A 60948-nucleotide genomic window follows, 5' to 3' on the forward strand; every position below is an offset into this window, starting at 1 on the left:
AGCTTGTTTCTAATTTAAACAAAAAAATCACCATTAAAAAAAGAAAAAATTTAATGTGAATTTGAATCTCAATGCTCATAACAAAATAATGTCTAGTTTAATGTTTCTAAAGTGCAAATATAATACAATTATAGATTTAAGTTAAGAATAGGCATCACACAAAATCTTACGTTCATTACAGAAGGTTGGATTGAGTATAAGCAAAATGCAAGTATTAAAAAATACCTTTAGTTTTTTCCATACTATCATAAGGTTTTTTCTTGACATGTTCCATGTTCAAACGTAATTCTAATCCCTTGTTTTAAAGAGGATGCAAATCAACTCCATACTCAATTATGTATTTCAATTTATAATATTTATTATTAATAGTGCTTTCCAATGATTTTCATTAAGCAAAACATGAAAATAAAGAATTCAAAAATTCTGTGAGATTGCAAAAGTATGGAATTGAATAAAACAGAATGATAAAACATTTCTGAGAGGGAAGCCTAGCCTTCCTCTCTCTCTCTCTCTCTCTCTCTCTCTCTCTCTCTCTCTCTCTCTCTCTCTCACTCTCTCTCTCTCTGTCTGTCTGTCTCTCACATTGTCTCTCTCTCACACACACACACATTATTGTGATTTCTAATGACACTCATAGGATAATCTTCCTCCCAGTGCCTTAATACAATGGTTAGCAAATTCCTTTAGAAATGGAGATTTATATATAGAATGAATCCCCTATGTTTCTCTTTGAGCTTATTGTGAATAAATTCAAATTTTGTTGAACGCTTTCCTTGTTAAGGCCACTTGGGTAGGATCATTAAAGAAAAAAACATATTAACAATATCTGTATCCTTATTAAAGCTAAATATGTATGGAAGACTATAAATATTCATGTAGTTAATTAAAATATAAAGATTATGATAATATTAATTGGTTAGCAAAGACAACAATGAGTCTCTAGAAACTACAGATAAATTTGAGATGTTCCAATTAGTAGTGTTTCATGGAGAATATTCAACTTCCTTAGAACATGTAATCACTCACCAGTAGTAAGACTTTATTTGGTAGAAGAAAGGACGTGAATACATTCCAAATGAGGGAAATTCAGAAATGATTCTGTACACAATAATGTATATATAGATGGTGCTTTGAGAACTACTGGTAGACAATCTAAACAGAACAACAGATTTGAGTCAGCACATGGCAGGGGGAAAAACAGTGAGGCAAGATGGACAGAGCCTATGGACAGAAATAAATGCGGGTTAGCTTGACTGCTACAAAAAGCCATTGAATATGGTTTTTCAGAAAAGCAACACAGGGAAAGTATTTTGCAAAATGTAGGTGGTTATGAAGTGCTGCCTGTATTGTAGAGAGGACAATTTATTAAATTCACCTTTAGAACAGCCGAAGAAGGAGTTCATTGTGTGTGGAGTTCTTTTTTAAAATTGGCACATAAAGCAGTAGCACTTTCAAACAAGGGTGTTTTAGTAGGGTCTGCTTGCTTGTCTTTCCAGCCCCTTCCTAGCTGTCACCCTCCTCCTGGCAGTCCTCTTTCACTTTCAGGCCATGTGTCATTTGCTCTTCAGTCTCTTCCTCAGTGCCTCTTCATGCTCACTTGGTCTCCTTCAGAGCTTTTCAGGATGTGCCAAAGTTTACATCTATTTATCTCTACATACAAACATTAAAGCTAGAATTCACATATGGAAGGACATGAGGATTTTTTCTTTATGAGTTTAAAATCATCCCATTTATTACATTTTCCAGAGTTATCCATTTTTACAAAATTATTTTTCAGGAAAAGGAATGTTTCGTGTTAGTAAAGGCATAAGTGCAACTACTCTGATTTATTTTTGCAAAGCAGGTAAGGCAATGCTTAGATTAGATTAGTTGTGTAGCTGTTGCAAATGTCATGTTTCAGGGCTTTGTGAATTTTCATTAAGGAAAGTTTCCATAACTATAGCTATGATCTTTTAGTAGCCATATGGCCTACTCAATTAGAAAAGTCACTGAGAGAGAGCAAACAGATTTAAATTCTGTCACTGGCTTAAATTCATTAGCAACTCTTTCCTCACAGAAATAGATAAGTTCTACAGAAACACAATTTCCTTATTAAAAAAATGAACTAATAATATTCCTATATGGGAATTTGAACCTATATTTCATTTTAACTTCAGGCTTATTTCAACTCCGTGTGATAAAGCAAAATACATATTTATCTTTTTTGTCTGTTTTTTTTATTACTTTATTTTTAAAAAGCTTGCTTCACATGTCAGTCACAGTTCCCTCGCCCTCCCCTCATCCCGTACCCTCCCACCATCCCCCCTAGCCTCCCACCCTATCCCTACTTCCTTCCACATAGAGGATATCCAGAGTCTGTCATTCACTCAGGGCAGGGTCCAGGCCCTCCCCTAAGAGTCCAGGCTGAGAAACCATCCCTCTTTGTGTTATGGACACACGAAGTCCGTTTGTATGCCAGGGATAAATACTGTTCTACTGCCCAGGCCTCCTCACTGACTCTCACATTCAGGGGGTCTGGATTAGTACCATGCTGGCCTCCCAGCTATTGGATTGGGGTCCAAGAGCTCCCCCTTCAGATCAGCTATCTCTGCTGGTTTTGCCAGCCCATTCTTTGCCAATTTGCTCATCGCTCCTCTCTCTTTGTCACTGGGTTCCATGGATTCAGTTCAGTGTTTAACTGTGGGTGTTTGCCTCTGTTTCCATCAGTCACTGGATGAAGGTTCTAGGATGTCATATAAGGTAGATGTCAAGTTGATTTACAGGAATGGGCATTTAAGAATGATATGCCATATTTGAAAGAAGAAAAGCAGCAAATGATATGATGTGGTGATTGTGATACAGACCTGTAACCCAGGAGAAAGGGGATAACGCACAGGAAGGTGTGGAGAGAGTGAAAGAAGGACAAAGAACAATAGAGGACCAACAGTAAACAAACATCATGGACGGTGAGACTTTCGTCTTTCTTGATTCTGAGAAAGCTCTCAGTCTAGATTCTACCCACCACATCTCCAAAGATGGATTCCATATTTACATACCCCTTTCATTTTGGTTGGCACAATCTCTTTCTTTTCCCAAACCCAGTCTCTGCTTAAATCCTTCCATTCTGCATGCTCCCCCTTTCTGATTTAATATCCTATATGTCTTGCTTGTTCTGCTAGCTTCCCCCCTTAAGGCATTCATACCTCCTCCCAAACTTTTCCCAATTCATTGACTTCTACAGAAACTCCAAGTAGAATGCACAAAGCTAGGGGTTCCAAGCTAGTATTCACATAGGAAAAAGACCATGTAGTGTTTGTTTCCTAACCCTGAGATACCTCACTCAATATGTATGTTCATTTCCATCCATTTACATGCATTTTGTAATTTCATTTTTTCTCTACAGCTGATGAAATTTCATTATGTATTTGTATTATATCTTCCTGATACATTCATCAGTTGATAGATATCTAGGTTGTTCCCATATCCTACTGAAAATAGCAAAACAATGAATACAGATGAACAGGTATCTCTATAGAAGAATGTAGAATTCTTTAAGAGTAAGCCCAGAAGTAGCATAACTTTTCATACAGCAGTTCTGTCTCTATCTTAGAGGATTCTACAGTGATTTGCATAGTAACTGTACCAGTCTGCACTACCATCAGTAGTGACTGAGGATCCTATTTCCCTGTATTTGCTGTCATTTGATTTCTTCATGACAGGCATTCAGACTGGGGTGAGGTAGATTATCAGAGTAATTTAATTTTCATTCTTCGATTGACTATTGATAATGACAATTTTTAAAAATGTTTATTAGTCATTTCTATTTTTTTGTTTTGAGAATTTTCTGTTCATATATATCTCATTAGTATTAGATTATTTTTTCTCTTGGTGCTTTTGTTTTTAAGTTATTTATGTATTCTAGATATTGACCTCTATCAGATTAACAGGTGTGGCTGTGCCTTCAACTGTTTCCTATATGTTTTAAAGAAATTAATAAATATAATGGTAATTACTACTACCATTTAGGATTGTTATTAAGAGCTTGACTGCTCCCAGAAACCATGGGTTAGTAAACAAAAACCTAATTGCCAGAAGAGTATTATAGCCTCATGATATGTTAGTCAAGGAGGCCCCAGAAGTACCTAATGTAATCCTGGCTCTTGTCATTCCTTTGGGTATCCCCAGTAGAACACACTTTATGATGCAATTTACTGATGGGCTGGAGAGGTGAATAAAAGTTAAGAGCATTTACTTGCAAAGGACCAGAGTTCAGTTCCCAGAACCCATATGGGGGTACTTCTCAATTGTCTGTCACTCTAGTTCCAGGTGATCTTATACCTCTGACCTCTAAGGGGGCAGCATATACACAATACACACACACACACACACACACACACACACACACACACTTCAAAATAATAGAATAAATATTTTCTGTTTCCAAAAAAATATCTTATTGATGAATGCATTATATACTCTGGATGAACAATATGTAGAAATCAAGCTGGAAAGGAACTACATGCCTCCTCTTTCCTGATTCGTTTACAAAGTTCCAGAAGGTGTAATGTGAAGACTGCTGAGGTGACAAAATACATTAGCTGTGTTAACCAATTGTGAAACTCACAATCAACAAAATCAACTTGCCAAGAAAAATCAACCCACTTTTATAATAGTGGCACTATGAGTATGGAAGCAACCAAATGCTCTCTGATTATGTTGAAGAGCAGCTCTTCAAGAGGAGATACATGCCTGGCACTAGACCCTGTAGAAATAGCTATGCTGGGAACAAATAGATCTTAGTTGAAAGCTAAATACTGCTGTTTAGCTAAATAGACAAATGTAGAGAGAGAACCTTTTTCATGTCTGCTGCTTTAGGTTTTGCCCCCACCAATCACCTGGGCTCTGCCGCATTGTAGACCCCAAATAACACACAAGATGCTGTATTAATTATGAAGTTGTTGGCCTTGCTTGTTTCTTACTGGCTAGCTCTGACTTAAGTATTTATCCCATAATTGTTAATCTAAGTATTTCTCTTACCAGAGAAGTTTCCGGCCTTCTTATCCCTATGGCAGTTACATCTTGACTCCCTATGTTTCTCCTTCCCAGAGTCCTCGTGGACTCCTAGTCCCACCTATCTTGCTTTCCTATTGGCCAACAGTGCTTTATTGACATATACACAGGACTTCCCCCATCAGACAAATCATCAAACTGTGTTCTAAATAGTAAGAATTCCACCCACAGATAGGCATCAATGATACCTGTGAATGCAGAAATTCATAGGTATAAAAGAGGCCAAGAATAAGTGACAGGTGAGTGCTAACTCCTGTAGAAGTCATTTATACAATTCTCTTTAAGGCTCTTTCCTTGCAGAAGAGGAGTTATACAACTATAAGAACCAGGAAATAAGGAGAAGCACTAGAAAATGGCATCCCTAGGCCATTGGTACAGCCATTGAAACCATAAGTTCATAACAGTTGCTGATGTGTACATTGGGTATGTACAATAATGAACCAAATAACAGCCAAGGTAGAGTAGGAGCTCAGGAATCCCTCTTTTATGGCTGAACTATTTGCTGCTGTTGGATTTGGAGAAGGTGAAGACATTACCTTCAATGTGTAACCACTGATTATTCCATCAGGCTCCAATGGAGAGTTCCAATCCAAAGGCTAACCCTGGTTAAACTAAATGTGTCACAAAACCTTGAGTGATTTCAATGCACCTTTTTCACTGAACCCCTTTTTCTATAATGAACTCTCCAGCCCAAGGGCTGGACTGCCCTTAAGAAAATGTTCTATTACTAATTGTATAAATTCTGCCCATCATCCTGATATGTATTTTATCATACAGTCTCCATATTATCTTCTACTTACTCCCTGTGAACCATACATGAAGCCATTTGAGCCTTACCACACAAGTGAATAGATGGCATCAATGGCCCCATTGTTCAAATGAGGAGTCTAAGCCTTAAAAGATTATTAGGCCACACAGCTGGTAAGTAGAAATTCTAGTATCTAAGAGCTTATTTATGGCTTCATGGTTTACAACTCATAACCATTGTATTTTCTGGTTAACTCTCTCATTTGAACTGAGTAAGTTATCTTCTAGTAAATCTTGATAATAACACATACTACTAAGTATTCTGGTGTATGTCCAGCCTCATGTAAACTGTTCTAAACCAGCAGGTTTCTGCTGCTTTAGCTACCTTTATATGCATTACCTTTCTTTAGAAGAAGCAAAAGGAGTTCATGTTCCCCAGGGACTACAGCAATCACAGGAATTGGCCACTGGAGCACTGCTGTGCCAACTCTTGGGTTAAATTAAACTAGGAAGTAGATTTTCACATTGATGGAAGGTCTCTTGGATGAATCTGCCATGCTGGTATAGAACTATAATCTCTGGACTGAAAAGGCAGATATGAAAGTAGTTTAATTTCAAGGTTAGTCTTTACTGTAGAGTAAGTCTGGGATCAGCCTGGGCTCATAGGGAAACCATGTCTCTCAAAAATAAATTGTGATATAGTATGTCATAATTTAATATTTATATTTTTGAACTATATATCTTAGCATATATTAATGAACATGGTTTTTAAGAGCCCCATTAAAAAAAGATCAATCTTCTACTTAAGGGTCATTATCTTAAATTCATCTCAGTTTATGTTGTTGATGATATGAATTTGTTCATTGTTTATTTTTTGTCAACTATGCCCCCAGGATTAATTTTGCTTTCAATCTCTGTAGTTGCCAATATTAACAACTAAAACTTTCATAATATAGGTCATTCAAGACAGATCTGACAAATCTCAGAATAGAACAGATTACATCCCACTTGAATTGTCTCTAAGAGGAAACACCGTTAGCATCATAGCTGGGGTGCTTTGAATTTCAAGGGATATTTCATACAGTTAATTCATGGGCTAATTTATTAGACTCAATTAATTTCTACCCATTCATTCTGCAAATATCCCTAGGCTATTATTATACAGCAGGAATATACTGGGCATAAGAATCCAAGACTAAATAAGGGAAAAGCAGTTCCTGCTGTTGTAGGTTAATAGACCTGTTCTGTGCATACACCATCTCTATGCTGGAGTAGTAGATAATCAGAAAATCAGGAATGTCATATAAAACACATAAGTAAAATCTGGTGAGTACCTGAGGGACTTTGCTATAAGATGCAGGATTTATGATACAGTTTTAGCACCAACAGTTTCATTTTGTATTAGTCATGCTAACATTTTTTTGTAAAAACTAGTAGTGCTTGCCCTATGTGTAAATATAAATCATAATCCTCTGTGTTTTCTGTAGTCATGTTTCAACCAACTTTCAGCAATCCTACATACAGTGTGTTCACTTTAAAGGCATAAAATAACCAAGGACTGGATGAATATTGAAGTTTCTTCTAGGGAGAGCTCAGCAAACACAGAGCTTTGAAAGCAGTCACTTCCTCAAACTTCTTGGAGTTGAGGTTAGAACTGTGCTGGAGGGAAACCTGAACAGTTTTTATAGGCCAGAAATATGGCTAAGTCTCAGTCTTGCAAACAAATATCAAAATGGTAAAATGCCCAAAAAGAAAATATGTGCAATAATCACCACCAAAATTAAATGAAACAACTAAGCTAAGTTAGAGCTGCATGTTTCCTAATCCTCAGCATAAATCCCCACAGGGTGCTAAGCTAACAGGAGCTCCAGAGCCCTGAACTGCAGGAGATGCCAAGAGCTGGGAACCAAATCAAGTGCTCCTTAATTGACTGGGCACTTCCCATGCTCCCACGCAAGACCATCTTTGGAAGTTCTTTCTGTGTACATTCTGATCTATACAAATTTCAAAGGCATTGTTGATATTGTTAACTCTTTTTTCAATGTATATTACTACTTATTGCTTAAGATTCTTGTTATTTTTCCTTTTTTTTCAGGCTATCCTGAAACAAAGATTTTGTTTTATTCGTTTGTTTGTTTGCCTGTAGAACCTGCTGAGAGTGAAATCAGCAAAACTTGTTCATTCATACTTAATTTTCTTCCCAGCAGGTGCTGCTGTGACTCAGCAGCTCAACAGGACAGAAACATGATAGGGCGCTTGGTGAGGATGCCATACTACTTTCCAGATCAAGAAATGATTTGAAAACCTACCTAACACAGAGTGAAGGGTTCCAATAACTGCAATGATAAAACAGTAAAACACTTTAAATACATATAATGCATGTCTTTGACAACCTAGATTTTTCATAGTATCTAACAAGTTTTGGAGACTTCTATTTAACCTTTAAAGCTTGATTTTTGCTATGTTCCTTACTTTTCTATATACAGTAAAGGAAAGGATTATTTTTAAGCAATATATATTATTTCAATTGCACAAATAAAGTTAGCACTTAGGGAATTTAAATAGAAGAGTTATGTGTAACACAAAAAATAAAATGATCCAGAAACTAATATTGGGGTTCAAACTTCAAGCTGAAGAACAGAAAAGCAAAGTAGCAGGCCACTCCTGTCTCTTATCACTACCTCAGACTGAATGGGCTGATCCTGCGGCCTCTTCTCAGCGAGGCTGGAGAATTAAACTAAATGTTAATGTGGCAGGAGAATGAATGCCTGATACTAACTCCCTAATGCTTGGGATTAAAGGCATGTGATCTCAGGTGCTGAGATCACCTTTGTGTAAGCTGTTTCTCTTTAGGACTGAAGCAATCTTGTATATCCCTGGTAGCCGTGGACTCACAGAGATCCATCTACCTCTTAATCCTGAATCCTAGGGTTAAAGGTGTATACCACCACCTCCTAACTTCTATCTGCTGGAATTAAAGTTGTGTGCCTGGCTTCTATGGCTTGTGGCTGACATTGCTTTCTGAATCCTCAGGCAAGCTTTAATAAATCATAAATAATATATCAGCACAATTATGGTAGAAACAGCAAAGAACTGAAAAATCTAAACAGCAATCACATCTGCAGCATGGGGATTCAACATTCATCAGTGTTTAACCTTTAGTTCTCATTGACACATTATGTTTGCAAGGGTTTTAACAAACTTTCAGATCACGGCAAGTACTCTGGAGATTTCTGCACCAGCACTAAGATTTTCACATTCAGGTTGTTTGCTATTGACTTGCTAGCCATTCACAGAGTATATTGTAGGAATTGTCACAGGTCAGATCAGAGGACAAAAGTGCCATTTTGTAATTAGATAGGATTCCCAAATTGTACTCAGCTGAAGACATTCGACACACAAAAGCAAAAACCCAACATCATAACATGGTTCCAAGGAACAGTTTTGGGAAAATAATGTATGCTTCATTTCCCAGTTTAATTACTAAAATCTCTAACAATGGCATGATTGCCATCTATGACAGTGAATGAATAGAGTAGTCCAATGAAGCTTCTAGGATGGAACATTTTTAGCCCTCTAGGATATAGCATGAATAAACACTGGTTCTTCTATTCATGTTGTTTTGTTTTGTTTTGTCTTCAAGACAGGGTTACTTTGCAAAAGCCTGGTTGTCCTGGAACTAGCTCCGTAGACCAGGCTGGCTTCGAACTCACAGAGATCCACCTGTGTCTGCCTCCTGAGTGTTGGGATTAAAGGTGTGCACACCACTGCCCAGAATGGTTCTTCATTTTTTTCACCATTTTTTCAAACATTGTGTTAAATGTTAGACAAAGGCACAAAATATTCAGTGCATAAACCATTTTCTTTTTTGTCTTATCTTTATCATGGGATGGAGAAATGATGATTGAATTCCTGTCGCAATATTATACCTGTCAGGCAAGATCACCATGCACTGAAACATTTTCATGTCTAGATGAAACTGAATGTTTTCTACAATCCATTGTTAAAATAAAGAAGAGAAAGGCTTAGGTTTTTTTGTCAGAGTGTGCTGATGAAGAATTTAATTTAGAAAGTTCTTTTGTTGCATTGTTAATGTTTGTCTCAGATTTGTTTTCCTATCACATTTAAATTTTCAGTAATCATTTTGATAATGTAAAAACTTGAAGAAATTTATAAGAGCTCATTTGGTGTTTATTCAATTCTCAGATAACTAAAATTTACTCTTTCTGGTATAAAAATAATCCCTTTTAACAGATTTAGTCACTTCAATGATATCTTTCAAATATCTTATGAATATTTCCATTCTTTCTTACTGAGCATTGAGCACAATTTCACCTCTGCTGAAAAAAGAAAGGTGACTTGAACAAAGAAGAAAGGAAAGTTCAACCAACAAACTAACTCTAATTATTCAAATCCCGATGCAAAAATAAAAACAACACAAAAATCCAAAAGCATTGTCACTTTGAAAAAGTACAAACACAATAAATAGTAAAGAAGAAAAATGGAAGAACTAAAAAAGAAAGAATTTTTAAATGATCATAATTACTGTCAAACAACTAAAAGAACATGGAGATGAATGAAACAAAGACGTCAATCTAAGTTATGAAAATAGTTTGAAATTTTTTTCTTTTATTGAAAATAACTTTTGTCTCACATACTGTATACTGATTATTGTTTCCCCTCCCCTGTACTTCTCCCAGTTTCTTCCCACCTCCCCTCCCATCAAGATCTACCCCTTTCTGTCTATCATTAGAAAATAAGCAACTAAAGAATTATAATAAATGTAATATAAGTAATATAGTAAGGTAAGAGAAAAGCAAACACATTGGAGTAAGAAAAAACCACAAACAGACAAAACAGAACCAAAAGGCTCAGTCATTTGCATCAGCTGTCCCATAAAAACACTAAACTGGAAGTCAGACAAAGAACCTATAGGGCAAAAAGAGGGGTGTGTGTGTGTGTGTGTGTGTGTTTGTGTGTGTGTATATGTTAAGATTAGTTTGTCTCACCAAATTTCCTTGTTGAGACCTAAATCTTCATTTGCAAGAGGTTATCAGTTGGAGATTGCTTCTGGGTTAAGAATGAGGGCATGTGTCCACTTCTCTCTTCAGAACTAGGACCCAGTATGTGCAGACCCATGCAGGATCTGTACATATTGTCTCAGACTCTGTGAGTTCGTATGTGCATCAGTCCTGTTGTGTTTAAAAGGTCTTGTTTCCTTCCTATGTGAGGTAGTTTGAATGTAATTGGCCCCCATAATCTCCTAAGTAGTGGCACTATTAGGAGGCATGGCTTTGTTTGAGTGGGTTTGGCCTTGTTAGAGGAAATATGTCTCTTTGGACGCAGGCTTTGAGGTCCCATTTGCTCAAGCTTCCCTCAGTGTGACACGCAGTTCATTTCCTGTTGCCTTCTTATCAAGATGTAGCCAGCACAATATCTACCAGCCAGCACACCACCATGTGCATTGCCATGATAATAGTGGACTCAACATCTGAAACTGTAAGGGAGCCATCCCAAATGTATCACATTTTACTTATCCATCTTTTTCTGTTGAGGGACATCTAGATTGTTTCCAATTTCTGGCTTTTCTAAAAGAATGAGTGAGAAAGTATATCTATGGTAGGATAAAACAGCCTTGGGTATAAAGCCAAAAGTAGTATAGATGGATCTGTATGGAGATGGATTCCCATTTCCTGAGCAAATCACCACCCTTATTTCCATAGAGGCTGTACATGTTTGCACTCCCAGCAGCAATGGATGAGTCTTACTCTACATCTTCTCAGGCATGAGTTACTGAGAGGATCTTAGCTATTTATTGACCTTCAGTATTCAGATGGTTGTAAAAATAAAATATCAAAGTACATTTAATTTGTTTTTCCTTAATGGCTGGGGATATTGAACACTTCTTTAATGGCTTTGACCACTGGCCAGAGGACCAGTCAGTGGCAATTGAAGTTCCAGGTATCAGCTCACCAGAAGGAAAGTCTCAGTTGGGCCAATCTCATTTTGGCAAGGCCACGGAACTACAGACACCAGATTGTCTTTTACTTCTGCTGTGCCTTTACATATTTGCTGCAGCTTTCTTTCTCTGGTATCTAACATGGTAGGTATGGGTGTAAGGAGATCTCCACTCCCTGTAATATAGTGTGCTTATCTCTTATAAGCATCCCGTTCTACCGGGAATTTTTACCTGTGGATTGTCAAGAAGATGACCCCTCATCAAGCTGTACTATCTGGTTTGATAATAATAATGATAGCCTATACAGAGTTTGATGAATAAAAATAAACACAAGGATATGTTTCACAGGAAGGAAAGTGTCTGAGTCAAGGAGCCAGGCCGGCTCTAATTTGTTTAATGCTGAAATGAGGCTGCCATGTACCATTAGCTAAAACAAAGCTTCAAAATAACTTCAAGTCAGACTAGATGCCTCGCTAATAATTTGAAGATAAGTAAGCATAGATAACAAGCTAAAGTTAACAAGGACACATAGCTGAGCATTCTGACTCCTTAGGCTAGGGTCAAAGATATGAAATGGCCTGATTGTTGCTAGCTTCCTGTACTAGGTCTGGTTAATAATCAAAAGTGATGATTAATTCCTTATACCCATTTCTGCCTTCAATCTCCTGATATAAAAATCTATTGATGAGGGTTATGTACCCTAAAGATTTAAATTAGAGTTGACTGATTCTTTCTCATACATAAAAGTTTACGTTTGTGATTCCTTTAAGACTCCTTATAAGATTACCTTTCAAGATAAATAAGAAAGTAATTGGCCCTTTCTTTGTAACTGTAAATTGCAGCCTGCCAGTAAAGGACTTGACAAGAATATAGCTTGCTTGCCCACACAGTTAATCTATAACAAGTTGCTTGGGTATGAATGTATGTGGGTTTTTGAAATAATTTTTTCTTCACCTGTAATACATAAAATGTTTAATCATGTAAGGGAGATGAAAAACATGTTTTTACCTATATTCATTATAATCATTCACTTGGAAAATAGAATGTAACCACATTGTAATTTCTATGTTGCCTGAAAAACATTGTTGGGATATATAAGCTATAGGGGAAAAAGTATGCAGCAGAAAGAAAAGAACATGACAGAACAGAAGAATAAAAATGAAGTCATCAAGAAAGTGTGTGATCATTTATTTTCCTATAACCCCTCAGATAGAAAAGATTCCTTTCAAAGCCCTGTGCAGCTGGAGGCTGACCCCCCACACACACACACAGACAGCTATACTTTAAAAGTTTCTCAGCCATATGAATTTCCTCTTTTGAGAATTCAATGTTTAGATATTTACACCACTTTTTTTCACTTTTTAAATTTATTTTAGAAACAAGCTTGTTTTATATGTCAATCCAAGTTCCCTTTCCCTCTCCCCCCTCCTCCTCTGCCCCCCACCAACTCCCTATCCCTTTCTGCGCCCCAGGGAGGGTAAGGCTTTTCATGGGGGATCCTCAAAGTCTGTCATATCATTTGGAGCAGGGCCTAGACCCTGTAGGCTGAGAAAGTATCCCTCTATGTAGAGTGGGCTCCCACAGTCCATTTGTTACACCACTTTTTTATTGGTATATTTTTATTCATCATTTTTTATTTTACATACCAACCACAGTTTCTCTACTGCCCTTCTTCCAATTCCCTACCCCCTCTATTATATCCCCCCACTCCTCCTTCCTCTCCACTTAGATGGGGTAAGGCCTCCCATGGGAATCAACAAAGCATGGCATATAAAGTCGAGGCAGTACCAAGCTCCTCCACGCTTCATCAAGGCTGAACAAGGCATCCTACCATGGAGTCCAGTTGAAGAGTGGGTGGAGGGATTATATGAGCAAGGGGGTGGTCAAGATAATGATGGGGAAAACCACAGAGACAGCTGACGAGCTTATAGGAGCACATGGACTCTGGATGAACAGCTAGGGAGTCAGCATGGGACTGTTGTGTAGCTTGATCTTTTGTGGGGCACCTAACAGTAGAACCTGTCACTCATGCATGAGCTGCCTTTTTGGCATCTACACCATGGCTTATGAGACTAACGTGCTGCCTACTGCACTAAGGAGGTGCCTGTTACACCACATTTTAAATTGGATTATTGCTTTTCCTGATATCTAGCTTATTGAGTTCTTTATGTATTTTGGATATGAGCCCTCTATCAGATGTGGACTGAGTAAAAATCTTTTTCTATTCTGTAGCTTGTCATTTTGTCCTAATGACAGTGTTCTTTGCAATACAGAAGGTTTTTAGTTTACTGGGGTCCCATTTATTAGTTGTTGCTCTTGGAGCCTATGTTAGCAATGTTCTAGTACCAAAATTCTTATGCAAATAAGTTCAAGATGATTCCTCACTTTCTCTTTGTGCAGGGAGGTAAGAATAGATCTATTTGGATATTTATACATGCAGATGTTTATTTTGACCAACACCATTTGTTGAAGATGATATCTTTTTCCACTGTATTGCTGGTTTCTTTATTAAAACTCTTTTTTGTTCTAGAGCTTTCAAGTGTGATTTGCCTCTTAGAACCCATCCTTAGGAAAGAGGTCCCATGTATTCTGCATCCTCCATCAAAAAAATCCATCATTTTGCTTATCACAAGTTCTTCCTCTCTATGCCCTCATCCTGAGAACAACAGAAAGTCATTCTCATCATAAAGATTACAGGAGATTTGCTATAGAGAAGTACATTGCAAAAGAGTTTTGATGTAGCCATCCGTGAAGCTTTGTTGTGATAATTGTCACTTGAAAACTGTTTTTCCCCAAAGTTTTACTGTGTGAGAAAAATAAACAGTCAGGTTTGAGTCTGGAAGTTTTTTACCCAGCTCCAGCTAAGGTGGTAGCGATCCTGGTTTCATTCTTCACCTCATTATTTTCCTGTTGTGATGCTTACAGGGACCCCAATATATATTCTTTAGTGGGTGGGTAAAATGTCATGTAAATATCTGTCACATCCATTTGGTTTAACATCAGTTAGCTCCAGAATTTCTCTGCTTAACTTTTGTCTGAATGACCTGTGTCTATTGATGAGAGTGTGATATTAAAGTTTGAAAGAAAAAGGGGTCCCAAAGGGAGGTATGGCTTTGTTGGAGTAGGTGTGGCCCTATTGGAGGAAGTGTGTCACTGTGGAGGTGAGCTTTAAGGTCTCATATATTCTCAAGCCACACCAGTGTCTCAACCCACTTCCTGTTGCCTACCTATCAAGATGTAGGACTCTCAGATCCAGCACCATGTCTGCTTCCATGCCACCATATTCTAGCCATCATGCTCACTACCAGGATAATAAGGACTAAACCTCTGAAACTGTAAGCCACCACTTCAATTAAATGTTTTCCTAGTAAGAGTTGCCATGGTTATGGTGTCTCTTCATATCAATAGAAACACAGACTAAGACCAGATGTGAGGGTCAGTATATGATTTAAACTTACAAACTTGTGCTCTTGCTGGATTTTTCCGTTAGTGAATATATACTGGCTGTCCTTCCCTATCTCTTATGAATAGTTTTGGTTTGAAGTCGATTTTGTACATTAAAATGATTACACCAGATTATTTCTTTTTGGTTTGTTGTTGTTGTTATTTGTTTGTTGGTTGGTTTTTCAAGACAGGATTTCTCTGTGTAGTCCTGTCTGTCCTGGAACTTACTCTGTGGGCCAGGCTGGCCTTGAACTCAGAGATCCACTCTTCTCTACCTCCCAGTGCTGGAATTGAAGGCATGTACCACCACCACACAGAAAGGTTGCTTCTGTTTAAAAAAATCTGAATACATATTTATTATTTAAATCAATTTTTAAATTTAAATATATTTTGATCATATTCTTCCCCTCCTTTCAAGTCTTTTTACATCTTCTTCCCCTCCCTAACCAACCAACTTTAAGTCCTTTTCCAGAAAGATCAAACCTTGAGTTTCCCAAGGAATGCTTGATGAGCTTGGGTTCTGTTTCCCTGGTCAGAGTGCCATCTTGTTTTTAACGAGGTTTTAATGACAAATGTAAATCATGTGAAGCCCTTGCATACTAGTATGGCATTGAATGTTATAGAAGAGATTCTCTACTCCATTCATCCCAGCATATTTCATTTGCTCCAAAGATGAGCATTCTACAATGCAAAGACTGTTTGTTACAGGGATAAAGAACCACAGTGGACAATGTTTCTGAGTGGTTTATAATTAATTGAGTGCCGCTTTTAATCTAAAGTTAATTTATCCTCATTAACAGGAAACATCACCCAGCCCCCTCCCATCTTCACCTGTCAAAGTAAATAAGATGGCAAAAACAAGATTCAAGAAGGACAATATATTTATTTTTGAACATGGTTCAACCATAGCCAAATTACAAAGTTTGTTTATAAAGAGAATGCACTGGTCTGTACTGTGTTGTGGGCTATCATAATTTAGAACATTGTGTCATTATAATGTTTCAATAAAGCAATTTTTGTGCAAACTGTTTCCACCTTAACTAAAGCAATTAGAAATTTCCAGCAATTTATAAATCATCATGGATGCTTTTGGCATTACCAACAACATATTCATTGTCTGATCCATTATTTATACCTAAATTTTAAAATATATAAAACTAGATGCTTTTTCTGTCTTGGTAGAAATGATAAAAATTTTAAAAGAACCAACTTTTAACTCTATTTGATATTCATTCTATACACCACATAGTCTACCAAACAGAAAAATTAGAAATGTTCTGAAGGCAATATGTGTAATTGAACATTAATTACTTGCCATGCTCATCTCCAAGACATTGTGTGAGCATTCTTGCTTTGGAGGGTCAACTTTCAAAGGAAGAGATTTCCCTTCTAGTATCTGTTCCTGTTAGCTCACTGTGATTACCAAAGGAAAACAATTAACACAGACCTTGTCATGTGCAGCAACAGAAATGTCTTCTCTTCTCACATCTACAAGCTTCCCAGCTTCCCGTGGTTCTCACTGTGTGAGGCCTCATGCTCCAATCTTCTTACCCACTGTATTTCAATCTTAAAGATGCCTCTACTTGTGTCCAACAATGAATAAGAGATTGTGTTTAAGGCCCAACTATGGAATAAGGGATAAATCATTTCTCCTAGGAGCCTGAAAATTCCACACATCTTTCACCATATAAAGTAATAGTTTCAGGAATTTTACTTCATTTTGATTGCAATAGGGTCTTGGTACATGGCCCAAGACAGAGAGCTCCCTGCTTTGGCCTATGTCCTGAATGCTTCTAGACACGTGCCCACCACTGCAAGCAGCTTGGCATGTATTTCTTTTGCTGTCACTTATTCTACCAGACCACTTTCTATGTCTTTATTCCTTCCTTCTCTGCTAAGCCAGAGGTTTTATTCTCTGATCTTTCCCCTTCCTTGCCTCCTTCTCTTTCCTGGCCATCAGAGCTTCACTGTTTCACTTTGCAGGGGCTGCCAAAACAACTTAACCACCACCTAGGAGGCTGAAAGCCAGAGTCAGATGGACTCAGGTGTCCGAAGACATTTTTTCTTTTCTTCTTTTTCCAAGACATGATTTCTTCTGAGTCCTCTCCATGGTTTGTTATGGACCTCTTGCCATGTGTCTGCAGATGGTCTTCCCTCTGGAGGTGTCTGCTTGAACCTATTTTGTAAGTGTCCTGACTGTGTGCATTATGGCCTAACCTAATGGTTTCATTTAATTTAACTACTTTTTATAGATTCTATTTTCAGATACAGTCCATCATATCATGAAGAACTAGGGATCAGGACTTTAACCTATAAACTTTGGAAGGACAGAATTGAGCCTGTAATTCCCAGTCTTATCATTCTTTCCCAGTCTTGAGAAAAAGATAAAATCATCCATCTAAAAGTAGATTTCAAATAACCAGCTGCACCAGACATTTAGTTCTCATCAGGTGTGCTTTGCCTTCCCTTTCGCTAAGGCCCTTGCTGTAGGAGAAGTGTGGGAATCAAGTGTGAGTAGACTGTACTACAATTCTAAATGACCGGGCACGTTAGTACGTTGAAAATTCGAATAGGAGAAAGGAATGTAACTTTAGTTTGGAAACAGTATCTTATAATACAGGTTTGGTGGTGTGAATGAGAATGGCCCCTGTAGAAACCCATGTTGCTGGGGCATCTGTCAGGTTCAGTCGACCTAGGAGGATTGAGGAATGGGGATTGAGGAAAGGAATAGGCAAAGGACAGAAGTAGAGTCAGCAGGGCATTCAGTGAGTACTGAAACAACCATGTATATTATTCAAAGTCTTTTTATATCCCCACCAAAAGAGGGGTAGAAGGCAAAATACTTCCTTACTAAGATACAAAGAACAAGCAAGTGCAATTACTTTCTCAATACCAACAACATCAAGTAACCGTATCATGTGTTAAGTATTCTGTTGTTTAGGCAGGATATGCAGTGACTAAATCCTAGGCCAAATATCCTGTTTCATTCATATCTTAGGCCAGACATCCTGTTGTCATGGTAAGACACAAAATAGCCACACATTAGGCCAGACATTCTGTGGAGCAATAAGAGACTGGAACTCTCTGATTTTATGTCAAAATGGAATATAATCAATTGTGTGTGTTTCCACAGGTCCCTATAAGCTCAAATATTTGAGTGATTGTTTCTCAGTTGGTGAAACAGCTTAGGAAGGATAAAGAAGTGTAGACTTGCTGCAGGAGGTGTTTCACTGGAGATGCATTCCCTCTGCCTCATGTTTGTGAACCAGATGAGAGTTCTTAGTTACTACTCCAGTGCCATGTTTGCTTGCCTGCTGCAATACTTCCTACCACGATAGTGTTGGCCTCTAAACCTCTGGAACTGTAAGCTCCAAATTAAATGCTTTCTTTTGTATGTTGCATTAAGTAAATAAGGCAACTGGTAACAATTAAATCATACTGTTTTTCCCAAAAAGCAGTTCATATTGTATTTTAGATGCAGCTTTTATTCATAGCCTCTCAGATTTTTGTCAGTAGAGGCTATAAAATAAAAGGTTCAAAAGTCAGTTATGACATTACTACATGAAAATTACCTAGTACCTCTCCAAAATATTTGTATTCATTGATGATTCCTTTTAACCTTTTGGTCAGAAATAGTCTTGTAATTGATATATTTGTTTGGTTGGGTTTTGATTATCTTTGCTTTATCAAAAGCTTTACTTGTGATATAAGATACACAACTTAATTTTGGGGGCATTTACTCTTATACATTATGAATATATACATTGATAAAAGTCCTGCTCCATGTATGGTGGCGCATGCCCATGATCTCCACAGCTGGGGCATAGAAGAAGGATCCAAAGTTCAAAGTCATCCTCAGCTGCATGGTGAACTTCGGGCCAAACTGAAATATAGATCTTATCTCAAACAAAGGAGAAATAAGTGCTCAAAGTATATTCAATAAACAATTAATAGATTTTTACTAACATATGAGATTACACACACAATTTCCTGTTCTTTTTGGAAGGTACAATACAATCCTAGCAAGAGATGTTCGACCTCTGCATTCATCTTGCATCAAGTCATCAGTCGCTTCAAGGCTGGATAAGCAGCAGTTCCCAAACTATAAGTCAAAAACCTGTGGTGTTTTTGAATCTCAAGAAGGTTTGTCGGATTAAAACTGTTTCCAAAACCAAACTAAGTCATTTGTCTTTTGCACTCTGACTTTCTCATGAGGATATAGTAAAATTTTCCAGATGCAATGGTATAGTACCATAAATTAAATGAAGCTGTTACCGGTGCTATATTAAGCCAAATACCTAAAATAATTGAGAAAATATAAATGATACCACTCTTATCAATAAAATGTTTATTAAAAACTAATATGACATTTGTGGTAGCTAGTTTTACTTGGAAATTTGACACAATCTACAATCATCTGGGAAGATAGCTTCAATTTAGGATGCTAAACCAGGTTGGCCTATGAGAATGTCTGTGGGGGATTGTCTTGATTATGTTAATTAATGTGGAAAGACTTAGAACACTGTGAATATCACAATGTTATAACTCAAATCCTGGGGTTTGAGTTCTAGGCTGTAAATGAATAAAGAGTTAATAAGCTGGTTAGCAGCCATGGATACATTCAATTTTTTTATCTGTCCTTTCCTCACCTCTGGGTGTGACTAGGTTCTAGAATGTTTAACACTACAATTTTCCTGAGACAAAAAGTGAGAATCATGAGATCAAAGAAGCAGTCTCTTCTTCAGTATTACCAGAAATAAAGCTAAAAGAAGAGGCCTCCCCCTTTTACTGTTCGTTTGGATCACTGACCACAGGGAATACCCATCTTGTCACCATTGGGCCTCAAACTGGGCCATATAGAAAGTCACTCAACAGAACAATGGGATTCTGAATAATGGCATCCCAGACAGGCAGTCTATGGATCTAGGAACACACCCCAAAAGTGAGTATTCGTTTTCCTTCCATTCTGTTAGACACAAAGCCCTGTTAATTTCCAGCTGCTGGTAAAATGTGATATTTCCATAGTGACTTTCCAGCAACTATCCCTCATTCAGAGAGATTCCTGATCTCCATCAGTGACCCTCACATTCCTGATGCCATCACTAGAAGTCACTTTAAACATGATGCTATTCATCAGAGGCATGACCTTGTTCTGCAATGGTTTTAGCAACTCAACACAAGATAAGATCATCTGAAAAATAAAATCTCAATTAAGAAAATATCTTCAGCAAATTGGCTTCGTAAAGCAGGTCTTTGACGTTTTTACTTGGCTAATTTTGATGTGGCGGGGAATGAACGCCCACTGGTAGTAGTGAGGAGGTCCTGGGTTATATAAAAAACAGCTAAACAAACCATGCGGGGTAAGCTAATAAGTAGAATTCTAACGTCTCTGCTTTAGTTTATGCCTCCAGATTTCTGTGTTGAGTTCCTGCCCTGTGTTCCCTCCATGATGACTATAAACTAAACTGAATTAAACCCTTTCCTCCTCAGATTGCTTCTGGTCATGGTGTCTTATCACAGATGTAGAAATCAAACTAAGATGAAACCTACAGATGTGTTTACTTTTCAGAGCTCCCCTAAACATTGTCACTTTCAGGAGCTTAGGCAGATCTTGCATTCAGAAATGACTTTTCCTGCGTGGAGTATTTGAAGAAGATTTTAGGAATGCCAACTGTGGCTCTGATCTATTCTGGATGTTGTCACTGATGCTGCTGTGGTGTAATATCTGCTGTTTTTGTTTTGTTTTTAAAGCATGAATATAGTATATCTGCAATGATATATTATTTATGATTTATTGAAGCTTTCCTGAGGATTCAGGAAGCAAAGCCAGTCACAAACCATAGAAGCCAGGCACAGGTACATGCCTTTAGCCCTGGGACTCAGTATTAAGAGGTACACATATTTCTGTTAGTTCAAGGCCACACTGAGCTATACGAAATTGATCCAGTCCTAAATGAAACAGCTCACACAAACATGATCCCAGCACTTGGGATCATACACCTTTAATCTAAGGACTCAAGAGAGGTATTTAAGACAAGAACAGGGTCTCGGAGCTGGTATTCATCCTCCAGTCACATTGATGATAGAAAGACATTGAAGTAAAAGGAGTCTCTAGCCACGCTGAGGATAGCATAGCAGTCTGAGTCAATCTGAGGAACAGTGAAGTTGGGAGCAGTTTAAGGATCACCCCTTTGGTATGAGCTGAGGGAGAGGTAAGAACTAGTGACTGGATGCTTTGCTTTTCTGAAGTTCAGCTTGAAGCTTGAACCCCAGTATCAGTCTCTGGGTCTGTTATTTTTTGTGCTACATCTATCATCTCCTTGATGTAAATAATAGCTGGTGCGTGGAGGAAAAGGAGAAGAAAGAAGAGAAGAGAAAATAAAGGAGGACACAAACTATTTGGGAAATATTGGCTTTCCCTTCCTTGGCAGGTAAGACAGACATTCTGTGTCTCTTTAGAAAGTGTTACCATGACTGTTAGCTGTACTGTGAACACTAGTGCAGAGCAGTAATAAGAGCTGATAATACATCTTTTAAATCACATTTCATTGATGAAATAGGAGCACTTTTCTCTCCTTTGGGACTGGGACAAATCGCAGCCCTGACAAGAACACTAACTAGTTTTTTTGTGGATTTGTTTTTCATCATTTTCCTGAGAGTTACACTGGAGAGAAGTACAGAAGTGATGCCTACAGCTAATAAATCTGACATTGTGCAAGAAAGGGGGAAGAAAGACTAATATGGAATTTGTTCCCTTGGAAACAAAAGAATACTTACTGTTGCTGGGAAAAATATATTTACAGCACAATTTTAATAAAGATGTGGTGCTAAAATGAAATTCTGACAACATAATCGCAAATAATATGGGTAAGAAATAAGTGTACACACGGACTTTGGACTCCCATAGAACAATGTGAGGTGCACTCTCACCCTGAACTCTTGGGGAAGGGTCTAGGCCCTGCCCTATATGAAATGACACACTATGCACACCCCCATGGAGGGCCTCACCCTCCCTGGGGGATAACGGGGGGGGAGGGCACGGGAGGAAGGGAGGGAATGGGAGAGGGACCTGGAACTGACTTGTGAAGCAACCTTGTTTCTTATCTAAATTTAAACTGGAAAATAAAATTAAAAAAAAAGAAATAAGTGGAAGCAGAAATGGAAAGAGATGATTTATACCTTTAAAAGTACTTACATGAACTTGACTAGACAGGTCAGAGTACAAATAGTACATGCAAAATTATAAAATGACAGAGAGCAAAAAAATGTAAGTCTCTGTTTTACAGCAAGGGATGAAGACCATAACAATCAGAGCATGTAGTGAGTACAAAGGACTTTACAGTTTGTTGGAGGTTTGAAGGAGAAGGAAAATAAAGTGATTATAATACAAATAATATAATAATTATTTAATAACTAAAATAATAAGGTTACAGGCTTTACATTAGATAAACGGTGGGTATAAAGGACCAACATGAATTCTTTTAGGTCAAATCTAGAGAAGCTTAACTTACAAAACTAAAAACATGAATACTACAACTTTACTTAAACAAGATGGCATTCTACCATCTTCCCTTCTGACAGAAGAGTGAGGCTTAGGACAATAATGTTAAAATATATCAAATAAATAATATACAAAATATATTAAAATCTTTTTAAATATTTTTATTATGTGTATTGTAAGGAAAGGCATGAAGTATGTGAAGCACCTCTAGAAACCAGAGGCATCAGATCCCACAGGCAGGCTTAGGCCACCTGACAGGTGCCGAGAATCAAACCCCAGTCCTCTGCAAGTGCTTTAGCATCGAGCTACCTCTACAGCCCCAAATATATGTCTAACCCTCTAAAATAACAAACAAATCTGATAACCTCTAGTTCTAGTTTGTTTTGAAATATAGGAGTCTAAGAAGTTAGATCACTGGCTCATCTTTCATTCTCTCAATCAGTTTTGTTAGTCACTTTAATAAGGTATAATCTTTATCAAATTTCTATTGACCGTGTTAAATGAGATATAATTTTAAATATAATCTCAACTGATTTAAACATTTTTTCTATAATATTTCCAGAGCAAAGAAGCTGTTATAACAAAATTCCGATGCCTGACCGGGTTTTGATTTCTGCAGGATCAGAAAGCACCACTCCAGGTCTCCAGCTTCTGCTGGACCAGAGACCACCATGTGGATGGGCTTTTGCCTCTTACAGGATCCAAGAGCACCTGCAACCAGTCCTCCAGCTAGTGCAGATCCAGAGAGCACCTTGAGACCAGAGAGTACCACACAAACAGCCCTCTAGTCACTCAAACAGTGGCCTTAGAGGTGACTACAGAGACAAAATCTTGGCTCCAGTGTGAACAAAGTCCTTGAGGAGTCTAAAGATTTAGCTCTGTATCTCTCTCTCAGGTCTGTGTAGTATGGGGCTTTGACTTCTGAGGTTCCAGTGGTCACTTCAGAATCAGGAGTCTATACTCTTGTCCTGGTGGGTATTTCTGGCTTGGGGCTCTAACTATAGTTCTCACACAGGACACAGATTTGTCTGACATTTGGTATACTATACCCAACCAGTTCAAAGACATTAAAGAGTAACCAAGTTTTATACCCCATGAGGTTTCCCTGGACTTAAGTGTGTACCTTACCCTTGGTCCTTTTGGAATACAGTCAAGATGAAATCACCTTAGCTATTCCATTTGACAACCAACACCAAGTTTCACCAGTTTCCACAGCAATAATCCAAACACATATCCTGTAGAAAGGGTTACAGTAAACAAAAGATGCAAACAGATGAAGAAAAATCAAAACTGAAAGACAAGCCCACTCACACAGATATAAACACAAGTAAGTCAAGAATGCTGTTATCTGAAAAAAGTTATCATTTTCAGACCCCAATGGAAAAAAAACTTGAAATCAACAACAAAATAAAATGCAATTTTTTTAATTTGGAGAATACACAGAATATTCTTTACTAAACAGTGGGTTATGCAAGAAATCAGAGAAGTTTCAAACTTCTTATCCATAAATTTTAAGAATAGCAAAACCTATCAGACACTCTTGGACATATCCCCAACTGACATAAGAGGAAGGTTTAATGATAAGAGCTCACATTAAAAATATGAGAAATATTAAATCAACAACATAGTGATATATCTCGAGGCTCTCAGAAAACAATAGTCAGACAGCACCAATCCCAGAAGTTGGCAATAAATAATAATTAATTGGGAAAGTTAATAAAACAGAGACTAAAAGAATACTACCCAAGATTAACCAAAGAGTTAGTTCTTTGAAAAAATGAATAAGACCAAAAATCCCCTTGCCAATCTGAAAGAAAGAAAGGAAGGAGAAAGCACAAACTAATAAAATTAGAGGTCAATAAAATACAGAATGTTTCTAAGGATTATAATGAAATTTATGCTCTAAAAACCTGGATAACCCAAAAGTAAAGGAAATCCTAAATGCATATCACCTACTAAAATTAAAGACAGGAGATATAAGTAACAAACAGACCTGCTACAAGCAATGTGATAGAAACTGCTACCAAGTCCCATTGAAAGAAAGCTCAGGGCTGGAAGAACTCATGTCTGATTTCCCTCAAATTTCTGTAAAGATCCCATATCAATTCTTGCTAACCAGTTAGCAAAATAGAAATAGAAGGAACACTACCAAATTCATTCCCCGAAGTCAATATTATTCTGATACCAAAATCAGGTAGAACAAAGAAAGAAAACTGCGAATCATTTTCATTGCTTAATATAAATGTAACAAATCTTAATAAAATACTTGCAAAACAAATATAGAACACAATGCAGCCATTATATACTATAATCAAATGAATTCATTCCAGAAAAGTGAAACTTGAGTCAACATATGTATATCAACAGATGTAAGACACCATATAAGTGAGCCATAAGGAGAGAAACTACATAGTTATCTAAGTTAATTCTGAAAAGACACTGGACAAAGTTCAATATGTCTTCTTGATAAAAGGCTGTAAGGACAAAGCTGAAAGAATTCCAATTAATTATAACCTACAAAGATATAGTGATCAGGCAACCTGGCATAAAAACATAAAAGGAAAACAACAGAATCAAATAGAAGGCCCACAAATCAGAAAAAAAAACTATGCTCATATGCTCATCAGTTCTTGACCAGTGAGACAAAAACACCCCTTGGAGAAAAGACAGTCTATTGAATAAATGGTGCTGGAAAAACTGGAAATTCACCTGTAGAAGAATAAAATTGCATTCTTATCTTTCACCTTATGCAAAAATCAAATTGAAATATGTCAAAAATCTTAATTTAAAAATTAAAACTCTCAAACAACTCTGAGATACCATCTCACTCCTGTCAGAATGGCTAAAATCAAAAACACCAATGACAATTTATGCTGGAGAGGATGTGGTGAAAGGGGGACACTCCTCCATTGCTGGTGGGAGTGCCAACTGGTTCAGCCACTTTGGAAATCAGTATGGAGATTCCTCAGAAAAATGGGAATAAACCTACCACAAGACCCAGCAACTCCACTCTTAGGCATATATCCAAAAGATGCCCATTCATACAACAAAGATGTCTGTTCCACTATGTTCATAGCAGCTTTATTTGTAATAGCCAGAACTTGGAAGCAACCTAGATGTCCCTCAACCGAAGAGTGGATAGAGAAAATGTGGTACATCTACACAATGGAGTACTATTCAGCAGAAAAAAATAATGGAAACATGAGATTCACCGGCAAATGGATGACACTAGAAGAAACCATCCTGAGTGAGGTAACCCAGTCACAAAAAGAGAAACATGGCATGTACTCTCTCATATATGGATTTTAGACATAGATCTGGGGAGTGCCAGCCTACAATCCTATGGCCAGAGAGTCTTGGAAACAGAAACTTCATTTAGTGGCTGATCGAAGAAGAGGCAGACTCCCTTGGTTAAGCTGAACTCAAGAAAGCCAGTAACAGAGAGGGAGGAGTGATGATCAAAGGGATTAAGACTGGGCTGGTTTAACCCCCAGAAACAGCTGACCTGACAAAGGTTAACTCTTGAATCCCAGGCATCAGCCTGGGAATCCAGCATGGGACTGATCAAGACCCCCTGAATCTGGGTGTCAGTGAGGAGGCCTAGGGAATCTATTGAGCCTTGGGCAGCAGATCAGTACCCATCCCAAGTATACACACGGACTTTGGACTCCCCTAGAACAATGTGAGGTGCACTCTCACCCTGAACTCTTGGGGAAGGGTCTAGGCCCTGCCCTATATGAAATGACAGACTATGGACACCCCCATGGAGGGCCTCACCCTCCCTGGGGGAATGAGGGGATAACGGGGGCGGGGTTGGGGGGAGGGCATGGGAGGAGGGGAGGGAAAGGGAGAGGGACCTGGAACTGACTTGTGAAGCAACCTTGTTTCTTATCTAAATTTAAACTGGAAAAGAAAAACAAAGAAAAAATTAAAACTCTCTAGAAGAATGAAAATGGCCTACTCTTCAAGACAATAGAGTACAGCAACTCTGGAATCAGAGAATTACCAAAAATTGAAAATACATCTACCTTGTGACCTAGCTGTACCACTCCTCTGAACATGCCTAAAGCACTCAACTGTCCACTTCTCAGATATTAGCTCAGCATGTTCAGTGCTGTTGCATTCTAAGTTGCTAGGAAATAGAAGCAACCTAAGTGCTCATCAGCTGATGGATCGATAATGAGAATGTGGCATATTTGAACGAAGGAATACTATTCCACTGCAAAGAAAAGCAAACTTATTTTACTTTTCTGGTGGAACTAGGAAGTTTTATATGAGTGAAGTAACCTATAACCAGAAAGACATATTTTTGATGTTCTTTCTCATCTGTATTTCTTGTTCCAATTCTTGGGATGGGAGTGAATAACTGAGATGAATAACTACAGAAGTCAGGAAAGTAAAAGCTGAGGAGGGAAGACTCCTAGAGAAGACAATAGTAGGACAAAAGTGATATTAAGGGGAAATGGGGGCTTAGCTGGAGGGTGGCCAATTCGTAAGAAGAGATGAGAATGACAAATAACACTTCAGGTGTTTGAAAAATCCATCAGCAGTAATTATTTTATAGGTACTTAAAGGTACTTATAATATTTACATAAAACTGGGCATACATACACATATACCCCCTCTCTCTTTCTTGTGTGTGTGTGTGTACTGTTTCAATGAACTTAAGCCACTTCAGGTGATAATTTCTCCCAAGAGCTGCAGAATAACAAAAACCCAGTAACCCCAGTACTGGGCAGAAAAGAAAACCTACTTTAAAGTTGTTGGTCAAGTGAGTGCAAGGGTCCCCTAAAACAACATTGTCTATTGCCATTGACTTTGGTTGCCTCCTGGGAATTAAAGACAAGTCCCTATTGCTGAAGACACCATGCATTTTGAAGATCTGAGCTGGATCTGACTAGAAAGCTTCCTCCATAAGGAACTTTTTATGGTACCAGACAGTGCTATACACTCTTTCTGCAAACACCTTTCCAGATGTGGTTCCAATGAACCACAACAGTGACCAAAATGGCAGGGTACCCCTAAAGGTGACATAGTGACATTTACATATTGGAAGTAACCATGGCATGAACTTCAGGCCCATGCAACAAGAGGGAAATTATTCCCAGTAGTGTAAACCTAGCTAACTATTCAGTGCTAGTGACACCTTAGAGGAGAACATAGTACTAAGCCAGCATGATTTCTAACCGCATTCTAACTAGTCCTTATGCCTGCAGATAAGTGTAATTCCCATTTGTCATTACAGAAGCTTCTCTTTTCAGCAGAGACCATCACAGAAAAACTAAAATTTGTCAATACACAATGAACAACTGATCATGGGGTGCATAGCCCCAGGGAATACATCAACAATACACATAAGGCTCAAGAAACATGACTTAAGAGGGGACAAAAAGATTATCAGCCAAAGGACCAGGAAGTCTCTTGTGAGGTTGTGTCTCCTAAGAAATCACAGGGAAACTTCACCCACGATGCTTCAACAGGTTGGCTGCTTACATGTACATGACCCATGACAGCACCATTAGACATGCTGTCTTGGAAAGGGGAAATAGTGTGAGACCCCATCTGAGACAAAGAACCACAGGAAACTAATGACTGCTGAGAGAGGGAGAATTAGTCTTCCCCAAGGAGGTGCTCTCCAATTGGTTATCTAATACCAAGAAGTCAGCAATAAAATAATGTACATAGAAGCATCCCTAAGTAAACTTACCAAATTCTATTTGTTTGTTTATTTATTTATGTGTATGTATGTAGTTCAAGAACAAAAGACCATGAATTTTGGAGGGGTGGAGAAGAAAATGAAGAGATTGGAGGAAGGAGACAGAGGGAAAAATACTGTAAATATACATTGATTTTTCATAATTGTGAGAAAACTATTTTGGGGTTGTATGAGACTTTCTTAGCAGAACATCAATAGCACAGCAACAGATGCACTCAAGAGGCAGAGGCAGGCAGATCTCTGTAAGTTCAAGACCAGTCTGGTCTACAAAAACTAGTTCCAGGACAGCCTCTAAGCCACAGAGAAACCCTGTCTCAAAAAACAACAACAACAAAATTCTGACATCAGTCTTAGTAAACTGTTTATCCAGTCTAACCTAACTATGTCTCTAGAAAATTCACAAGTCTGAGAATATTTCCAGGAGCTTTAATTGAAATACCAGGGATTTTTAACTTAGAAGATGGTTCCTTCATCTTCAATATTTTCATGATCTTTCTTTCCATGACTTATCTTCCTTCCACTTAATGTCTGATCAGATCTAGGTTTGGGCAGATCAGATGGGACAGGTATTCTGGTACTTGGTAGCCACAGAATACCGAGTTTTACACAGCTCAGATTGAGAGGTATCCTGGAACTCAGGATCCAAGGAATATCACAGGTCACAATAAGCATAGCATCTTACAGCCCTGCTTCAGGGAAAGGATTCCCCAGTGTATCAGCTCTGCTCAGGCAGGGGAGGGTTTCCTAGTCGGGGATGTTTTCCCAGTGAATCAGCTTTGCTCTGGCAGGAAAGAGTTTTCCAGGCGAAATTGCTACAGTTCAGCTCTGCTCCTGAGAGAGGAGAGAGCAGAGTTTAACAACTCACCTCTGCCAGGGTAAGGTTTCCCCTGCAAAAGTGTTGCAGCCCTGCTGCCTCTGCTCTGCCCAGGGTAATCTCTGCTCCACTGCAGAAGAAGGTCTTCACCCAAAGCTCATTCAAGAGGTTTATTGGGAGGGAAGAATCCAGAAGAGCGGCTGCCTCTGCCAGGGTAGAAGGAGGTAGCTGAACAGCCACAAGCTGAACAGACACAGGGTTTATATAGGGATTCTTGGGGGTGAGGCAGTTTTTCCAGGGTGGAGATTGGTCAGATTTCAATCCCTGACCTTAGGATGGCTAGATCTCCTGCTTAGGGATTGGTTAGTTTTCTGCACATGCTTAGGGTCAGATTTGGTTCTGGTTTCAGGACCAAAGTATGTTTGTTGCACTGATCCTTTTTTTTAGGGCCAGAGTGTATTTCTTTCACTGGCTCTGATTCCAGGGACAAAGTGTGTTTCTTTGGTTCTGGTTTCAGGGCCAAAGTGTGTTTCTTTGGTTTGCCCTTTTTCCCTAAACTAGGACTATTTGTTCTATCTCCAGGTTTTCTGTCTTCATCCTCTTTTTCCTCCCCGCTCCACATTCATGTGTTTGTGTGTGTGTGTGTGTGTGTGTGTGTGTGTACACAATATATGTGTATATGTCATATAATAAATACAAAAGTATATATTGACAACCTCTTCAGTCCATTAGTACTACTTGCATACATATGATTTCAGGACTGACCATTTGGTATTGAATAACCAGTTTGGGGCCTCATCCATGGGGAAGATTATTTGTACCTATCTCAGCATTCCTTAGTTGCCTGTAGTTTTTTGTTTAGAGGAGAGCCTCCATGAGGCTTCTGCTTTCCATGTTAGCATGTCTGTTTGTGTTGTCACTGTTCAGGTCTTGTTTATGCAGTGACATTGTTGAGATATCATGGGTTTAGCTTCCCTGTCATTTCTAGGAGACAAAATCATGCAGCAGGTTTCTTGATCTTCTGTCTATTGCAGTCTTTACCAGGACTTAGGTGATGTTTCCTGAGCCTTAGGTGCAAAAATTGTTTCGTAGATGTGTCTACTGAGTCAGGGCATCCCATTATTGGTTGTTCTCTGGGTCCTTTGAGCTGGAATTCTTCTCCTTCCCCTATCACTATTATTCTTTTTTTTTTTTTTTTTTTTTGGTTTTTCGAGACAGGGTTTCTCTGTGGCTTTGGAGGCTGTCCTGGAACTCGCTCTGTAGACCAGGCTGGCCTCGAACTCACAGAGATCCGCCTGCCTCTGCCTCCCGAGTGCTGGGATTAAAGGCGTGCGCCACCAACGCCCGGCAGCGCCACCAACGCCCGGCCTATCACTATTATTCTTAACTCTGGTCTGTTCATGATGTGATGTATTTGGTGGATGTTTTGTTTCAGGAATATTTTAGATTAATATTTTATTTGACTTGTGTATCTGTTTTTCTTTTCTATCATATCTTCAATGTCTGAGATATCTCTTCCATCTCTGGTATTCTGTTGGTGAAGCTTGCCTCTGTAGTTCCTGTTTGAATTCCTACATTTTTCATTTCCAGAAATCACTCAGTTTGTGTTTTCTTTATTGCTTCTGCTTTCATGTCTTGACTTTATTTGTTTCCTCAATTATTTGTGGTTGTTTTGGCTTTCTTGAAAGTATTTATTCATTTCCTTGAACTCTTTGTTCATCTTTTCCTGGCCTTTTTTTAAAGGAATTTATTTTTTCTTCTTTAAGGACCTCTATCATCTTCATATTGGTTTTAAGGTCTTTTTCTTGTGCTTCAGCTGCTACGTTGGGATATTCAGGGCCTGATGTGGTAGGATAGAAGGGCTCTACTGTGGACATATTGCCCTGGCTATTGTTGATTGTGCTTTTATGCTGGTGTCTATGGGGTTGAGATGATTAGAAGTCTAGGTGCTGCTTTCTGAGTTTGTCTTTGTTGGGTGTGTACTTGATTCTTAGATTTCTGTTTCCTCTCTGGGTCTTTGGAGAGTGGTGACAGTTGTGTGACTCTTGTCTTCATTCCCTCATTAGCTGGTGTGTCCACAGGGAATGTCTGTTGGTGTTGGAGGCTGGGATACTGGCATGAGTTCGGGAAAAGAAGATTAGGGGAGAAGATCTATGTGATTTATTTGGGATGGAGTCAGAGAGTAATGGGAGACCACAGAGGGTCTCCAGCTACAGAGTTGGACATGAGACTGGACTGGATCTCAGGAGCAGTAGGAAAGGTGTGGGTATGCCTTCATCCTACTTGTTACCTTGGCAGGAGCAGCCCTTAGATTAACTGAGCATGCCTGGTCAAGTTGGGATCTGGAGCAGAGCAACAAGTGCATGCAAGGGGGTGGTTAGAAGGGGATAGCTTGTGGGATCCATGGGACATGTGGGCAGGGATGAAAGAAGGCTGCTGCTAGTGCTCTGATGCAACACTGGGGATGCAATGGGGAGACTGGATCTGGGGGAACAGAGGGAAGAGGTCTGCTGGCAGCCTACATGTTACACTAATTTAAGTAAATAAAAAAATGATATGTTTCCTTATGGCCTTTTCAAACATCTCTAGTCTTATTTTTCTCCCCCCCCCACCCCTTTATCCTTCTTCATAAGTGTCCCTTCTTAATTTCTTGGTTTCTTAGTTACTCCGGATTATGTACTCATGCCTGAAGACTGGGAGCTTCGAACTGAAAATTAGAGTTACTATGTGGTGTTTTTCTTTCTAGCTCTTGGTTCCCCTGACTTATCTTTTCTAGTTCCATTGACCTGAAATTTCCATGATTTCATTTATTATCTATTTGTCAGCTGAAGGACATTTAGGTTATTTCCACTTCTTAAGTATTATAAACAGAATGACAATGAATATGGGTGTGGAGTGGGTGCTGTCATTTTGGCATATAGCAAGGAGTAATAAAGCTGGGTCACACAGTAAGTTTATTTTTAGTTTTCTGAGAGTTTCTACTGAGTTCTGGAGTGACAAGACCAATTTTCAGTCCGATCAACAATGAATGAAAGTTCTCTTTCTCACATCCTTCCCAGTATTTATTGTCAGTTATATTATTAATATCATTATTTTGATCTTAGCCATTATGATTGGGGTAAGATAATATCTTGAAGTTGTGATGATTTGTATTTCACAAATTTCTAAGTATGATGATCATGTTTTGGAACAATTCTTAGCCACTGTTACTTCTTTCTTTGAGATCTTTCTGTTCATCTCTGTGATCCCCGTGTTCTGAATGAGTCATTTTGTGGGGTTTTTCTTGTTGTTGCTCTTTGATTTTTTTTCAGTTCCTTATATATTCTTGATATTAATTCTCTGACAGATGTATGACTTACAGAGTCTCTCCCATAGTGAGATACCTCTTCACTTGTTTGATTGATTCCTTAGCTGTACAGACAATTCTTAGTTTTATGAGGTCACACTTGTCAATTGGACAACCATGTTCTTTATATCTTACAGAACTAGAAAGAAGGATATTGAATGTTTTCTTTTTTGTTTGTTGGTTTGGTTTTTCTGAGACAGAGTTTTTCTGTAGCTTTGGAGCCTGTTCTGAAACTCACTCTGGACCAGGCTGGCTTCAAACTGGCAGTGATTCATCTGCTTCTGCCTCCTGAGTACTGAGATTAAAGACGTGCACCCCTGCACACACACTTCTATGTTTCCTATATACATTGTATGTGAAGTGTTAGGGTTTGACATAATTTAAATGTTATGCATAGTTACATATATTGAAGCATCACAGTGTTTTATTATTGTGTATAATTTTATTTTTATGTCAAAATGTTGGGCCCCAGCCCCATGGGGTCTCTGTGAGTTGCTGGTCAGCCTACAAGTGCAACTTGTTTTCCAGTCCAAGTGCTTTCTGTTTTCTAGTCCTGGCTTACTGCCCTGGCCTTGACCCTCTGACATCAACATCCAGCAGGAGGAAAACAACGATCTCTTCTACCTGGGGTTTTTTCCACTGTGCTGTAAACCTGTATAAAAAGCTCCTCCCTCCTACAAGGGAGAGATCTCTTAGCACTTGCAATGAAGACACACACACACACACACACACACACACACTCTCTCTCTCTCCTGGCAATAAAGGCAGCACATGCATTCTATTAGTACAAACAGCTGCACGTCTGGTCTTTCTTTTCCTGATACCTTGGAGTTGCTTGTGGCGCTGGCGCCGCATCAAAAGACAATGTATAATTTTGAGAATATGTCATAAATCATGCATACATTGTAACTAAAGACAACACCAGCTGTCTTCAGATTATCTGCATATCAACATTAAGTTGGTTTGCACACAACCAGTTATCAGAAACTTTTATAAAGAATAGAACGTCAACTCTCCCATTCCATACAAAGTTCACATGTCAAAGGAATTGTTTGCCCTCAAGAAAACAGCCAGTGCATTGTTTAAAATTCCTCTGTAAATCACATAATTGGGAAAAAGTGAAATAAATATCCCTGATTCAAAGGCACTGAAATTGGTGGGTGGGGAGATGGTTCAGTGTTTACAGGGCTCTGTGTACAAGCACAAGTCCAGAACTCAGGTAGAAAGATGGGTATGATAAACAACTTGCCTGGCAGTTGAAGCCAGGAGGATCCCAGGGGCTTGCTGGCCAGTAAGTCCAGATGAAAAGGGGAGTACCAAGTTTTGCTGAGAGACACCGCTTCAAAAGATAAGGTGGAGAGCATTTAAAAAAAAGACAAATTTAATGATGGAGTTCTCTAAATTTTAATCAAGTCTAGGTACTTTAGAAGACAAATATATTTATCTGTTGGATGTGTTTTCTAGACTAATATGTTTACATGGGAAGGAAGTAAAATATTCTTTACTAACAATACCAAGAACTAAAATATCCCTTTCCCCTGCTTATTTGGTGGGGAGTGTGGTGAATGCGAAAGCACAATGGCAGCAGTTGTCTTGTCCAAGGATGACAATGCAGAGGGACCCTGTGAAATGGGTGTCTTCCACCATTTCATTCTCAGTCATGGTCATTCCTTTGTCTGAGTATTTATTCTCCATAAGAAAAATAACAGGCCCTAGAACCACATGGACTCAATTCCACGGTGTTTGCGACGTTTTAATGGATTCATTTTGGGAAAACAAAATGCAGTAGTGGCATAGTAGTGAAGACCACGTTTTTCCAGAAATGATTTCATTCTTGGCCCACTGTTCAAAGCGGATTAGTCACGGTTTGCAATGACCCGGCAGAAATGTGTGTTGTCCTCTCACCAAGAGCTGAGGATCATTTGCAAGTTGCTGGGCAGAAACAGGCACCAAGCAAACTGAAGGATGACTGGCAGCCAGGCTGTGAAGCCTTTTGCAGCCGCCTCCCGGAGGCCACGCCCAGCCGAGGGCGCCGAGCGTAACGGCCACACCTCCGTTCGCGATTTGCGGCGGCTCCGGTGTGTTGGCCCTCGGCGCGACCCGTCCCTGGGCGCCGGCCGCCAGCGGAGGGCTGACGTGTCTGCTGATCCCCGGTGTCGGTGCGAGCGAGGCCGTGATGGCGGACGCCTGGGAGGAGATCCGGCGGCTGGCGGCTGACTTCCAGCGGGCGCAGTTTGCGGAGGCCGTGCAGAGGTGCTGGTCCCCTCCGGTCCGGGCCGGCCTAGGCGGGCCCCGGACGCTGCCACACACTCCCGCGCTGTGTCCGGTCGGGCGGGAGCCCGGGGAGCGGCTGCCGGTAGAGGCGCTCGCAGCCCGGCCCGGGTCTAGGGCGAGCCTGCCAAGACCCGGTGCAGTGCGCAGCAAGTAGCCTGGCCCTCCCTTAAATCCCTTCCTATCTGTCACCACAGATCACACACACTCACACACACGCCAGCTAATCCCTCCCTTAAATCCCTTCACCACACACACACACACACACACACACACACACACACACACACACACACACACACACACACACACACACACACACCAGCTGTCATTTGAGGGACTTCCGGACACCAACTCCTCTGTGCTCCCTGAACCTTTGGGGGAGTGACTCCGCGTTCAGGATTACTGATACATCCATGCGAATAGATCCCCAACTCCCCCCACACACACACACCTTGTAAACCATTTCTTGTAGTGTTTTATTACTACGGGACCCACGACTCCGCGTCCAAGATTACAGATCACATATATAATGCGAATAGATTCGTAGTTCTTGTAGTAGTTTAGTATTACAGGACCTACAAACACCAGTTCTCCGATGCTGTTTTATAGCATTGAGAGCTACAAACACATACACACACACACACCAAACAACAACAGCAAAACCCAAGAAAACACACCTAGGACACGGTAAACTCTGGGTGACTAGCAGTCGTAACTATGGTTTTGCAAAGTGTCAGATGTGCTGTCGGTACACCAACTGTGCTAGTAAGGCCAACAGGCCATGATTTTTAAGGAAAAGTTTGTTTCATCTGAAAATTTAGAGCCGTGGCAGGCTCTTTTTCTTTCTTAAAGTCTATGTCCAAAATTTTGAACACTTTTAGAATCACAATACAACGATGTGTCTGGATTAAGTAAATAATTCAAGTGAATATATCATGCTTACTCTCTAGTTTGCTTTTTAAATTATTTAATATTGTACTAAAGGACAGGTTTTCTAACATAGAAGCTAATCAAAAATTTGCGTTCAAACACTTTGGGAAACAAATCAACTACACTCTTAAACTTCTGGTTTCTCTCAGGTTGTCAGAACGGAACTGCATAGAGATCGTGAATAAACTGATCTCTCAGAAACAGTTAGAAGTAGTTCATACACTTGATGGAAAGGAATATATTACTCCTGCCCAGATCAGTAAGGAGATGAGAGATGAACTACATGTCCGAGGTGGTAAGTAATTCCTTAGTGTTTCTGTTTTAACCAGAAGTGTGGGGGAACACATTGTAATTGTAACTAATCAATTATATGGAGGCTACAGGGCATTCTCCATTTTTCTCCCCACTTCGTATTGGGAATCAAACTGGGGCACATGCTAGCAAATGCAACCATTGAGCTGTAACCCTTCTCAACTGATATCTTAATCAGTCCTCATAGGTTCCTTCAGTCAGTCTCCCGAGACTCACACAAACATGAGCTCAACTGTTGCCATTTAACAATGTTTTTGTTGTATTGCATTAAATGTACTGTATGTATGGGTTTTTCTTTTTTTTATTAATTTACTTTGTGAACCAGGGGTGGCAACCTACCTGCTAGTGATCAGATGATTAATTGTATATGGGGAATGGAGATTTCATAAGATTATAAGTTCTCAAGTATTAAAGCTGCATTACTCTTTTCTTAAAACTATATTATATATATATGGTATATATATATATAATTATGACCTGACAAGGCCCATCATATTATATGAAATTGAGCTACTACCAGCAAATATAAAATACTGTTTTGCTTTGTATTTTTAATTGAACAATGGCTTAAGCAGATTGAATTAATTTGATTTAAACAAAACCAGCTCTTCATTGGGTATTATTAGTGTGTAATGTTGGTGTTTCGTTTCCTGTCTTTCTGCAATAGAGCTAATACAATGCAAGCTGTGATTTGGAATATTTAACAGGTTCTCTCTTGCTGGTGGGTAAATACTTTTTGGTTTCAAGAATGGGGAATTCACCTTAATTTAGGTGCAAATATTTCCTTTGGTCATTTTAGATAAAGTGAATTGTGTGGAGAAATGAATGTTTCCCATAGACTTGTCCATCTTCTGTCAGCTGATGTTCATAAGTAGGTCTGATGTGATAAAAACAGCTTTGAAAACAGTATTACCTGTGGCTTTAACCATGGAGATTGGTCAACTAGTAATTTGTTATCTCAATGCATCAGTCATTGTGGTCCTATGCCCTTTGTAGAAGGACTTGGACTGATCACCACTGTAGTGTAAGGATTTATGCTGTTTGGATGTACTTCCATGTAATTTACATACCTGTCTTTTGTTCAAAGGTCGAGTAAACATTGTTGACTTACAACAGGTAAATTTATAAAAATTTGCTTTCATTTCTGAAAAGTTTCTTAGTTTCTAATACTATGGATTTGTTCAGTTCCTTTCTAAGTATCCACTAGCATTGGTGTCATATATGGTATGATGTTTGTGAAGTAATAGTTGTGAAACCTTTGCTGATGCCTTGAGTTGATTCACTAGGTTTTCCTTATTGTTTGAGTACATTCTTTATAGATAAACTCAACAGTTATCTTCATAAAATTGTAAGGTTTATGTAGTTTGGGGAGAAACATTAGACTTTCACATTTATATATTTTAGTATATAGAAAACTAGAGAGAGATAGGTTTAAAAAGAAAGAAAAATACTTTTAAAACATTAAAAAGTATATATGACCACCAAGGTGGTATAGAAATTATTTTACACAAAGTGGCATTTTTTATGAAAATAGAGTTCACTGCTTAATACAAGTTTTCCTAGAAAAAAAATGCAATTCTTTAGAGCTCAAAAGTGAACAATGGAGCTTTTTCTGTTTTTTGGTTTTTTTGTTTGTTTATTTTAGCAGTGTCTTGTCTTATTCTGTGGCTCTGTCTTACCCTTAACTGGCTATGTAGATCACGCCAGCCTTGAACTTGTGACTGTCCTTCTACATGTTAGGACTACAGGTGATGGCCACCATGCTCAGCTATCAGTATTTTAAAGAAATTCAAAATTCATCTATGAATGAGTATAAAAGTATAATTCTAAATGTATAGTCTTAATTTAACAACTAGTGCAAACTTTATATAATTTCTGTCTAATTCTAGGTTATTAATGTGGACCTGACTCATATTGAAAATAGAATCAGTGACATTATTAAATCAGAGAAGCATGTCCAAATAGTATTGGGTCAGCTGATAGATGAGTAAGTATATTTAGAAGCACTTTCTTTCTTTCAAATAGTTTTAGGCCAGTTAGACTTTTTGTTTCAAGCTCATGTAATAAAGTATAAAAGTCATTTCATTATAAAAATCATTCCATTTTAGATGTAAATTATAATTATGGGAATGCATATTCATAAATAACATAAATTGCTCTGTTAAAGCAATACAAAAACATAACTTTTATGATTTGTCATAAAAGCAAATGTGTTCTAAAAATATTATTGTGGAGTGACTATAAAATTTCTGTTGGCAGAAGGAAAATAAAACATTTGATTAACCATTAATTTAATTACATCCATGAACAAAGTAAGTTTTGGAATCTAAAAGTGTATGATGTTCCTTCACCATGCTCCAAGAATGCCTGAACGGGAAAGGATACAGAAGAATAATCCTTTTCAGTTGTTAAAAACTTTTCTTCAACATTAGGAACTATCTGGATCGGTTATCAGAAGAGGTAAATGATAAATTGCAAGAAAGTGGTCAAGTAACCATCTCAGAACTGTGTAAAACCTATGACCTTCCTGGGGATTTTCTCACACAGGTATTTTTTTTTCCCTAATAGTGTAAAGAATCTTAGTGGGGAATGGGATCGGGTGTTTTTACATAAGTTTCAAGTGGATACCTCCTACAACCATGTATTTTGGTTGTGTATACCACTGTTCCTAGAGAGACTTGGTGAAAATGATTACAATTATCCAAAGTCCCAAGCCACAATATAGCTGAGTTAATAAATACATACTAGGACTGTCTTGATGCCATAGTAGCACATGTACCACAAGGTGCATAGATTTGCCTAGTGATTATGATGTCCACTGCTCAGAAACTCACTAAGATGTGTGTGTGTGTATGTATATATATATATATATATATATATATATATATATCGCTTTTCTATTATTGCTAAATATTATAATACAGAGGGGATAGAGATAGGGCTGCTGCTGAATATTTTGCAAAGCAGGACACCTTCAGCAAAGGATTTTCTTATTAAGATGTCAGTAGTACCATTCTTTTCTTGCCATATGTTTCCTCCCCTAAATTGTGACCTTGACAGAAAAACAAAGAATCTCACATACTAAATAACTCTAGGTATTTGTTTTGATACTAAATTCAGATATCATAACTGTAGTGCAATAACTATTGCCTAAAACCTGAAGCCATATGTTGTTAGTGATCAAAGTTTCAAATAGCAGCTTCTCTGAGAACTGTCTTGCTACTTGTATGTTGAAAACTGCTAATCAGTCATTTTTATTTGCTGTTAGAAATAAGTATTGTAAGCAAGAGTTATTATTAGAGTTAATCCTTTAACTAATAATAATCAATAATTTCTATTATAGCTAATCCTCACACAATGAAGCTTTCTAGATACTAAACCATCATTTTACTTTATATATGATGTAATTTGTACAGTTGAAATTTCTGTCACAGCACATAGCATAAATTAAGGAGGATCATAAAAACACATATTTTAGTATTGATATTTCATATTAACAAAATTAACATCTTATTCCCAGGCACTAACTCAGCGACTTGGTCGAATTATCAATGGCCATATTGACCTTGATAACAAAGGGGTGATTTTCACTGAGGCCTTTGTAGCTCGCCATAAAGCACGCATCCGTGGGCTCTTCAGCGCAATTACTCGGTGAGCATGTTTTTAAGTATGTGTATGTATACACTTGTACATCTTTTTGATATGATTTGCATCTAGTAGTTGAATCTTTTAAAGCAAAATCCCATTAAGCATCCTAGCTTATTAAACAGGTAGGAGGAGAGCCTCCAGGGTCCCCTGACTCAGCTGTCTCCATTCCTATTGCCTGACTTTCCCTGCACAAAAGTACTTTTTTTGTACTTTTACAGAAAGCAGTGTTAAATTCGATGCTAACATCACCGTATGAAAGTCACACTAAAATAGAAGAATTTGGGTCCATTGCTCTATTACATAGTTGCCATATAACATGAGCAGATATCACGCCAAGCTTGCTTGGAGTTGAGATGGGACTGTTTGTGCATGTGAGTTCAGTATTTAGGTTGCCCATCATTGGCAGTAATTCACAGAAGATACACGTTATTCTTCTAATTAAATCTTAGCAGATGACATACTATTTAGACTTTTCCAGTTACTGATGAGTGTGTTATATTCACTTAACAGATTTGTGTGTTTAATTCCTATAAAGCTATGTGCTTTCCTTTATAAAGGAAACAGATAGTCATGTGCAGGGATGGAATTTTAGTTCCATGTATCCCATTCTTCCTTATGGGATGGTTTGTTTATTTCATTGGGTACTTAGTGCTCCCCCGCTTTGTTATTTACTTTAACTGTTTTCTTTTAAAAAGTTGGAATTCAGTAAATTAGGACTCTGAATATGCATAAAAATAAAATCTAACTGGAGAACACGGGTGATGGCTTATAGTAAAAACAATAAAATCTTTCTTTAAGAACTCTGAGTAGTGAGGATAGATACAGGACTGGGGAAATGGCTCAGTGGGTAAAGTACGTGCCCCACAAGAATAAGGACCTGAGTGTTTTCGTGGATCCTCAGCATCGCTCTTAAAGCTAAGCACGGAAGCTCATATCTGGGATCAAAGTACTGTAGAGCTCTCTAGCCAGTGACTCTAGCTAAATAGGAAGCTGCAAATGGAATGAGAAACCCTGTCTCAAAAAATAAAGTGGATGGATAGTGGAAGATATTCAGAGTTGCTCCTTGGCCTCCACAGGCTCATAGATAGGCTCGCATACCTGAGCATACATACATCATACACAACGAACCAAAAAAGCACACTCAAGTATATGTGTACCTATCTAAAACTATCTGATGGTTTGGGGATGTAAGTTAGTGATAGTGGGAGACTGCTATCTGTACATGCTCAAAACCCTGTAATGAATCTATAGCACCCGTTATCCCACTACCACAGTCAACATACAATGCCCATACAAAGCATGCATGCATGACATTCATTAAATCTATTTATAATGCTTCACACTATTGTAAGAGACCCTGTAAATATCAGATGGACATATAAACAAACTGGGATATATCTGCATTATAGAGTGATGTTCATGACTAAACTACTTCATGTTACAGAAAATATAGATAAGTAAAAAGCATATTAAAAATGATTTCTCCCAAACACTTCTGTCTAGAAATATCCCAGATACATTTAAGTACACATATTATCTCACTTTTCTTCAAAAACAAAACCCTATGACACTCACTTGAATAGTCTCGAGTGAGGAGAGGACAACCATAGAAAGGAAAATTATATTCACCCGCCCTCACATGTATGTGAGTTCTGTATCATTCATAGATGCAGCCATGTACTGAAAATGTTTGGGAATAAAATTATGTATGCACTGAACTGTTCTGATAGCATATTGCATTAGATAATAAGGACATCTAGAAATGTACAAGTCATAGGGAGGTCCCACAGCATTTCATAATGAGAGACGAGAGCATCCTTGGCTATCATGCTGCACTGCACAGTGAGGGTCAAGGGCAAGTCCAGCGTCACAGATGGGAAAACCTGCTGGAATTGTAATAGAAATGAGTCTGGGTTATGGAAGGACTCATTCCTGCTGTCTGGGCAGCAGAATCCTGATCAGGTATCTGAGAGTTGGTACATCTTTGCCATCATTTTTTCTTGAAATTAATTGTTTTCTTTTAATAAACTTCAGTTTGAATTTTTTAACCATATACAAGTCTATAGGGAATTTGTTTCAATTTTTCCCTTTTAATTCCCCATAAAGGCCTACAGCAGTGAATTCTTTGATTTCAAAATATGGATTTCAGGAGCAGCTTCTTTACTGTGAGTCTTATTTCAATTTTATCATCTGGATTGTGGGTGTAACTCAGTAATAGAGTGTTTTTTGGGAATGCACGCGTACCTGGCTTTCATCTCCAATGATGAGAAAGAGAAGGTTTCACACAGTTCTCTTCAAGGGCATACATTTAATGACTCAAGGGCTTCTCCATGGGTTCTATCTCCTGCAAGCTCCATCAGTCCCAGTAGCGCTTCTCTAGGACCAAGAAGACAATCAACACCCAGAATATAGCACTGCTTTATAGACTGTTGATGAAAGTCATTGATTTTCTCATTTTCTTCTTTTTCTAAAGTTTATTATGTCTTTTATTCCTTGAGATTATAGTATAACCATGTCATTTCTCCCTTCCCCTTCTGTGCTCCAAACTTCTCATATAGCCTTCTTTGCTCTCTTCCAAATTCAGGACCTATTTTTTTTTTTAATTGGTGGTGATGGTGGTGGTGGTGGTGGTGGTGGTGGTGGTGGTGGTGGTGGTGGTGGTGGTGGTGGTGGTGTGTGTGTGTGTGTGTGTGTGTGTGTGTGTGTGTGTGTGTGTGTTACTGGATAGGTAGGTGCTGTTCCCTGGGGAAGACTTTCTTCTGCCCTCAGCATTTCTTAAGTCCCTGTAGTTCTATGTATTAAGGTTGAGGCCTCCTGGGCTTTCTTCTCCACATTAACATATCTATTGTTGTGGACAGCTATGGTGGTGAGATGTTGACATTCCTAGGAGGCTCAGTTTGACAGTAATTCCCCATTGCTCTGGCTCCTGTAGTCTTTCCAAGCTAAGGTCCCTGAGCCTTAGGATGCACTGCCTTTTGATTGGCTGTGGTTTTTTGTAATGATCTCAGTGTGTTACACAAAGTTCATTTGATAAGGGGTGAGGATATACTGTGTATAAGGACAGATGTTTAGAATGTAGTTAGGGTTATGCTGGTTAAGGAAAGTGTGGTTGTTGATTCTCCTCCAAGATCTGTGACTCCACTAGCCTCAGAAACCATTAGCATATGATGCATGATTTCTCTCTTGTTGAGTGTGCCTAAAGTCCAGTTAGCATTCAGACTGGCCACAGACTGAGGATGAATTAGTGCCTAATATGTATTGAGTGCTTATGATACGCTGGCTGATGGTAGCAGTTGACTTGAATACAGCAGCCTTATGAGAGAGGTACTGTTATTGTCCCCATTTCATAGATAAGACAATAAAGGCACTAAGGAAATTATTTGCCCAGCGTTTTATAGTTAGTAGATGCCCTTGACTACTGGAGCCACAGAATTCATCCCTGAGCTGTGGCCATTTACACCTACACTAAGAATGGTTGATGTGCCGTTTCAGGTTAAATAGACATGCAGTAACAATGGAAGGTGATCACACTGCTGACTCTAATGTGTCCTGGCGTTAATTGAATGTATAATGCTAGTGATTAAACTATCTATTCTTAAAGTATCTGGTCACCTGCTTTACATCAAATTATGAAATTAATGATGGGGTGATGAATTTTCATCAAGTTTTTAAATTAACAGCCAAAGTAATGAGTTTTGTTCTAGAATTTTCATACATATATGTTATATTTTGTTCTTCGCCTCCGTTTCTGCTACTGTCTCTTACTGGTCCCCTCCCTCCCTCAAATAGCCCTCATTTTTGCTTTGGTCACATGTATTCCATGACCCCTCTTTTCAAACCTTCCCACCCTTTCATGATGCTTCCTTCTCTTCCATGGCCTCCATTTCTGATTTCACCACCAGAATGTTGTTTTGTTCTAAAAACTACTCAGTGTGTAAATATTGTCTAGTTTGAGTTATACTAGTTTCTAAATTATTCCTGAATTACAGCTTGAGTACTCTTATAAAATAAATATCAGGGATTTTTTTCTTTAAAGTGTAATTTCATGCATAGTGCTTAAATTTTAATATATCTTTTAAAAGCATATGGTTTAGGAAGACTGACTGGAAAGTACTTGGCCATTAAAGCTGTGTCCCTATTCTGATCTGTGTGCATTATGTGTTTGCTTTAAGCTGTGCTTGAGGAACTCGTTGGCAGTGGCCGTTTACGAGGCACTGTGGTTGGTGGGCGACAGGATAAAGCAGTGTTTGTCCCTGACATCTACTCCAGGACACAGAGTACTTGGGTGGATTCCTTTTTCAGGCAGAATGGCTACCTAGGTAACTATTTTCTTTTCTTCAGGGCTAACATTTCTTCCTAGAACTGAAATATTATTGGAGAGTGTTGTGCCCAGAGCCCACGTGCATTTTCCTGTGACTGTCATGGTTCCCTTAACTGTGAAAGTTGTCACTTTCAATTCTGTGGGGCTTAGGAACCAACATTAATTCCATTATTACTGAAATTTAAAAATGCCAAAAGATGGTATTAACAGTTACTAACTTGTATAAATGTGTTAAAGAATTTAAGTTTTTAAACTCAAAAGGCAAATATTGTGTTTTAATGTATTGTGCTTATTGTTTCAAATTATTTCATTTTAGAAATATTCATTGGCTGTCAGCTTTGCAGTATTTACTATTATCAGTTGTCTACTACTCAGAAGCATTAATACTACTGGAAAGTATGCTTCCAAGCTTATGCAATCATTTCTGTAGACTGATTTAGAGCAGTGGCTGAGTGCAGCCTTGACCAAGCTGCATAGTGGGGCACATTCTCCTAGTTGTGAACATACACTCCAGTACAGGACATTGTTCACTTCATCTCTGATGATGTGCATTCAGCTTCTTCACCCGGATTTAAGCTAGAACTTCATTACTAGTTTTCTTAATAACGGCATTGCCTTCAGTACCAGTAATGTCTGAAACTCCGAGTCTGTTATAGTAAATCGTCTACTTTGGAGAATGGCTATGTCCTTTTGTGCAGTGACATATTTTGAAAAATAAAATTCATTCCTTTAACTAAAATAACTAAAGTAGTTTCCAGTTTTGAGTTTTAATTTGAACTGTTACCATTTCCTTTACTGCCGTTTCTCATTATATTGCTCTGTAGTCCTTTTTTCCTCCAACCCTTTGGATGGGGAAGGGGTCACCCGACTTGTGGTCAGGGAACACTTGAAGCAGGTTTCCTGCACAGATCTTTAGTAATAGACATCTGGGAAAGTAACCACGCAACAAGATACACTATGCTTCTTTCTTTCTTTTTTTTTATTGCTTAGAAAATCTGGAATACATTGCATTCACAAAGAATGGGTTTATGTAGAAATGTTTACAAGACCTCTGGAAGGTGTGAGTGACTGAAAAGTTCTCTTCAACATTGTTGTGTATTTCTAGAGTTTGATGCTTTGTCCAGACTTGGAATCCCAGATGCTGTGAACTATATAAAGAAAAGGTATAAGAATACACAACTTTTGTTTTTGAAAGCAACTTGTGTTGGTCAAGGACTTGTGGACCAGGTGGAAGCATCGGTAGAGGAAGCCATCAGCTCGGGGACATGGGTTGATATTGCTGTATGTTTACCTTTTTCTCTTAACTTTTCTTTAAACCGATGATGGGTGATATTTTACTAAAATGTACCCATTTTAGAAATAGGCCATGTAAAGCTAATATTGCCTTTAGAGATAAATTCTAGCAGTCATTTTTACAACAGAAATTTTAATTATTATAGGCTTAAAGTGATGTTTTAAGTATGCATAATCTAATCTAGAATTTTGTAAATCTCAAAAACAAAGAAGAAAATAATATAGCAGTGATGTCAACATTTTAGTCCTGACTGAAATTTTTGGTGAGATTTTACTCATCTGTCTGAGTTTTCCTTCCACTTACTATGAAAGATACCCTAATAAAACCAGCTTGAGGGTGAACAGACTTGTTTTAGCTCAAAGTTCCAAGTTGCCAATCTGTCATTATGGGAAGTAAGGGAGCAGGAATTTGAAGCAGCTAGTCATAGTACATCCACAGTCTAGGGCAGAGAGCAAACTAATACATGCATCCATGCTTGCTAGTGCTAGATTTACTTCCTTTGTATCCAATCCAGGACCCTAACCCAGGGAATGGTGCCACTAAGATTCTCAGGCCGAGTCTTCCTATACGAATTAACACAATCAAGGCAGTCCTCTACAGACATGCCCATGGGCCAACCTGATCTAGATTGTCCCTCACTGAGACCCTTCCCATTGATTCTAGATTGTGTCAGTTAGCAACTGAAAGTAACTTGCCTTAGCCAAGCTTGTACAACTGCTGTGACTTCAGAAGTCCTGGTGCATTTGCTTATCCCTTCCCCAGTAATGGCCTAATGTTCGTGTAAACTGCTTTAGCCCAGGTAGTGCTTTACTTCATTGTGCAGGGTTCACGGGCCCCTTAGTGTGCCACAGAGACACTTCAGTGTGGGTAAAGGTAAGCTGGAGGCCAGTCTGTCATTTCTAGTCACAGCATGGGCGTTTTTTATAAGGTAGGAAGTCTCCCGCTATGCGTACTGAATTCTTAAGGCATCTTTATTTTTCCAGCAGGTCTCAGGTGGTTTCTGTGTGGTAGGCATTGTTCCATATGCTACAAATATGGTAGACAAACACATGTCTTCTCTTAAGATAGGCAGTCCATAGGGACAGATATGTAAAATAGTCATTAAAATAATAATTCAGATGATAGAGTTGAAAAGAAACTTTGTACAGGTAAAGTTGTGAGGACTTACTGGTGAATTGTTTGTAGGTTTGTAAGAGGGGTGTGTAGGTTTTGGTGATGGTTTGCCCCACTTGATACTCCTATAAGGCATGCAAGTAGAGAAATTGGGTTAAAAAAATGATGTATGACTCTAGAGCTCCAAGTGCTGATGAGACTACAAAAACCAATTGGGAAATTGAGATCATAACTACTTCTTGCTTAAGTGAGGTTACTTGAGGGGAATCACATTTATACATACATCTTCACATGTACATTTATATTATACATATGAAACAGATATACTGTGTTTCCTGCATTTCTCTCATTTTCATTTTGCTTGTCATTCCAGCCTCTGCTGCCCAGTTCTTTGTCAGTTGAAGATGCTGCCATGCTGCTTCAGCAGGTGATGAGACCATTTAGCAAGCAGGCTTCGGCTATAGTCTTTAATGACACAGTCGTGGTCAGTGAAAAGTTTATAAATGAGTGTACAGAGCTGTTCAGTGAACGGATGCACCAAAAAGCCGAAAAGGTATCCTAGCTTCCTCTACCTGCTAATCTTAACAGTATCTTCTTTCCAATTAGGATCATGCTAGCTTTTGGGAAATGGAAGCAGTCTGACTGACCACAAAGGAATATCATCTTGCACAACTCCACCTTTTCTCCATCTTTGTTAAAACCTGGTAAAAGTTAAAGAACTAATTTTAAAAACTAAAATCTTAGCAATAAAATGACATAGTTTTAAATTTTAAGTTCCCAAGGGATTTGATGCATTGTTGATATTACCTAGTTAGGAGAAATAGGATGACTCACTGAGAAAAGAAATTTTGTTGCTATCAAAGTTTATTAGTTATCAAGCATGATGGTACATTCCTGTAATTCCAGCACCCTGGAGCTAAGGGCAAGGAATACTATCTGTAGTCTGCTTAGGCTCAAGGTCAGCCCTGAACTATATAAAGACCTCATCTTAAATAATCAAAAACTGATGATTTTTTTAAAATATATTTGTTTATTTATATTTATCCATATTTGTCCATGTATATATGTACCTCTGTATTTGGATCCTCTGCAGGGATAGTTAGTGCTTGTCACCATTGAGCCATCTCTCCAGCTCCTGAACAGTTTCCTTTTTTAAATTTTAGTATTTGACTGCTGTCTAAAAATATTTTGAAGCAGAGTTCTTGCCAGGCCTGTCTTCATAGCCATCCAGTTCATGCTTGTGGTTAAGACTGCCATCTCTGTATAAAGCCAATTCTCAGATAATATAAGCCTTATGTCTTAATATACTGTTGCTGAATTCATGCAGACCTACTAAATGTGTAAATCATATGTGTTTCGCTCTATTCTTTTAAACCTTAGTAATGTGACTGTGAGAAAGTTTTCTGCAGTTGTCCCGCTAAGCAGGCAAGAGTAAAAACATATGTGACATCAGTAAACTGGGTTTAAATGTGCTTACTCTGTACTTGGACAAGTAGACCTTCACATTGTTTTGAACTCTGTTTAACCAAAACAACAACAACAACAACAACAACAACAACAACAACAACAACAACAACAACAAAAAATGGGTTTAGAAAAAGGTAATCTTAGCTGGCAGTGGTGGCGCACACCCTTAATCCCAGCACTCGGGAGGCAGAGGCAGGTGGATCTCTGTGAGTTCGAGGCCAGCCTGGTCTACAAAACTACACAGAGAAAACTTGTTTCAAAAAACCAAAAAAAAAAAGTAATATAAAAAATAAGAAAAAGGTAATCTTATTACTGGAATCCGAATTATCCTAAGCATTTTTCTTAGGAAACGAAAAAGAAAATGATAATATTTTTATTGTGAAAACATTTTTGTCACTAGAGATTAAAGAACTATTTCTCATTAAAAAAAAAAAGAGCTGATTTCTGAAGCTGGACATAGCTTGTCATGGTTAATTGTTAACATAAATTTTAAGTAGTAAAGCTCTTCAGTAATTAATTCATAAGAAAAATAGATTTTTTGAATTGGTTATAGTCATTAGAGTTATAGAAGTTTCCATATCCTTCTTGTAATTTTAAATTACAAGAGTCTCAAAAAAAGAAAGGGACAAGGAGGTATTCTCTTGTGACAGCTGAGGACGACAGCAGTCAGATGCTGTGTGGTTACCTTGCTACTTTCATTTACAGGGAGAGAAGATACACAAAGACAGACAGCAGTTATGAGTTTTATCATCATTAGCAATGAAACCTGACAATGATAATTAGGATGTATGAGTAAATAAGCAACTTCTCTGCTGTTTAAAATACATACATACATAATTGCCTACAAAAAAAGCATGTTTTATTTCAGGAAATGAAAAATAATCCTGTGCATTTAATCACTGAAGAAGATCTGAAACAAGTTTCCATTTTAGAAAATGTGAATACAAATAAGAAGGACAAAAAAGACGAGCGCAGGAAGAAAGCAACAGGTAATCGTTGCTACGTGAGTCTCTGAGCTGTGTTGACTAAGTGCATGCTAATAGGACAGAGGCCTTCATTGGCACATCCCATCCCGTACTTGCATATGTTCTAAGAAGAACAAAACAGGAAGAAACCAATGGATATGCCAGGCGAGAGTAAAACAGTGCTGTGATAACAGATGAAGAGATGAGGGACAAGAAAAGTAAATGGGTGACTTGAAAAGATGACCCAGTGGTCAAGAGCATGAGCTGGTCTCCCAGAGGACTCTCGTTCATGTTGCAGCACTCACATGGCAGCTGACAGTCACCTGTAACTCCAGTTCCAGAGGATCTGATGCCCTCTCAGGCCTCCATGGGCACTGCATGCATGTGGTTCACAAACACCCATGCTCATGAAATAACTCAGGAGAAAGAGAAGGTGGAGGGAGGGATGTGGCTAAAAAGATACCAGCAAGCGGCAGAAAGAGGCAGCATTGAGTCCATTGCAGTTAAAACCATCCCAGGAGATGGCTTCAGTTCAAGAGATTTCTGTTTTAGTGATAGAACTTAATGCTACTATCCTTAGCACCTTAATACAGAAACCCAACTTAAAAAGACTTTGACTTTTTCTTTAGTTTGTTTTCATTTTTTATCACTTAGTATAATTCAGCAATATAGTGTCATTTTCTAAAACTCATTAATTAAATAATGCTAATGTATTTCCACCAGAGGGCACTGGAAGTGTGAGAGGAGGAGGAGGGGGCAATGCCAGGGAATACAAAATTAAAAAGGTCAAGAAGAAAGGAAGAAAAGATGATGAGAGTGATGATGAGTCTCAGTCATCTCACGCTGGTGGGTAGCCTTTATTTCATTATTTATTTGTGTGTGTGTATTAATATAGTAACATTTTTCTTAAGTTGCTTGCATATGACTAGGTATGTGTGTTTATATAGAAAGTGTTTGTTTAGTACTTTTAGTGATCATGAATTTCACAGTTTAATAATATAAAGTATAAACTTGTGTCTTAGTTTAATGCGAGAAATCACTAAACACAAGGTACGTATTACAGTCTTTGACAGTCAAGTCACTCACTTTAAGGTTTGTTAATACATAGTCATTCTTCCTGCCAAAACAGCTTATGATTAGCTGTATTGCCCCTCATCATCTTATTATCATAAGCCCATGTGACAGTTTACAAAAATGGACAGTTAAAAGATAAAAGAATTGAAAAGTACTCTCAAGCTATGCATGGGGACACACAGTTATGATCCCAGCACTTGAGAGGTAGTCAGACCTTGTAGCACACACCCTTAATCCTAACACTCAGTAGGCAGAGGAAGCTGAGGCCAGTCTGGTCTACAAAATGAGTTCTAGGACCAGCCAAGGCTGTTGCAGAGAAATACTATCTTGAAAAAGAGATAGAAGCAGAAGAATCAGGAGTTTAAGGCCAGCCTTGAGTTTTAGTTAAACTGGGCTACTTGAAGCCAGGCGGTGGTGGCGCACGCCTTTAATCCCAGCACTCGGGAGGCAGAGGCAGGCGGATCTCTGTGAGTTCGAGGCCAGGCTGGACCGACAGCCTCCAAAACAATACAGGGAAACCTTGTCTCGTAAAACAAAAACAAAAAACAAACAAACAAAAAAAAAAAACTGGGCTACTCGAGACCCTGTCCCCAAACCAAGTCAAAATTTGAATCAAGCTTTAATGCTGAGTGGTGTTCAGAAATGCTGAGTTTTCCTTTTTAAGATTAGTGCAAATGGAAGAACTTGGCTCATTTATTGATATAATTGTAACAAAGGGATTGAAATGTTTTAGAAGGTAGAGAATATGCAAAAAGAGAAAAGAAAGGAAGAACACAGGAAAACAAAAGTCTCTGTGACTACAGGGCCAGCAGTGTTGATCCACATGAGGGGAGAAGGAATCCAGTTCAACACAACTCAGTAGCCAGTGTTGGTTCATACTTCTAGAGTCTGACCCCAGGCAGGTTTTTAGGCATAAAAAGTACAATATAATTTGGGAAAAGGTTTATTGATGTGACACAGTTAATCCCCTGTGCATTTCATCAAAATGTCTCAAAGTACAGGTTACTTCTTCCATGAAGGTGGGTTCTAGAGCTAAGTTACATGTGTTCCAGTAAAGACCTGTGAGATAGTACAGAGGTCATCTGGGCTACTAGCCACCTCCAGTCCGACTTGCAGGAGATTAGTGTGCCTGGCCCTACAGACAGGGCAAGGATTGCCTAGGCCATTAGCCGCCTCCATTCCCCATTTTCCAGGCCAAAAACAAGTTCTACATCTTTTGTTTTGAAAAGACAACTGCAAGTTTAACATTCCTGGTTTCCTAGTGGTATCTGTAAGCACCTTTGTGCACCCAATGCCTCTTCACCTTGAAAGAACTCTTGGAAATAGTTGAAGACGTTAAAGATGAAGAATAGATGTTGGAAGATCATGCAGAGACTCACATGCTTGCTTGAAATTTTACAATACATGGCTATCTTCTTACTTACATCTGAGAAGGAATTAATTTTAACTGCCTCTTGCATCTTTCATTTTCTAGACTTCTTAAGGTTTGCCAAGGTTAACTCTGCAAGGGACATCTTATTTTGCTTTTCTAAATACAATTATATTTTTCCATTTTAAAGAAAGGATCATGAAACATAATACTTCTTCCTTATCCCTTCAAATGAAGATAATATGCTACTATTGCAGCATCATAATTGCTTAGGCTTTCCTTTAAAAGATTGAAATAGCTTGTATTGGTAATGTGTAGAAAATAATGTTAATTGAAGGAAGTATCCAACAAAAACTGTTTGTCTACCCTTATTCCAAACAGCATCGATATGGCTATGTGTGTTTTATTTTTCACTTCACATGCTTGTTTATGAATTCCCAAGATACGGTGGGAGCAGGAATAAAGAGGAATTTTAAGAAGTTATTCTCTAATACCTGTAATCATAGAGAAATGAGGCATGTGACATTCTTTTCTGTGTAGATTATTGAGGCACTGTAGCCGTAGTAAAACCATTCTACCTTAAAAGTAATTTCAGTGCTTTGAAAGGGTTATGTTGTCATTTCTGAAATGGAGGGTGAAATTAGGTTCTCAACTAAAATACAGAATCAAGTCAGTATGCAAGATTACTGGAGGGAATGGAGTTTAGCAAGCTATAAAAGGCTTACAGGAAGCAAACAGGAAAAAATTTTTTAGTGTGAACATCAGGGCTGCAGAGAAGGCCTTAGAAGGGACTAGAACTTGGATATCTACCTTGAAACTATGATGTCAACTGTTTAGATCCTCATTAAGACTGAAAATTGATGCTTGGGCCATTTTATTTTATTGCTAAGGTTTCACTTGTAGGATCAATCTGATTTAGCTGGAAATAATCACTTGTATAAATGGTGTAACTTTACCATTTATAATGAAAATATTGTTCACTTCTTACCAATACTTTTTCAGGTAAATGGTTAGGGATGACATTTCCATAATTAACACTGTTTCCATTACACTAGCTGCACACTATTTTTTATACTATAGAATTGTCTTTGGGAAAACAAACATGAATTGTAAGAGTTTTTCTATTTTCTTCACTTGTATCTTCCAGAAAAGGTAAATTTTATCTTAATCCTATCACTTTCTGAACCTCTGATGTAAATTTCATGACTGACTTGACTCTTGTAAGTACTCAGTTTTGTGAATAAGGAGATTCTGCTCAGTGCCTGTTGTTTAAAGAAGATAAATCACTCTTTTCTGAAAGATAGCCTGTGTGGTGTGTCTGATACCTGACCATTGGCATCTCCCAAGTTAGAGGAGAACAAAGAGTTCCCTTGTCCTGTGATGTGTTATAGAGAACAGTGATTTGTAAAGGAAATTTTTAAAAAGATCACCTAAAAGAAATTCTGCTGTATGAACTTTTAAAATTTTATTTTATTAGATACTTATATGTGAAAGTAGTTTTGTTGATGTAAAATGTGTTGCTGTCTGGTGAGGTGTGTATTACCTGCCTGGCTTTTGCTGTTGATTGTGTGTTTGTTTTCCCATTGCTGATATATGTTACAGGAAAGAAGAAGCCAGATATCATGTTCATGTTCCAGGATGAAATTGAAGATTACTTAAAGAAACATGTGCAAGATGCCCCTGAGGAGTTTCTTTCCGAACTTGCAGAATACTTAATAAAGCAAGTATAAGTTGAATCTCTTACCATTTTTGACAGAATGTAATTTTCATTAAGATCTCCAAAACCATATTTTAGGCTTTGTTGTTGTTTTTTTCTTTTTTTGAGACAAGGTTCTTTGTGTAATTGTCCTAAAGCTTCTCTAGTGACATAGTGAGATTTTTTAATATAAGTAAATTTTATGCATAAATATATTACAGAGCCATAGTGTATAAAAATAGAAACTGTTAGTATTGTACCATTTTTAAAGTAATCTGTTGTAGAGCATATAGATGTTTTTAATACATCATCTTACATAGTACTTGGAGATTGAGAGCTTTTCTGTTGTGACTCCTGAGAAGGAATACCAAACTTATATTCTACTATTTTGCAAATTAGTTTTAACAGTCTGTTTAGATTTGGAGAGTTTATTGCTGTCATGCTTGTCATCTTTCCCACAAGTACTGTGAATATTTTAAAATTTAAGTCATTATTCCTGGACCTGTAAAACAAACTCTTTACTGAGTCTTGCTTCAAATTAATTTTATTTCTTAGAAATATGGCGATTTTTTAAAAATGTTATTTCACTGTAGGCAAAATTTCTAATCTGCATAAGGGCGGTACATTTTAATTAACTATATTTGTCTTGTCACAGACCTCTTAATAAAATGTATCTTGAGGTGGTACGTTCAGTGTTCATGTCTTCAACTTCTACTTCTGGGGCTGGCAGAAAGCGTACAATCAAGGACTTACAAGAAGAGGTTTCAAACCTATACAACAACATCAGATTATTTGAAAAGGGGATGAAGTTTTTTGCAGGTATACTTAACAGTGTCTTTTTTTATTGATTCTTGTAATTTTGCAAGGAAGTTAGTCTTCACAGAAAGTCCTTCTTTTCCAGATGACACACAGACTGCTCTGACCAAGCACCTCCTGAAGACAGTGTGTACTGATATCACTAACCTCATGTTCAACTTCCTAGCCTCAGATTTAATGATGGCGCTGGAGGACCCTGCAGCCATTACTAGTGAAGTATGTTAGTAATTTGCTTACTGTGTGATGTAATTTGAGTCTGAGCACATTTTTATTTTCCCTCATTTGAAATCGTGTAAAGGGAAAAGATGAGTTTTTATATGGCAAAAAATACTAAAGAATTTAAGTGTAGTACAATGCTTATATAATTTTATAAGAATTGATAAAATGACCAAACTACTTATAGCAAAGAGGTTTATGATAAATAACACTTTTTCATATGTTTCTACCAACCTTCCCCTTTTTCTTGTTGATTTATAACTCCCGTAATAGTTGCTCAAAGTTTCTTGAGTTCACAATCATTTTCTCTTCATGGCAAGGCAATATACCACTTACATATTGAGACAAGCCCAAATTCATCTGTTTAAAATTATGATGTTAAACTAAAGCCCAGCCCGTCACTTCTGCACTTGCCATGAGAGGTAGAAGTGCAGGTAGAAGGGTTTGGTCTCTTCCTTTGCTGATAATAACCATCCCTCCTTCTCTTTCTGTTCCTTCTTTTCCTCCCGGGACCATCTTATGGTTGGAGATTGGGAAACGAGTGAGAAGGTCCCCATGTGCCTTACTGCATTCATCACCGGCTTTGGAAGTAGTAAAATCACATCCATCTAATGCCATGGCCTCTGTTACTGTGGTTTGTTGCCGCAGAGGTGGCATGGCTTTTCTTGGTGTGTTTTAATTCTAGGGGACTCCCTTACATGATAAGGACCACCCTACAACCCCAGACAGAAGGATGGTTATTTACTTCTACTACCACTTGAAAGATACTGGATTCCTCCTCTTTCACTTTGAGCAACCATCCTCAACATTTTGAAATGTCTCCTGTCTCTTTACCAACTGCCTCTCTAAAATTACAATATTGGCAGTGCTTTTCTGTAGTCTCAAGCAGAGCTAAGGATTGATAGGAGATGCAACATCGATGCTCTGTCTAGCCTGTCCTCCCAAACACAGTTCACCCATCAGGTCCTTCTGCCAAGCTTTGCAGCAGCCCCTTCCTGAAATGTCCTACAAGGAATGATGCGTCTGCGCCACAGTGCCGTGAAAGTCATATTATCTACAGATGTGAAAGATGAAAAAGGCTTCCTTATACTTCTTAGCCAAGCACCCCCCACAGAACAAGACCCACTACCCTACCTACAGGCATCCCTTTCTGTGTAAGAGCCATGTGGCTGTGTGACACCCTTTCAGGTGGCACTGAGAAGGAAAACCACAGGGAGTCTATTTAGTCTGTCCCTCATGGCCAGTCACCCTGTAGCCATCTAATATCACTGAGGCCTGTAAAGATGAGGGCCGCTTAGAAGTCTTTTGACTAATGTTTGACTAGCCCTATGATTCTGTAATATGTTAACATTTTTAATCTCTGGTTTGAGACCTAACATTCAGAACACAAAATATACCACATTTAGCGTTGTATGACAGTACCTAATATACCAAAATATTTATTTGTCTGTTTGATCTTATATCTACCATATATCAAAACCACAGTGCCAAAAGAATTTTTTCCCTTACAGATAAGAAAAAAGATTTTAAGTAAATTGACAGAAGAAACAAAAGTAGCTCTCACCAAACTCCACAACTCTCTGAATGAAAAAGTAAGTCAGTGCTAACTAGTGACTACAGTAAGAACTTTGTGTATAAAGTGTCGTATGTGCATTCCGTCAGAATCCTTCTAAACTGAATCTAAAACTACTACTATATACAGGTACCTTTGGGGAGGTAAGAGGAGAGGAAGATGGGAATACTTAGCCTTTTTAGTCCTAAATCACAATTTCTGTTTGCCAAATGCCCTGTAAAAAAGAAAAAATTGTAGCTGGGTGGTGGTGGCGCACGCCTTTAATCCCAGCACTCGGGAGGCAGAGGCAGGTGGATCTCTGTGAGTTCGAGGCCAGGCTGGACCGACAGCCTCCAAAACAATACAGAGAAACCCTGTCTCGAAAAATAAAAAAAAACAAAAAAAATTGTAAAATTGCAAATCAGTATTAAATGTCTATAAAAGTAACTATTATGTAACTAACTGTCCTCAGAGCATAGAAGACTTCCTTTCTTGTCTGGACTCTGCGACAGAAGCCTGTGACATTATGGTGAAAAAGGGAGACAAAAAAAGGGAAAGGTAATGTTGCTCTCTTGCTGCTGCTGCTAACCCTGAGCTCCTTGGAGCTGACATTGAGTGTGTGTGTGTCTGCCAGAGCGCTTCCCTGAAGATGGAAGTAACTACGCCCCCTTTCCCTACTGTCGATATGATGGAAAATGCTGTGGAACCGAGTCATTAAACTAGAGAAGGTGAATAGTGGATGCTAAAGGGAAAATATGTAAACTGCAAGTCCTTGTTAATTATGTCTCTGGGATTTTGCTTTGCAGGCAAATACTATTCCAGCATCGGCAGGCGCTGGCTGAGCAGCTGAAGGTCACGGAAGACCCTGCTCTTGTCCTGCACCTCACGTCAGTCCTGTTATTTCAATTCTCCACCCACACCATGCTCCATGCTCCCGGAAGATGTGTGCCACAGGTCATTGCTTTTCTTCACAACAAAATCCCAGAGGTACTGCATGTGAATACATTGGAAAATCTGTAAGCTCTTCAACTTGGGGTATATATGGGAATCACTGACAACACTCAGGACAAGTTTGGGGGAGCCGTTAACATCTGACTGAAGCCAGAAATGGGACAGTGAGCAGTGAGTAGTTAGGGGTTGATTTTTTTTTTTAATTCAGCATAGTTCAAGAATCTTTAAGCATTCTGTAAGGTCATGGTGAAAAGTCTAATTTTAGAAGTTTTCAGAAAAGAGACAAGAATGTCAGAACCACTCTCTCAGATTCCCTCGTTTTGACTTAGCCTCCAAGGACCCCTTCAAATGTCTTGTCAGTTCATCTGAGGAAGCCAGCCCTTAGCTAAAAGCATTTTGGCTTCTTAGACTCTTACTATTTTGCTTTTAGTGATAGAGCCTAGATAAATCAGTTTCCTGTGATGTGGCCTGCACAGACTTCACTTTTCCTTATCTGCATGCTAGCTACACTCTAGAAAGCACAGACCTTTCTTGCTATATTCATCTTTTCAGTAACATGGCCATTGTTTCATGAAGATAAGGCCATTCAGTTGTACTGCTCAAACAAATCTACTTATCTGGTCACAAAAATCAAATGTGCTTGCTTCAGGTTCTTCTTTTTTTTCCCATAGGACCAGCATTCTCTCCTGGTAAAATACCAAGGTTTGGTTGTAAAGCAGTTGGTAAATCAAAATAAGAAGAGTGGGCCGAGAGAAGACCTGTCAGCTGAAGAGTTAGACAAGGAACAGCATGACGTCACCAACAGCACTCGGAAGGAGCTTCAGGAACTGTCTCTAGCCGTTAAGGACCTTGTTCTGAAATCCAGGAAATCATCTGTGACAGAGGAGTAATGCCCTTAATTTGCTTTATAGTTGAAGATGAGTGATCACAAAATTAGTCACTCAACACACCCACCGGCCCTGTTAATCCTCCCTACACAATTCAAATAAAATAGTGGTGTTGCATTAGATGCAAATCTGCAGAAATTTTTACAAGTTGAGTTCCCCATGAAACATTTTCTTTTTACATGATCCTACATATAATTTTTAATGTAATAAAATTTCTTCAAAGAGTTCTGAATCTAGAACATATTACATGCTTTAATTTTCTTCCAGCTGTTAAAATGAATAAAATAGAATACTTTTCATCTCTGGGAAAGAAATTGTTTGCTATTTAATTTCTAAGTGCCATTCCTATATTTTGGCAGATATTAAAATATTGTATTTTTTCATGGAAAAATGTCTTTTTTATGTCTGAAATAAAAATGAATCAGGAGTTTTACTTTTAAATTAATACAGAATGCTTTAAAATTAGAAAGTTTCAAATATATTGTTTTACTAAGGTCTGGCTCTTGCTGTTGATGGGTAGGACTCCTGCATAAATGTTTTGGAGGCCTGAGAGGTGGTTGGATAATGGAGGACACTAGATAAGCATGCAGTTCTGGCCTCTCATAAAGCAAGCCCCAGGGAGCAGTGAGGGCGGCCGTGCAAGGCACGTGGTCGAGTGGGGTGGCTGGCGAACAGAGGTGTTCTCTGATAGCCCAGTTCAGATTCCTGAGTTTTGTGTGTTTGATTCCAGTGACCATTTACCCTGAATTCCTTGTTGGAACCTGTATAAAAGGTAGATAGGCTGTTCTTTCTAGTGAACACAGAGTCTGTAAGTGTGCTTTAACCATGCAGAATTTTATTCCAAAAGGAGAAATTATAAAATGTTATATTTCTGGGTTTTGCAATTATTAATTAAGATTTACTAAAGTAGTTCCTTAGAACAGCAATTTAAACCAAGTAAGTTCTAAGCAGGGTCCCATTACATTATTACAACATTCTGAATGTAATAAAATGTTTAAAGAATGCTGTTTTATACAATGCCTTAGGGGACATTGTAATTTTTATATTTTAAAATGTTTAAATACAAAATAAGACTACCTCTTTTGCAAAATGACAGAGTGTTAATACTGCATGGAGGCAATTAATTACTAAGTGAGCATTTTGTTAAAGTTTATGAGAGAACTTTATAGAAAACCTTAAGGGGCTGGAGAGGCAGCTCAGTGGGTAAGCACTGGCTGCTCTTCCAGAAGATCCGGGTTTGATTCCCAGTATCACGTGGCTGCTTTGTAACTCCAGTCCCAGGAAGTCCAGTGCCTCTGTGGGCACCAAGCATATGTAGGGTGCGTAGTCCTACACATAAAAGGAAGTAATACAAATGATTTCATATGGGTAATTTTTTATTGCATATTTTCATATAAGCAAAAGAAAAGAAGTGATAAATACTGCAACTCCAAAATCATTTTTTATTCCGCTTCCAAATTAATACTGAGAATTTCAAATTTTGTTTAATAACATTATTTGTTTCAGAAAACAAAGTAACCCAATTCATGTTTGCGCCATACTCTACCTATAAAAATAAATACAAGAGATGACCAGATGAACTCAATTTGATTTACAAAAGTAAAGTAGAAAAATGTAAAGCTTTGTTAATCTTACTTGCATTTGTTTCATTTGTCCAAAAAGTTCTTATTTTTCCTTAGAAAATAAAAGACGTTTATTTTATAAATAAAATTACATAGCTGATTTTGTCTGTAAAGACATAATTTCTGATATATTCTTAATGGACTGGATTAGTAACATTATTTAAAATAAAGCTGTTCTGTTAAATTTTATATGCTATTCTGAAAGTACCTAGCAAATGCAATCTATATAATGCTTACATTTTGAGTAATTGGTTGTTAAAGGAGGTGATATTTTTTATTACACGAAAATAATTCCTTTCTGGTGTTTTTCCTTGTTTGCCAGATTTCAGCAGTTCTATAGCTGTGTTCTCACATCTGTTAACTCATGCCACTATGATGGAGATATGGGGAAGCATGCCCAGTTGTAATGTCTGATATATTCCTTCTGCAGACCAGTTTAGTCAACAGTAACCCCTTTCTGACCATCTGGAAAATGAAGTGAATAGTAGCTGGTACCATCAGAATTGCAGTGAGCTGTGAGCAAAAGCCATAATGCTACAGACCATACATAAAATGTGGCTAGTCTGTGGGGCTACCCTGGACATTTCAGATATGTCCTTCAATCAGATAATGAGTGAGATCATAGTGGAGCAGTAGCTAGATAGGCAAGGAACTATTTATTGCTTTTGTCGAAATGCTATCAACCCTAGGCCCAAATGTTTTGTTTTATTTCTTTTATCAAAAACTACAACAAATTCTAGATAGGCAAGGAATTATTTATTGCATTTGTCAAAATGTTATCAACCCTAGGCCCAAATTTTTTTTATTTTTTTTAATCAAAAACTACAACAAATTCTAGATAGGCAAGGAACTATTTATTGTTTTTGTTAAAATGTTATCAACCCTAAGCTCAAATGCTTTGTTTTTATTTTTTTTAATCAAAAACTACAACAAATTGGATGGAAGGAGAGAGTGGGGTGGATTTGTGTTTTGTTTTGTTTTGTTTTCAGTAAAGTCCATGAAGCCTAAAGTAAAAACACCCATAGAAAACTCCTCTGGGATATATATTTTCCACACACATCTTGAATCACTATTATTAATGTGGTTTTTATTTTTACTGACTGACAGTTTTTAAATATTAAAAATTAAAATGATAATTTAAATAGCCTTAAAGGAGGTGAAATTTTTGTCGCACAGATTGTTTTTACTTGTATGGACAGGTAGCAAATGAGGAAATAGAAGAGTCTTATTACACATTCAATAAGAATCATGATTTACAAGCTTTCACAGAAAAGTTGCACCACACACAAAAGGTGTAACTTAATTTAAGCATGTGTTAAGTTTGTATGTTTTTGGTGTTGCATTGTTTTGGCAAACGTGTTCTTTATTGCATCTCTATTCTTAAATAAGGCAAAGGATGCGGCCTTGGTGGTGTTCTGATGAGGATGATGAATTCCATTTGGAAGAGAGAGAACCTGATGAATCTAACGCTTCGTAGTTTCCTAGATCTTCTCTGACAGCTGAATACTAAGAATACAACTGTAAATCAAAGAATTGCTTCAGTTATAGAGTTTGACTTACAAAGGGTTTCATGAGAAAGGACATGAAACTCAAACTGATTCAGGCACTCTTGCACAGCTGAGAGTCTGAAGATAAGCTCCCAAACTCAATCCTGAAAGGAAAATGAAGAGCCTCAAAAACCGGAAGAAGGGAAAGAGGGTATTTCTGGGCAGAGGAGATGAGATGCAGTATTGTATCAATAATTACCAAAAGTAATGAGACATTTCGGGAGCTGCCTGGGGTACAGTGCATAAGGAAAAAAGTACGAAGACCAGAAGAGGCTGTGTCGTGCCTCATACAGTAATCTAAAAAGCTGAACCCACATT

At 38.2% G+C, this 60948-nt stretch overlaps 1 protein-coding gene across 1 annotated transcript; it reads left to right on the top strand.

The window, feature by feature from the left end:
* The first annotated feature begins 34673 nt into the window (after nt 1–34673).
* Nucleotides 34674–57760, top strand: Ufl1 (UFM1 specific ligase 1). The gene is made up of 19 exons (XM_040740639.1): nt 34674–34829; nt 35930–36075; nt 37180–37208; nt 37982–38079; nt 38525–38639; nt 39613–39743; nt 41847–41905; nt 43913–44059; nt 45167–45342; nt 46842–47021; nt 48804–48924; nt 49624–49746; nt 52946–53063; nt 53695–53858; nt 53941–54071; nt 55583–55663; nt 56096–56181; nt 56430–56610; nt 57246–57760. Exons 1-19 carry the CDS (start codon nt 34753–34755, stop codon nt 57462–57464), a joined length of 2382 nt encoding a protein of 793 aa, XP_040596573.1. The 5' UTR covers nt 34674–34752; the 3' UTR covers nt 57465–57760.
* Nucleotides 57761–60948: the final 3188 nt, after the last annotated feature.

Source organism: Mesocricetus auratus, unplaced genomic scaffold (genome assembly GCF_017639785.1).
Source record: "Mesocricetus auratus isolate SY011 unplaced genomic scaffold, BCM_Maur_2.0 Super-Scaffold_6730, whole genome shotgun sequence".
Classification (NCBI taxonomy): domain Eukaryota; kingdom Metazoa; phylum Chordata; class Mammalia; order Rodentia; family Cricetidae; genus Mesocricetus; species Mesocricetus auratus.

Coding starts and splice junctions, on each gene's coding strand:
- Ufl1 (XM_040740639.1), top strand. CDS start 34,753: ATGGCGGACGCCTGGGAGGAGATCCGGCGGCTGGCGGCTGACTTCCAG. Junction 39,744..41,846: donor CTCTTCAGCGCAATTACTCG/GTGAGCATGTTT, acceptor TTCCCCATAAAG/GCCTACAGCAGTGAATTCTT. Junction 48,925..49,623: donor GCGCAGGAAGAAAGCAACAG/GTAATCGTTGCT, acceptor TATTTCCACCAG/AGGGCACTGGAAGTGTGAGA.